This window comes from Lampetra fluviatilis, chromosome 6 (genome assembly GCF_964198595.1).
Source record: "Lampetra fluviatilis chromosome 6, kcLamFluv1.1, whole genome shotgun sequence".
Classification (NCBI taxonomy): Eukaryota; Metazoa; Chordata; class Hyperoartia; order Petromyzontiformes; family Petromyzontidae; genus Lampetra; species Lampetra fluviatilis.
Window position 1 is genome coordinate 8,604,444 of NC_136280.1, and position 72,089 is coordinate 8,676,532.

At 46.0% G+C, this 72,089-nt stretch overlaps 3 protein-coding genes across 4 annotated transcripts in view; 2 read left to right on the top strand and 1 right to left on the bottom strand.

Moving 5' to 3' along the window:
• The first annotated feature begins 462 nt into the window (after positions 1-462).
• On the top strand, positions 463-24,736 carry LOC144932912 (glutathione hydrolase 1 proenzyme-like). Its single transcript, XM_078857309.1, is given in 13 exon segments — positions 463-511; positions 514-721; positions 1,888-2,018; positions 3,187-3,276; positions 4,583-4,775; positions 8,117-8,277; positions 11,390-11,539; positions 12,998-13,134; positions 14,244-14,431; positions 15,471-15,598; positions 16,631-16,743; positions 19,846-19,959; positions 24,587-24,736. Coding segments are annotated over 13 exon segments (1,812 nt in total).
• A 3,597-nt stretch (positions 24,737-28,333) lies between these two features.
• Positions 28,334-58,746, bottom strand: LOC144933116 (glutathione hydrolase 1 proenzyme-like). The gene is made up of 12 exons (XM_078857675.1): positions 58,118-58,746; positions 52,007-52,137; positions 50,242-50,325; positions 47,631-47,841; positions 44,717-44,877; positions 41,829-41,975; positions 39,790-39,926; positions 38,495-38,682; positions 37,278-37,387; positions 36,511-36,623; positions 35,336-35,449; positions 28,334-34,568 (listed from the first exon to the last, which is right to left on the bottom strand). Exons 1-12 carry the CDS (start codon positions 58,393-58,395, stop codon positions 34,422-34,424), a joined length of 1,821 nt encoding a protein of 606 aa, XP_078713801.1. The 5' UTR covers positions 58,396-58,746; the 3' UTR covers positions 28,334-34,421.
• A 10,930-nt stretch (positions 58,747-69,676) lies between these two features.
• Positions 69,677-72,089, top strand: part of SMPD4 (sphingomyelin phosphodiesterase 4) — a 23,102-nt gene continuing 20,689 nt past the window's right edge. For both annotated transcript variants that reach the window (XM_078857676.1, XM_078857677.1), the window contains exon 1: positions 69,677-69,899. In XM_078857676.1, the coding sequence (XP_078713802.1) occupies positions 69,855-69,899 (45 nt within the window). In that variant the 5' untranslated portion in view covers positions 69,677-69,854. The remainder of the gene's footprint in view (positions 69,900-72,089) is intronic.

The window sequence follows — 72,089 nt, forward strand, 5'->3', positions numbered from 1 at the left end:
TTCGATGTATGTATATGTGGTGAACTTCCTTTGCACCATACGTAGCCAACTGAGGTGCACAGGGAAGGACAACAAACTAAACACAACAAAGTTGCGCCTTTTGGCTTCATCTGGTCCAACGCCATGTGAGACTAGGCTCTAAGGAAAGCTGTCTTGGGTGTGGACCAATCAACTTCAAGGACAGTGCATACATTATCAGAGTTATGTTTTTTGTTTGCATTGTGACTGCAGGTATTGTGGTCTATGCAAACATGACTCCTTGTAAAAAAAAAGGTGTCAGTTTTGTTGCCAGATAAAAGGGTAAAAAACCAATTATCGCAACAAAGTTGTTATTGGCAGTTGTCAAAATAGAAATGGTACTCAACGTGTTCAGGGCTTCATCATCATCATCACCATTAATCACCTTCATGACATTTCAAGCTTTACTTTCTCTATTCCGCTGCCGCTCGCTTGCTTTGCCAAATGACTGAACGAGTGCGTGGCTCCAACGGTGCCCCTGCACAGCACGCTGAGCCCTGAAGATGCAAAAGCTGAGTGTGGTGGTGCAGGCCCTGGCCGTGGTTCTCATCGCCATCACGCTCGTCTGCGGTCTCTATTTCGCACTCACGGGGGACCGGCGCCCTGGCCACGTCGTGGTTCCCGCAACCTCCCCGGGTCCCAGCAACCGATTCCTCAACGCGGTTGTGACCACGGACTCCGAGCTGTGCTCTGACATCGGAAGGTGCGAGTGCTCAGTCTGCGCGCTGCTCTCGACTGCACTCGATGATTTTCCAATTGCGTGGTTGGCGACAAGTAAGGTGATCGAAAGCGTTCCTTAACGAACGCTTGCAGTGTGATGTGTACCAACTTGTGTTAAGAATGGAGCCCCCCTGTCAAGTCTACCCCCTCCCCTCCCCATTAAAATCTAAATATGTTCTTTGGTTCTTTCGGTAAAGTCACGTATAAAGATAAAATTATAAATGAAATTAAATACCAGCAAATTAAATACTAGTATGCTAGTATTTAATTTAATTTATTATTTTATCTTTATACGTGACTTTACCGAAAGAACCAAAGAATAATTCCTGCAGTCACGAAAGCTCCAAATTAAATCTAAATATGTTGTTTAACTAGGTGAGACCACGAGTCCCATTTGCAAGAGCGACCTGGCCAGCTCACCAACGTGACAAAAACAAATGACACAAAGTACAGCAATGAAAAAAACAGAAATCAGGATAAAAACAAACAACTTTCCCACGAGTAAAACATTGCACGAACAATATTCGGTGTTAAATGATACATCTCACGTAGTGTAAGTCAGCTCAGGAAGATTATGTTGTGATACATCAGAGTTAATTAGCAATTAGCCCGGCACCTGAGCCCTTCCGGCCCATTAGCCCCGACGCAGTGGCACCACCTGCACACTCGGTAGCTAAACTAATCTGTAAACTAAACTATTTTTTTTATTTCGATTTAAAGCTTTCGTGACTGCAGGGATTCATCTTCTTGCTTCTTTCGGTAAAGTCACGTAGAAGGAAAATAATCAATTATTTTATTATATTTTTTTTATATTACCCGGTAAGGCCCACTGAGCTATGTAGCTCTTTTTCAGAAGCGACCTGGCCGAAAATGATAGCTCAATGAAGCGGCTTATCACGTGCAAATTTATAGCAGCCAAAATACTCTAACGCATGTTTCTAAATGTGGAGGGAAAACCCGGAGGGGCTGGAGAAAAATCCACGTGACCACGGGTAGAACACATTCCAAATATACAGGCGTCAGGGTCGGGACCGAACCCACAGACCATCATGTTTACCAGGCGAGGTAGTTAACGTCTCGCGGCACCCCACTCGTCATATAGAAGCAGCAGCAGCAATTGTTCGTTCGCCGATATTCTGTGGTGAGCAGGGACGTGCTCAAGGAGGGTGGCAGTGCAGTGGACGCGGCCATATCAGCCTTGCTGTGTGTGGGCCTCACCTGTGCCCACAGCACGGGTATAGGCGGTGGACTCTTCCTGACCATCTACAACGACAGCACCGGTACTCGGCAGAGCTACGTCAGAAAGCCAAGCGAGTAGTTTTGCCAAATGCGAGTTGCAAGGCAGGATACCAGAGAGTGCACAACAGAGTAGCGTTTAGAGAAATTGGCAGGGCAAAGAGCGCGAGAGAGTGGGGATAGCACGCCAATGAACGTTCATCCATGGCGATGCTTACATAACTACTGTGGTCACGTGCTCAGTAGTGAGATGGTGCAAGTGCAGTGCCAGATAACACTGGTCAACACACTTTTTCTGGCATAAGGTATTCCAACGGTTTTAAGGTAATTTTGGGGTGCTGATTCCAAATCTGGCATCCATTTTTGTCTATTACATCAGGTTTTTGAGATATCAAATATTGCATTTTCAATAAAAACTGCAGAAGAAAAATATTAAATAAATGTGGATATCTACATAAAATTATATTATAAACACACTATCCTAAAAATACAGCACCATATTTTAACACTAAAGCAGTCACTGACTCGCAACAACTTGCAATCATAAGTGACAGAGTTAATTTCGGGTAAAATCAATGAAAATGGGGTATGCCGATAGCATACAAATGAGATGTGATAGAGCAAATCTGAGATCAGATTTGGAATCAGCACCCTGAAATTAGTCTAGAACAGCTGCAAAAGTCCAGGCCAGATAAAAATTTGTTTTTTTTGTTGACAAGTGTAATCCTCGTAGCAAAATTTGCGCCAAGGGCCCCGCACATTCAAGGGCCCCGCGCAAAATGCTTTCAAGCTATCGATTCCGGTTCCGTGATTGTGCACTTGCTCTATTACTGTAGTACTATACTGCCTTCAACTTTTATGAACGACTGGGTGTTTAAGGTTAGCGATTTGTCGTATTATCTGGCTGTATAGAAAATGAAAAAAATACAATTACTTTACTATGCAAGTAAAAAAAATTGTGGTTTAATATTTATGTTTTTTTTATATTTAGGGCCCCTTTATAACATATGCTACAGGCCCCGCACTAGCTTAATCCGGCACTGTGCAAGTGTATGTATTTTTAAGACTAAGATTAAATGTCTTTTTTGGGAGACCTGATACTGAGATAATTGCCCAAAACAATGCAAAATACGACAATGGTAAAAATGTTGCGAACTAATGTATTTAAAGCAAGTGACACAAGATGTGTGAGTGCGTCTTGTGCTCCATCAGGTAAAGTTGAGGCCATCAATGCCAGGGAGGTTGCTCCGCTGAACGCTACTCAAGACATGTTTGGAGATGATGCCGGCTCATCGCGCATCGGTAAATCTATGCAGAGATGTGAATTCTCACTGTTTGTTTCTTATATATTGGAGTGCCAGGAACTGTTTTACAAGTGTGTGGTGGCACAAGCCTGTGATTGATAACTTCGAAGGAAAGGGTTGGTGGATCAAGCAGATTTTTTAGCCTTCTAAAACTAGTAGTAGATTTTTACCCTTTTAAACTGGTACAAAACTGACACCTTTATTCAAGGCATCATGTTTGCAATAACCACAACACAAGTAGTCAAAAAAGCAAACAAAAAGAACAAACTCTGATAATGATAATAATATGCACTGTCCTTGAAGTTGAGATCTCATAGCCTTCTAAAACTAGTTGGAGATGGCAACACAAGTAAATGGGTTTGTGTACCATGTCTCTGGACTTTCGAGTGTTAGCCCCGCACAAAAAAGCTATTAATAGTTAACGAGAAATAATGTTGTGACTCACTGAATGTTTTAACGTGAAGGCCAGTTTTTATTATTATTCTCGTATTCTTTGGATCTTTCGGTAGATAGGTTCAAAGAAAATAACAAAAAAGAACTACGATGTTTCGATCGCAACACAAGCGGTCGTCGTCAGGAAAAGGGGGTTAGCTTCTAAAGGCAAACTGTTTATAAAGGTTTGAAATGGCGTAACCCAAAAGTTGTTCTTTTCGGCTTTCCAATTTCACATTAACTGGTAACATTTCTCACGCTTACACAGCCACCTTCGCACGCCGACCTAGAGGTTGCGGCTCTGCAATCTCCCATTAACATCCTAATCTCTCACATTAACATCCTAATTTCTCACATTAACATGCTAATCTTTCACATTCACATACCCATCTCAGCACGCTCGCAGTGGAGGCTGCTCACCGATCTTACATTAACATGCTAATTGTTACCTGGCAGCCCTTTAATTGGTGGAAAACTTACCACCGTTGCAGTTGCCGCCCACCACTTACATCAACATTCGCATGCCTCGCCCATGCTGCTGACACTTGGGCTACGCCCATTTCAAACCTTTAGAAACAGTTTGCCTTTAGAGGCTAACCCCCTTTTTCTGATGATGACCGCTTATGTTGCAATCGAAACGTCTTAGTTTTTGTTATTTTCTTTGAACCAATTTACGTGACTTCACCGAAAGACCCAAAGAATATGAATTCCCACATTCACGAAAGCTTTAAGTCATTATTAATCTCTTTTCATGCTCCAGTTTCCTCCCATGCACAACATACTCATGCAAAACATTCTGGCGTCGTTGCATGCGCATGTGCATACATGCGTTGCGTGCGTGCGTGCGTGCATGGGTGGGTGCTTGCGTGCAGGCGGGCTGGCTATAGCCGTGCCCGGTGAAATCCGGGGTTATGCCCTAGCCCACAGACGCCACGGCCGCCTGCCTTGGGCGCGCCTCTTCCAGCCCAGCATCGCGCTGGCGCGGAACGGCTTCCGAATGTCCGGCCCACTCGCAAGCGCTATCGTGGAGCACCGGCAAGCCATCGAAGCCAGCCCCTCCTTGCGGTAACACGATGATTACAGGATCCTGTTACAAAGTTGGGTTTAAGCTGTGGCCAGAATAGATGTCAATGCTGAACAGTAGACTCTAATGAATGAATCCAGAAACAGAAGCTGTGCGTGTGTAAAGAGGACGAGCGGTGTCAGGGTACCATGAAGCACGGTGCTGGGAGGATTTTAGTGACATTGGCGATCCAGGTCACTCTTGTAAATAAGACTGACCCATGGGAACCTCATTTGCCAGTAAAAATATGATAATTGGTTTTTTACCCTTCTATCTGGCAACAAAACTGACACCTTTTTACAAGGAGTCATGTTTGCATAGACCGCAATACCTGCAGTCATAATACAAACAAAAGACATAACTCTGATAATGTGCACTGTCCTTGAAGTTGATTGGTCCACACCCAAGTGCGCCTTTTGGCGTCATCTGGTCCAACCCATGTGAGACTAGGCTCTAAGGAAAGCTGTCTCGGGTGTGGACCAATCAACTTCAAGGACAGTGCATACATTATCAGAGTTATGTCTTTTGTTTGTATTGTGACTGCAGGTATTGCGGTCTATGCAAACATGACTCCTTGTAAAAAGGTGTCAGTTTTGTTGCCAGATAGAAGGGTAAAAAACAATTATCAAGACTGACCCAGTCTTGAGTTCTGCCTTGGTTTCTGACAATGGTCGACCACCAACCGAATCAAGACCGGGCATGGCCGATGCGGCCACCTGATGCGCAAATGGCGCATCAAATATTCGGCGGCCTACGAGTGAGGCCCCGAATCCAAAACCATCCACCACGTCGTAAACACTCCACTGCTGCTACTGTCTTCACTGCTTTAAAGGAGGAATGGATAAGATCCATGGCGCTTTTGAAAAGTCGATTGAGTGGATAACAAAACTAAAATTACATCTTTAACCCGCTGCTATTAATCCACACGAAAGAAGACGACTTGGGCTCAACAAAGTGAACTTGAAACTTGACGAGGAGAAGGCTCAAGATGGACGTGGCAAAACAGCGCATCAGCCGGGTGAGCGACATCAAAGAATGTGTGCAATAAGGAGCGGCAATAAATTGGGGAAGATGGCATGCGCAGAAGAGAAACCGGAACTTGGAGGCTGCACTGATGCATTGAGGATAAGAAAGAGGAAGGGAAGTTGCGCTCAATATTAAATGAGCAGATTAAGGTCAAGTTTTTGCTCAACAAAATGGATGTTGGAGAGAGACAGCGTGCACACACAGCAGAGTGAGAACTCAAGGGGTGGGCGAGAGTAGGTAGGTTGCGGTGCTTTTGGAAACTGAATTGCGTTGGGAAAAGCAGCACACCCTGTACACGAAAACGATTCCGACGGGTGCAGATTTCCAGCTGTGACTTCATGGATCAGAAACAGGGATACTGATAGAGAAAATTAAACAAAAGTTGTATTTTTTTACGAAGAAGCATGGGTCCTCCGGGTTTTCCCTCTACATTTAGAATTAACATCATGCGTTTAGAGTATTTGGCTGCTATAAATCTCCACATGATGAGCCACTTTGTTGAGCTATCATTTGTGGCCAGGTCGCTTCTGAAAAAGAGCTATACAGCTCAGTGGGCGTTACCTGGTTAAAGAAAAAAATGTGTTTAACCTTGCCGCTAGAGTCACCTATCATCCACTAGAGGTCACGGTGACCCTGCTGAAATTTCTGTATTTTAGAATTCTTGTATTTCATCCAGCCCCCTCCAACTATGGCCAAGCTGCCGAAACCACTTATAGGCGAAGCGAATCAACTGAGCTAAAGCAGATGTGCACAGTAGTTTTCAATGCTGTGGGAGCTCACCGAAATGGCCGCTGCTGGAGTTAAATATTGCAACGACATATTTTTTTACAAGACTATGAGAATGTATAGAGGTGGCAAATTTGTGCGGCAGGCAAGTATAAAATTAACATGACTTCATCAGGAGGGTGCTTTAATAATAATAATAGTTCAATTTATAACGCGCGCAGATTTGCAGGCGTAGTGGCCGCAACTCAGAGGCGCGGAGCCAAGCTCAGAGTCGCTCGAAAGCATGGTTCTAGAGGTGAGTTTTTAAGTGTCTCTTGAAGGAGGCGATTGAGGTGATGCTGCAAATGTGCAGAGGGATATCGTTCCAGACTGTTGGGGCTGCCACCGAGAAGCGGCGCATAGACATGCCCCCTCTAGCCCCCCCCACCACCTTAGCCCCTGACGTTACAGAATGTACATTCACCAGCACGTCCCATCTCTCAGTGCATCACTTCTCCCCCGGGAATTGATCAAATAAGTGCCACTTTGTGGGTGAGTCAACAGTGGCTTTCCTTTGGAAGGACTCATACATGTCTGGGGAATGTGGAATTTGCATCACTTGTGCAAGTCTGTAAACAGGAGCCTACATCAGTTTACAATGCGCAAGTGTTGTCATCACATCTACGCCTCTATATAAGGAACGAAACAAGTGGACTTCTCCACAAATGTGGCTGTCACCTGATTGGAAATGTTGTGGCTTGGCTCTCCAACGCACCGGTGGTGCTGTACTAGTATGCTACACTATACACCTACTATACACTACACTATACACTACTATACACTACATTATACACTACACTATACACTACACTATACACTACTATACACTACACTACACACTACACTATACACTACACTATACACTACTATACACTACACTATACACTACTATACACTACATTATACACTACACTATAAACTACACACTAGTGCTGTATTAGTGACGAATTGGCACGTACTGTTTACGTGACAACCCTTACTAGTTGGCTGTGTCGGGTGGTGGCGGGTTTTAACGACACATTTATATATTTACGCAATCTAACCCAAAAAAAACCTATATTATGGAGGAGCCTACATGCCCATTTGAGTAAGAAGTCACTTTTACTGTTGACACATTCGAAAACCACTGGAGCTATGCACTTTGAAATCTTTATTGAATTTTTTATTTCTTTAGAACTGCTTTTTGTGTTGTTTGTTGTCCTTCCCCTGCAACTCTCATTAGCGCAGTTGGCTACATACGATGCGAAAGAAGTTCAACATACATACATACATCTCAAACCCAGCGCACAGCCACAACCCGGCGGTGTTTGACGTAAGATGAAAAAAACGCCAGAGTTAATGCTGCGGGTTTTCATATGTACACACCAGCGGTCTGTAATTATCTGCAAAGTGCATTGTGTTGCACCATTGCACTCAGCGTCAAACGTAATCCTTTTTTAACAAGCCCCGCTCTTTCATCTCCGGCTTAATGTGGCACCTAGGAAGAATCCCACTTTGAGTTCATTCCACGTTCTTGCAGTGCATTTATTTGCGTCGTCGTTCTGACCCGCAGCGATGTGTTCTGTGACGACCACGGGGAAATCCTGCAAGTCAACAGCACGGTGAGAGACGAGAGGCTGGCGGAGACGCTGCAGGTGATTGCGGCAGAGGGACCGGACGCCTTTTACGACGGATCACTTTCCGAAAGCATTGTCGATGACATCCAAGCGGAAGGTGACCGCTCACACCAAGTATCGTGTGCACTTGAACAAATATACGCGGTATTAGCTTATCTTCCCCCCCCAACCACCCCCATATTATATTCTACTTGTGCTATTGGTGTCATGTCATAAGGGGCCGTCCATAAATGATGTCACGCGATTTTGGACGATTTTTGACCCCCCCCCCCTCGTTACACGGCGTCACAAAAAGTCAGACCCCCCCCTCTCAAATATGACGTCACAAAGCTCTGCCCCCTCCCCCCAAAACCATATTTTTATTTTGAAAATAAAACATGCTACAAATCGCTTTAAACTATCGTCATTGTAGTGCATATTTCATGTGGCGCTGCACTCTGATGTTATAGGAAAAAACATGTATCAAAAAGTCTATTTAATTAAGTAGAACGTGTTGTCTACATTTATTTAAAGTTGCGCAATTTGATGTGACGTCACATTTCTCAACCCCCCCCCCCAGCTCGCCTCGTCACACATCGTCACAAATATCTGACCCCCTCCTAGGTGCGTGACGTCATTTATGGACGGCCCCTAAGAGGCAGGGTCAATTGGGAATGCTCGCAGGAAGGAGTGACTGTACAACTATTTTTAAGATCCCTTCAAGTGGCCTCTTCCCTCGGGATGGTGCACTTTCTCAGACCTCGCTACAGGGAATTTAGCCAAATGAATAGAAAATTATTATTTAATTTAAACATATATTTAGTCGCCTGTATATTTGGAGTTTGCATGTTCTCCCCATGGTCCGGTTTTCCCAGTCAGACAAGTATTTGGCTGCTATACATTTGGACGTGATCAGCCACTTTGTTCAGCTATCATTTGTGGCCACATTGCTTCTGAAAAAGAGCCTTATAGCTCAGTGGGCCTTACCTGGTAAAATAAAAAAATAGTTTATAGTGTATAACACTATTTACCAGCTTGCATGCAAACACAGTCTATACAGTTTCTCCCATAATAATAATACCGCATTAGCGATAATAATTGACAGAGTTTTATCAAAATCCACTTCTGGACGAAGGCAACCCCATACCGTCTCGGTCATAGGGGCTGTATGACCATGCTTCACCACGCTGGTTAGCGTGTGTTGGTGAAGATGCTCACCGCAGCCGGGAATCAAACTCAGGTCGCCTGGTTCACAGGGCAGCGCGTTAACCATTGTACCCGCCGCTCCACTCCACCAATAAAACACCGCAGAAATACGTCTAAGAACATCTGGAGTTTGCATGCCGTACATATTATTCTCGAATGGATGATGAAGCTACCACATGCTCCTGCGGTTAAATCCCGTGAGCCAAACTGGCACGAGGAATAACTTTTTTTCTTTGGATGAATGTTCCCATTAAAATTAAAATAAAATTGGGAATTATAATGCAAAACTGTGTGGCTGCCAGACCCCACCACAATTGTCAACACGTTGGTCCTTTCAGGCAGCGCCGGATTAACGCGCGGCAAGATTACGGGGGGGCACCCCAGGGACTCAGATTTTGAGGGGCCCCTCAAAATGTGTTTATATATATACTTGTGTGCGTGTGTGTGTGATCTGTATCATGGGGAGCGGTGGTGTAGCGGTTAGCGCACTGCGCTACGAACCTGGTGACCCGGGATCGATTCCCGCTCACGGGCAACACCGGTGACGATTATCTGAACTGGTCCTGGGCCTGCCCTAGGTCGACTCAGCCTCAAATGAGTATGCAGGGTTGTGTGTAAAACATTGCCATTAGGGAGACAAAGGCGGCCGGGCGTGGTGTTGGCCACCCACCCCCTCATGTGCTGTGCTGGCCTTTATACGTGCTCGCTAACAGCACTTGCCCCTAAAGTCTGTTAAGCTTATACGGGGAATCTTTGTCTTTTTAAATCCTTTATATTAAGTTCGCTTGCTTGCTTGCTTGCGTGCTTGCTTGCTTGCTTACGACCGTGCAAATCTTTCGGTCGTTTTTTAACCCACTTCCCGTGATCCAATCGAGCTGACATTTTCCACACAGACTCGTTGTGCGAGACAATTAATGTTCGTGAAACTTTTTAGGCAAAAAAAAAATATTTTACATATATTCAAATAGAACTCATTCATGGCTTTGGCTGAACGTCACAGTGTAAGAGCCCAGAGCGTAACCCCTCCACAGGCCGTGGCGGAGTAGCGCAGTTGGTAGCGCCCTCGCTTTTCATGCCAAAGGTCGCGGGATCGATCCCCGCGTCCTCCACAGGCGAATATATTTTTAAATCCTTTATATTAAGTTCGCTTGCTTGCTTAGGACCGTGCAAATCTTTCGCTCGTTTTTAAACACTGTTTAGGGAAAACAAATTAAATATTTAATTACCAATTGCTTAATGGTGGCAGACAATCATCTGGCCCATAGGTGGCAGCCATCTCAAGCCAGAGGACAAGAGGACTCTAGCCGCCACGCATATAAAGGATTTATAGTGAAAAACTTTGTTTTTACGGGTTTACTTGTTTATATTCATTTAAATGGTTCAAATGCATAATTTGGCACTTTGATCGATCCTATGGGTAGTTTGTTAATTAAATCTAGGACATAACCGTACGTATTGCCACCATTTGTGTCCTGATATTTAACATAGTTTTGTTTAATTTGAACGTTTGATTTCAGTTTTACGATCACCGTGTATACTGTTTGACGTTTAAAAACTACAACTGAAATAACCAATGCGAATAACAATCAAGTGCCTGACATTGGGCATCGGTCGCGTTAAAACGGCAAAGGGAAGTTTTTTTTTTTTAACGAAAGCTTTAAATCGTGGTTTAGCCATGTTTGTTTGTTGTAGTACAGAGTTAGACTGATGGCCTTAATCTAAGTTGTCTTGTGGTTGTTGTTGGTTGTTTGACTTGCATCCCACTGGGATTTTTGCACACAGCGTTGGTGTACGGTGTTTTTTCTGCAATATTTTACTGTCTTTTCTTGGATTTTCTGTTTGCACTTAGACACATATTCACTTTAAGATGTTTTTTGTTCATGTTTTTGTTTTTTGTTTGTTGCGGTTGCACCCGATTCAAGAGCCGAATGGCTCACAGGGCTATACCTAATCAATGAACTTGAACTTGAACGAAAAGGGACCTCCAGAACGATAGCAAAAACTTGACCTGGCCTCGCTTGCAGGTGGCATTATCGCGCTGGAGGACCTGCGGGCCTACGAGCCGGAGCTGGTGGAGGTGCCCTTGCTGGTGGAGCTGGGACGCTACCGGGTGTACACGCCGCCCCCGCCAGCCAGCGGAGCTGTGCTCAGCCTCATCCTCAACATCCTCGAAGGTGATTTTTATTTTATTTGTATTTTACTTTTATTCATTTTTATTTTTTACCTACGTGACTTTACCGAAAAAACCTAAGAATATGAATCCTCGAAGGTGCCTCATTTTGAAACGTTGCTCCCATCGCGCTATTGGCGTCGCGTCGTTGTATGTGTAGAGGAGTAATGTGAGTCACCGTGACGGGGGCGAACAGAAGGAGGTGCGAAGCGAGTTGACAGTCAAGGATGAGGTCATGTCACCGGTGGTGTAAGAGGGGTACCTTCGGGAACAAAGGCGGGTCCGAGCTCGGGGGAGGAGCCGCCTAAGGAGTACTTAAGGGGGACCCCGTGACACAGACTTGGTCGTTGTGGGGCAGCCAGAGCAAGGATCGGCTGCAAGGTGTCTCTCTTTTCTCGTCGCGGAGCGGTGTTGGCTGAACCCCCGCTCCGGGCAGACGAGTGGGAGAGCCAAGGGGATGGCCGAGGGTAGGGTACCAAGTCTTCAGTACGGGTCGGCTAGGAGAGGGTTTCTCTCTCCTCGTCGCGGAAGCGGTGTTGGCTGAACCCCCGCTCCGGCCAGACGAGTGAGAGAGCCCCAATGGGTAGCTGAGGGCAGGACCCAGATAGCATTCAGTTTGCGGGGTAAAGGACCGAGATAGAGAGCACCTACCCCTCGTGTGAGTATAGAGTGCTGAGTGTAACAGTGGTTTAAAAAACGGCAACAGCCCTTATAGTATTCCTCGTCTCCACGTGGTTCTACTGCACAACACGTGTGTGTGTGTATGTTAGGCTTCTTCTGTACCGTACGTAGCCAGCCGTGCGCGTCGGAGGTGCGGGGAAAGGACAACAAACTAAACTCTAAAGGCTGTTCTTAAGAAATGAGTTTTCAATCTAGACGATGATTTAAGAGTGCATAGCTCCCAGTGACTTCCGAATATCGGGAGGAAAGAGCGTTCCAGACGGCCGTGGAAGCGCATCTGAAAGCGCATCATGCAAGAGTCGATTCAGAAGTTTTGCAGAGCAGTGCATCACCCTGTTGTGTGTCAGAGAATGGTCTGCGGATGAGGTTATCACAGAACTACTTCTAATATTCCTTCAAGTAATCTCTTATCCACACTTTCACCAAGCTGGTCGGTGTGGGCTGTTGAAGCAGGATAGTGGCAGGGAGGTGGCAGGTTGGTGGCCTGGCCCTGGAACGGTTCAATGTGGATCCACCACTGCCCCGTCGTGGCAGATCCAAGAGGGGGGCAATGGGGACGATGCCCTCCACCCCCCGCCCCCCCCCCCCCACCACCCGTGAGACCCCAAAAATGACTTGAGAAAATAATTAGTATCCACTGTCAATGTAGGTCACTGGAAAAGCCTTTACATTTCGGGACCAACCCACCTAGGGAGGTGTCCAGATCCACCTCTGCCTCTCCACCGCACACTACAACCACGGCCGCTGAAAGCGGGCGAACCTCGCCGTCGCTGTCTTGCAGGCTTCCACTTCTCCGCCGACAGTGTGTCCACGGCGAAAGAGAAAGCGCTGACCTACCACCGCATCGTCGAGGCCTTCAAGTTCGCGTTCGCAAAGCGGAGCGAGCTGGCCGACCCTCGCTTCGCCGACGTCCGGGACGTGAGTGGCACGGGCCGCGTGGTCGCGAGCCAGCGCGGCGGAACGAGCCAAAGCCAGGTCAACTCTACGCGGGTTTGCAATGGGCGGTTATTGGTTTGTGCCGCGTGTTATCTGTCGCGACGTCCAACGTTGTGCTCCGCGTGCTCCGAGCTTCTTCGCAAACCGAATTTAAATGATGTCACCTCCTGGAGAAGCTCCATGGGGACGTGGAGGGAAACGTCGGGGGATCACGTCCAGGCAGTACGTGCCGGGCGGAGACCTGTACCCGCACAGCTACAAAACCCACAGCAGCGATATTCCCCAACACAGGTGTCATGCCATCAGTCTCATCCTAAGCAGCCGTCGCCTGTCTATGGCATGGCTTAAGCGGTAGCCAACCCGAGGTTGTAACACTTAATGGTGACGTATTTTAATCATCCAATTGGACCGCTTGTACAGTGGTGCATCACGCCATGTCAGAAAGCGGTCCTCATGACAATAATAATAATACACAATTTATAACGCATGGATACATTACATAACTAGTTCTAAAATCCATGAAACCTACACGACGGATTGCTGCACTGTTGAGATGTTTAACTGCTTTGATGTTCCCTTCCTATGTGCCAATATTGGCCGACTCTCAAATTTCCAGGCCCGAACCGAGATCGGCCTTCGCCGAGCTCACATTTACAAGCAAATTTCTCTATTCTACTCGCTCTCTCCTGCTCGCTCCCACATTAACATTAGCTGCCCCGCCCATCTCTAAACCTTTATAAACAGCCTGCCTCAGCGGATTCCCCCTCTTTTTCACCTGAAGACGGTTGCTTGTGTTGCGATCGAAACGTCGTGATCTATTAATTTTTCTACCTACGTGACTTTACCAAAAGAACCAAAGAGTATGTTGAGATGTTCATCATGTCAGTCAAACCGATACGTTTCTCGGAGCTGCAACTTTTAACCGAAAACTAAAATTCTACACGATATAATGTTGTTTGCATTCTTCCAGCTCTATAAAGCGATGACTCTTGTTGACCTCATTAACCCGGGGCTTGGGGTTCCACCCCCGGCGAAGCACGCCGCCGGTAACGAGTCGTGGGGGACGCACGGTCGGCGGTTTCTCCCGGCAGCTGGTGCGGAACCTGACGTCGGAGGATTATGCCCAGGCGCTCCGTTGGAAGATCAGCGGGGACTCGACGCACCCGGCCCGGTTCTACGAGTCGATGTTCTCGCACGCGGAGGACGCGGGAGCCTCTCACGTCTCCGTGGTGGCCAGGGACGGCAGCGCCGTCAGCGCCACCTCCAGCATCAACCTGAGGTGCCGGCAGGCGGAGTGGCCAGCCTCGCCGCTTTGGAATGAATAAGGATCTCGCCGCGGAATTCATTTTGTGGGATTGCTTTTGTCTTGATTAAGCTCAACTCAATCAATATTTATTTTAAAATTAACTAGGAAAAATCTCGCTGAGCCTATGAGCTCTTTTTCAGAGGTGACTTGGCCACCACGTATAACAGCTCGTCGAATTGGCTCATATCCTCACCACTATAAATGTGGGAATTTAAAGTTGTAGCCAAATAATCTCAAAGCATGTTTGTAAATGTGGAGGTAAAAACCAGAGGACCCAGAGAAAATTCCATGCGACCACCATGGGGAGAGATCACGCCAACTCAAAATATACAACAGGCATACGCAGTGTTGGGATCAAACCCGCACCCCCCTGCATATCAGGCGAGGGAGAGATAACATCTCCTCGCTACCGCGGTGCCTGATTGTGCTGTCGGTGTCATGTCATGAAATGAATAATATTGTCGTCACGCCATGTGGTAGAGAAGAGCCTGCAGAAGCGGATATCGTAGATCTACCTCAGAAATCCCTTGAAGTAACTTCTGGTTCACAGCTTCGGGCAAAACTCTTTCCCATCCATCTTGCTAACAACAAAATTGCTCATAACATGGAAATCAGCCAAATCAAGTGCAGAACTAAATTCATTGTGATGGGTTTTTTTGTGCAGTTACTGCTGACCGGCTGCAAACATCAACTTGCCACACTGAAGAACCCGGTTTAATTATGGGTGACTGAAACCCAGATTGGTACCCTCTAAATGCAGGGGGGTTTATTCCTCTGACCCTTTATCCACCTGGCCATTCTTTCTTTTTCTTTCTTTACCTTCTGATTGCTCTCGCATCTTCAAGATCTGCCATCAATTTTCCCCCTGCCTACGTTTGTCCTTTCATCTCGCTCTCACCTGCTGCACACACTCTCTGTTCCAGCAACAAAGGACTTTTTCTCTCTTAAGAAGCGGTGGCATTTAGACACTGTATAAACCCACAGTGCGTAACGTATTCTTGTACTTTGGCAGTTTTGGTTCGTTGGTTCGCTCCAGGACAACCGGTATCATTTTCAACAACGCGATGGACAGTTTCTCATCCCCGTTTACCATCAACACCTCGGGGGTACCGCCATCGCCAGCCAACTACATCCAGCCAGGTGGGAGCAAGGGATGGAATCCACTCCATGGAAGTTGCTGTCAACTACTCTTGACCTTTTGAATTCGTGCAGTAATCTGCGTCGTCCGATTGCTCCCTCGCACGCACGGGGGGTTAAACTCTTACTGAAAATGTTGCTACCGCACAACCATTGATAGTGTATGAATCTAGCTGTCGCCTGCTGAAGCTGGTTGTAATTACCGGAGAAACGTCGTACTCGAATTGTAAATGTTGTGGGTTCACTCTCCAACACACCGGTGTGCTGAACTGCTAACAAATTGGCATGTTTTGTTTACGCGACAAATCTTACTAATTGGCTGTGTCGGGTGGTGGCGGGTTTAACGACACATTTATATTTACCTGATCTAACCCAACAAAACTCTATTATGGATCAATGAGTTTTATTACCTTCTCAAGAGGAAAGTCCTATTCCATGGGTGGGGAACTACTGAGGACCAAATAGGACTTCCTAATATCGACACACACACACACTCATGCCAACGTCACTTCTGTCACTGCAAGAGGCCGTGGCATTGACATAGCGTTGCCAGGTTGAAAAATTCTCACCCCCTCCCGTACCCGATTAGTGTGGCTAGGATGCATGTAGGCCAGATTGAAGTGGAAGGCCTCATGTGACCACGGCACATGCCCTCTACCTACATCAGCGTAACGAGCGTGTGTGTGTGCGTGTGCAACGGAGGGCGGAGGAGCGACGCTCACAACAACGAGCGGAGCGCCGGGTGGCTAAAGCACAGCAAGTTGGTACAGTAGGGGGCACAGGTGGTGCATCAGCCAGTCATCTCGGCCATCTCAGTCAGTCGACCCGTGGCACCTGCTGGGTCTGCCCCGTGACCTCCTGCCAGCGGGCGTTCGACACTTCACGTGGTAGCCTCAAGGTGCACTTGGCCTGGCACAAGCGTCGTGGTGACGTCACCGCCACTTAGTGGCGAATGGCGGTTGTTGTTGTTGCATGGAGATATATTGAAGCGGCATTTCTTGCCCAACTGTCAATGCTCTCAACTCCTCCACCCAGGGAAACGTCCACTGTCCTCCATGTGCCCAGCGGTGGTTATGGACGAGGAGGCGCAGGTGAAGATGGTGGTGGGTGCAGCCGGTGGGATCCGCATTGTCACGAGCGCCGCCCTGGTACGCGGTAGCGCGCTCGGTTACATTCGATACCCGCCGATTCCACCTTCAGACCTCAACATCCACCCGTTCGGAGCAAAATGCTGCCCAGCAACTACACTACACTGGCACAACACCTCACCTTGAGTGAACCCGTTACATACAACGTATAATTATGAATTATGAAAACATGTATAAATCTTCTTGGTTCTTTTGGTAAAGTCACGTGGAAGGGAAATAATAAAATAATAAAAATAAAACATGATAAAATAATACATATAAAACATAATAAAATAATTATCATTATTATTTTATTACGTTAAATTTTTATTATTTTATTATTTCCCTTCTACGTGACTTTACCGAAAGAACCAAGAAGATGAATCCCTGCAGTCACGAAAGCTTTCAATCGAAATTTAATTATTTTATTATGTTTTATTTTTATTATTTTATTATTTCCCTTCTACGTGACTTTACCGAAAGAACCAAGAAGATGAATCCCTGCAGTCACGAAAGCTTTAAATCGAAATGTAACATGTATAAATTCATCGTTTCGTCGCTCGCCACTGATATTAGCCGTGGTCGGGAATCGAGCTCAGCTCGCCAGGTATAAGAACCACTGCACCATCGCTACGCCTCTCGTTTTAAAAGTGTGTTATTGCTCAGTGCTTGAGGGATCATGGTGCTTATTTTGAAAGTACAGTTTCTTGTTACTTGTATACCGAGGCAGCTGTGTTTTATATTAAGAAGAACACAGTACGTTTGTCTTCATGCTGTATAACGACGCATTGATTCATTGGCTAGGGATTCCTACGCTCAGGATATGTGCACTGAATTGCGCGTGCATCACTCGATTATTTACAAAGTCTGCAAGGTGTATGCAAATGATACGCTGATGTTACATCGAGTCTAACGGACCGAGCAAAGCCGAACACCCACCATAGACAAACATCCATCTCGCTGCTCACCATCGACGAAATCAGCCGCAATGCGCCCCACTTTGTCAGACTCAGAAGCTGAGCAGGGTTGCGCCTAGAAAGTGCGTCAACGGGCGACCACTCTGCATAACAGGTGTTATAGGCTGCTGCAGGGCTATGCTGGGCAAAGGTCAGCACAGCAAAAAAACGCTTGTTGTACTGCCTTTCTATGATCCCAGATCGATGCTCCCTGCCTTTATCAACAGACAATGACCAGCGTGGCGAAGTATGATCAAATAACCCCCCCCCCCACCAGCACCTCGTACGGTGCGGGGAGGTCATCATCCATCAGTGGATTGACAAAGGGCTACACATTTGCGTAGTGGAGCTTGTAAGGCCCTAACCCGGAGGAGAGAGCAGCTATCTCTTAGCGTATGCACCCAGGCGTAGCAAGGGATTTCTCAAAAAACACCTGGTTACCAACGGCAATGCGAAGGTGCAAGCTCATTAAAGTAACTCGGAGAGCCGAAAAATGCACGAAAGAAATGTCTCCACATGACTACAACACGCTTTTCGAGGCCAGCATGTTTCACTGCGGCATTTATTCCGACAGACCAGACGCATAGCCGTTAAACCCAGTGTTCCACCGTTGACAGATGTTACACCTATCCGATAAAAAATGCTTATTATCCCCGTAGCCCCTACCCACTCTGGCACTTTGTCCCACAATAAAACTGGCAGCTCAGGTGGGTCACTCTACTATCTGCTCCACTACATTTTCCGCACCTCCGATCAGCACGGTTGGCCGCGTACGTTTGCGAAGAAGAAAGTTCAACATACATGCGCCCGTGTGTGGCGAAGCAGAAAGGACATTCTTAAAACTTAAAAAGCTAAAGCATCCCGCCCTCAGGGTGTTACCCATGCGCAAAAGGACCGACGCATGGCGCTACCGACAGACAAACCCGTCGTTCGCGCTTGGTCAGCGGAAGCATCTCACGCACAAAGAAGCAATGACGGGCAAGAGAGCGACTGCACTTGCTCGGTTAGTGATGCTAACTCTGAGGGTGACCGGGGATACATCATGCGAAAAAGAATAACTCACAGTACTCTACTGAAAGAAGAGAGAATTACTGTAAAAGTGTTCTCTTGAAGTGGTGTATTATTGCGCAACTGACCAAAAAAAACGGGTCTTGTGAAATACCGGAAAGACTTACAGCCACCGCAAAAAACGGACATTCCTGAGAAGAATAACACACCATCATCGATGTTGCGCTGGCGTAATGCTTAGCACACTGGACTCCCATCGCAGAGGTCGCCAATTCGATTCGATGAACCCCGGTGCTGCAGTTGAAACGACGGTGCCGATTTCATTAAATCCTGCCGCCAGTGTCCATTTCATCTTCTTGGTTCTTTCGGTAAAGTCACTTAGAATGGAAATAATAAAATAATAAAATAATAAAAATAAAACATAATAAAATAATTATCACGACGTTTCGGCCACAACGCAAGCAGCCGTCCTCAGGTGGAGAACAGGTCTGTCATGCGCGAGAAGAGTTCGATTCCTGCTTACGGCCAACACCAGTGACGATTATCCGAACCGGTCTTGGGCCTCCGCTAGGCCGACTCAGCCTCAAATGAGTACCTGGTGTGCTGTGTAGTAAACATCGCCACTAGGGAGATAAAGGCGGCCGGGCGTGGTGTTGGCCACCTATTCCCTCGTGTGCCGTGCCGGCCTTCATTGGTGCTCGCTAACAGCACTTTCCCTAACGGTCTGTTCAGGCTATACGGGGGATCTTTGTTTTTGACCGCCGGCTAGAGATTGATCCTGTATATACAAAGTGCACTCATTCTTAGATGGTGGAGCAGAGGGACCTGCCAGTGGGCATATGACAGGCGTAGACTATTTACAATACAGAAGTGGCGCGTATAATAGGAATGACGTGTTGTTTCATTTAATGGGCATTCTCTGTTTGCTGATGGATTAGGGCTTAATTGTTACGCAGGCGATTCGAATTGTCTATCAATTCCAAGCAAAGGGCAAGTTCGTTTAATGCACGGGGAGCTGTTTACTGTGCGCAAGCATGAAGGGAAGTTGGGCACGTAGCGAGTGCATCGCCTGGAGAGTATACGAGAACATAATAATTGCAGTGTGGATGTTTTTCTGAAATATTGGTCGTTAGGTGTGAATGTGACATCTTTCCAACAGGCCATAATTAACACGCTGTGGTTTGGACAAGACATCAAGGCGGCTGTGTCTGCACCACGGTTGCACCATCAACTCCTGCCAAATAAAGTCATCATTGAGGATGGGTTCGATCAGGTATACAGTATACAGAATCTTTATATACAACAAACATAAATCCGCCACTAGCCTTTCATAGCCTGTGGGGGCGAGTGTTGTTAGCGAGCACGATGCACAAGAGGATGGTGTGGTCAATACCGTGCCCGGCTGCCTTTGTCTCACCAGTGCTGATGTTTATACTGGTACTCATATCAGATGGAACTGACCTAAGGTAGGCACAGGACCTGTTCAGATATTCACCATTGATGCTAACCTTGGCCAGGAATCATATTCAGGGCACTGGTGACGCAGTGGTGAGTGCACTAACCATCGTGCCACTACTCCCCAAATACATGCCGTTTAACATGTCGGCTTTTGATTGGCCACAATTCATCCGGCGATTTGCCACAATTTTTCCAAATTTCCTGATGAAGCTGGTTGTAATCACCAGTGAAACGTCGTGTTCAAATTGTAAATGTTGTGGGTTTACTCTCCAACACACCGGTATGCTGAAGCAGTAACTGACTGGCACTTAATGGTAGGTTTTTACCCTTTTAACTGGTACAAAACTGACACCTTTATTCAAGGCATCATGTTTGCAATGACCACAACACAAGTAGTCAATAAAGCAAACAAAAAGAAGCAACTCTGATAAGGATAATAATATGCACTGTCCTTGAAGTTGATTGGCCCACACCCGAGACGGCTTTCTTTAGAGCCTAGTCCCCATTGGTGTAGGGCCAGATGACACCAGAAGACGTACGCCTTACACCAATGGGGACTAGGCTCTAAAGAAAGCCGTCTCGGGTGTGGGCCAATCAACTTCAAGGACAGTGCATATTATTATCCTTATCAGAGTTGCTTCTTTTTGTTTGCTTTATTGACTACTTGTGTTGTGGTCATTGCAAACATGATGCCTTGAATAAAGGTGTCAGTTTTGTACCAGTTAAAAGGGTAAAAACCTACCATTATATTTTGCCACTGGTAAAAGAGATCTCATAGTGTAAATGACTGGCACTTGTTTTCTACGTGACACACCTTATTAATTGGCTGTGTCGGGTGGTGCCGAGTTAACGACGCATTTATATGTCCACAATCTAACCCAAAGAAACCTTTATTATGGACATATATATGCATTCACTCAGCCCGGTTACGATGTTTTTCCTTATTTGCAACTGAAACAAGTTCGAACATCTGTGAAAAATGTGTTGATGACAAAATCAGTCAGAGTTGCCTCTTACTTTGAGCAGAATGAGAATCAATATCTTCCAGAATTCAACAGTGGAAATTATAAACATTTACTTAATTTCCTTGAAGTTGACAGTGCATATCATTATCAGAGTTGTTTCTTTTTGTTTGCATTTTGACTGCTTGTGTTGTGGTTATTGCAAACATGATGCCTTGTATAAAGGTGTCAGTTTTTGTACCAGTCGAAAGGGTAAAAACCTATCGCTATATGGTGCCATATTCTTGGTTCTTTCGGTAAAGTAATGTAGAAGGGAAATAATAAAATAATAAAAATATTAAACAATACAAATTTTCACGACGTTTCGACTGGCAACACAAGCAATCATCATCAGGTGTGAAACCCACAGCAAGAAATGTTTTAAAAAGTGGTGCCAGTTCAAAATGGGCACCAGCATTGTACTGTACTTCATTACAACATCTTGACATCCGTCTCCCTGCATCAGCTTGTCCCTCAGCTGTTTGTGTGTGCACTGCCATGCCACTTCCAACGATTGAGCCGCTCGACATATGAATACGCAGCCAATTGCACCTCCTCATATCTGCGCCTGCACAAAATGACGGTCATTTGTGTACACATCCCATCGCCCACACAGCCTTCTGAGAGTGACTCTTTTTCATTAGCATGTTTGATTCAAGCAAACTCTCGACCCGTTTCAACATTCGTCACCTTATTCTTTGGGTCTTTCGGTAAAGTCACGTAGATAGGTTCAAAGAAATAACAAGAAATAACCAAAAAATTACAAAAAAATACGACGTTTCGATCGCAGCACAAGCGTTCGTCATCAGGACTTTACCGAAAGACCCAAAGAATATGAATTCCTGCGGTCATGAAAGCTTTAAGTCATTCATCACCTTTTCAGCAGTCAGGTTTGCATAAACCAAATACTGGTGAACTGTCAAATGTTTAAAGGCAACTATCCTCTGTTAGATGTGGGTCCTCGTTTCACGGAAACCTACATGATAATACGTAATCATTGGCATCGATAGGTCTCCTTGCCAGCCGCTTCCTCTAGAAACGCTGACTGGAGATTGTCTCCGTCAAGGTTGTATGGAGTCCCACGGCCAGAGCTGGCAATGACAGAGCAACACGTGGCAGAGAGGGGTTATTACTCACACAGCATTTTCCCACAATGTCTCACTTTGGCAGAACACCACATACTCAGCAGACAGGAGAGAAAAGAAAAAGTTTGAGCGTGAATCCATGCTCTGAAAGAATTCCCCGAGCGATGGTGGGTGATGTTAAGGGACACAGCAACCATATTTCAAGTGTGGTGCAGATTTCAAAGTACAAAAAAACACAGAGGGTCTTAAAGGTCCCACATCTGGTGAAAATTATGGAACTGTTCCTTTTGGACCCAACCTCTCACACTGCTCCTCTTCCTCCCCTCTCGCCAACAACACGAGCAATCCCCATGCTCTCAAAAGAAAAAAAAACCCAGCGTAACTTGGCGTAACTTGCTGACCCGCACATACTGGACGTGAGCTTCATAGCTCTTCGGATTCCACCATTCTAAATAAAGATTCTGATTCTTATCATCTGAGTTGGGGGAAGACGCCTGATGTAGATTATTTAAGAAAGCACTTGCCCTCAGCTCGGATCTGAAACACAGTCCACCACAAGGCCAATGATAAAAGTTGTACAATCACAAAACACGTGGCATTCATTTTCCTGGGGCAATTTCTGGGAGCTCAATAAACATGCAGCGCCTGATTATTTCCTATTCTCATTTCTCTGGTTGCAATCCGACACCTAATCGCACATCTCACGACCCGAAAGGGCACGTGTACACTTGCGCGGTTGGTTTGAAGTTTAGCCCGCAAGCCGACAACTCATTCGCACGAACTTGCGTACACCGTACGGCAATTGACACGCAAAAACAGTCAGCTGATGCAGCAATCACCGACTCGCTCCGGTCACTCACGCACTGGGTGGGCCAGTCGCATTTGTATCACTCAATTTAACACGTAGGCTTGTGCGATGAACGTTTTTCGTAATAACGGTCTTCATCACTCTTCTGTCGCTATGCCGCCACACGGTTAGTGTTCCCCTGAACGTCGCTCTTTGATTCCTCCACCCATATTGAGATCTTACCAGATGAGTTCATCTCATCCACACCATTTTGTTGAACCAACCAACACTGCGGGTCAAAACACTTCTCTTCGTGATGTATTATCTGTGCTGTTCTGCTTTGGAATTCCCTCCCATCGTCTCGTATCCCAAGTTCTTATAATATCTGCTCAAGTCAATGAACGTGGTAAATACATCTGAAACATTTATATACAGTACTTTCGTGCAATTTGTACTTCCATGCCATATCTCTATTTAAATTTCTACATTGACTTGCTCAACTTTTCTTTGGCTTACTCTTGTGTCCCCGTATTTCCTTTTGATGTAACCTGCTCGCCTGCCGCTGCTGGACATCTGTGAAGAATAGCTTCATAGCTCATGAAACGCCTCCAGTATAATTCTGAACTCTTATCTATTTAAACCTTGAAGAGTGCTGTTCGTTCCTGGCCGCTTGACATCTTGCGCCTTTGGGCCTGTGTTCAGCAACCGTGATAAAATATAAGTTATCATGAACGCTTGCTCGCGATGCTGTGTACTACAAGAGGCGCTTAGGAGTACGAGGCGCCTACTCAGTTCATCCCCTCCAGCACCAAATCACCAATGCAATCCCGATCAAAAACAGGCCGTGATATGTTGAAACGTACACGAAACTTAAAAGTTATTTTCTGTTCAAATAATCATTGAGGCAGTGTTCATTTGCTGAGCCGGAAGTTTACAATAATCAAAATCCCTCCGGCGGGAGCGAGTCTTTCCATACATAGGGGCAGTAGATTGTGTACTGTGCGGTGAAAATTCACTGTCGTGACCTCGGCTGCTTTTGGGAAATTGTGAATGTCTTATCATTCTTGCAAGATTGTCACTGTTGTCATAAGGTTACTTATTTGAAACGACGGGTGGAGTGGTGGGGTATTGATGCGCGCATTTTCCTACGATGCCGAGATTCCCAGCCACGGCTAACATCAGTGACGAGCAACAGCTGACACGTTCCTGGGTCCTTTGCTGCTTCACCGACCCGCACTGACCAGCGTGGTGAAGTATGGTCAATCAGCCCTCGTGGCCGACGCAGCATGGTGATGCCTTCATCCAGAATTGGCCTGAAACAGCGATCTAACCCCCCCAAAAAACCCTGTATTATGGAAAATATTGGCCCGGAAAGTGTTAAGCTGCAAACTGTTTTATTATTCACGATTTTTTCCCCCCCAGAATTTCCATGTTAGAGCAGGCACAACGCCATTTGTTGCCTTTGAGATGCTAAACAATTTCAGATGTGCTTTAAAAGAAATGTTTACAAAAACCACGTTCTCCAAACAAACGCCGCTTGCGCCGTGCTTTGCGTCTTCGTTACGGCAGGCCGTTGTGGAGGGCCTTCGCTTCAGGAACCACGAAGTTGCCCTCCAGTCTCCTGCCGCCGACTCGGTCGTGCAAGCCATCGTGCGCGTCGGCAGCCACTGGCGCGCCGAGTCCGACCACCGCAAGGGCGGCTGCCCCGCCGGGTACTGAGAGGCGGACTCAGGGCGGCGTTGCTGCGTCTGGGAGGCCTCAGCCAGGTCACGACGTGAGCTGGCGGTCTCCGCCCCCTCCCCCCGCCTCTGCCTCGTCACCCCCACTGCGTTACGGTGGCGAGATGTTATCCACCTCGTCTGGTCTACAGGAGGTCGTGGGTTCGATCGATCTCTCGGCGTGGCAAGTATATTGAATGCATCTTCTTGGTTCTTTCGGTAAAGTCACGTAGAAGGGAAGTAATACAAAAATAAAACATAATAAAATAATATAATATTATAATATAATATTATTAAAATAATTTATTTTATTATGTTTAATTTTTATTATTTTATTACTTCCCTTCTACGTGACTTTACCGAAAGAACCAAGAAGATGAATCCCTGCAGTCACGAAAGCTTTAAATCGAAATATATTGAATGCCTCCACCCTTGTTCAGCCAGTGGTATAAAATGAGGACACCACGGGTTATGCGCGGTGTCTGCATCCACCCCTTACAAGATGTGTGGCTATCGTGGAAGAGTAGGCCAAATATCCTCCCCTTCTTGCCTGCAGTTGCCGTAACTGCCTTGTGCTGCCTCGCCTATCATTGTACGCGTGTCTCGTCTACCATCACGCTCTTTTCAGACTGCCTGCGCACGATAATATTGCTACAGATTAAGGCACACGAGCGGTTATTCCAGTTTCCTGCACGCCGATTAAAATGGTAAAAAAAATCTCGCCCAATTCCTGTTTCTCCTTTGACTGTGTTTGCGGCAGATGACTCACCCGCTAACTTTCCTGGTTGAAAGTATCGGTTGGGAAATAAAAAACACTGGCCAGCCCGCCACTGTTGTGCATGCCAAAGTGAAAGGGACAGCATATTCTTAGGTTTTTTCGGTAAAGTCACGTAGGTAAAACATTAAAATTAATAAAAGTAAAATAAAATAAAAATCACGACGTTTCGGAGGCAACACAAGCTTCCGTCTTCAGGTGGAACCGTCATAGCCACGACAGCTGTATCAAGTAAATGAGAGATTGCAGGAGCTACCACTCCGTTTATATAATGGTTTCATTTACTTGATACAGCTGTCGTGGCTGTGACGGTTCCACCTGAAGACGGAAGCTTGTGTTGCCTCCGAAACGTCGTGATTTTTATTTTATTTTACTTTTATTAATTTTAATGTTTTACCTACGTGACTTTACCGAAAAAACCTAAGAATATGAATCCTTGCAGTCACGAAAGCTTCAAATCTAGAATGAAGGGACAGCGTTTGTGTAAACGTCCAGAAGTCTTGCAGTTGCCTGCTGGCAGAAGAGCGTGGAATCGAGGGAAGCTTTAGCCGGTCGCACACACCAAGACCAATGGACGTGTCAAGAAGCCAAGACGTCTGATGAAAAAAAAAATCGCTGAAATAAGCATCGAGGCAGTGCTCATCTCCTGTTCAACATCCCAGAGCCAGTGGTTGATACTCGACATTCCGCATTCCCGTGGTGGGGTTTAGTTCTACCATCGGACAACCACTGTTGGCTTCTTCACAAAGTTGGGGGGGGGGGATTATGGGTTGGGTCGACCAGGACACGAACTTGCAATATTTCAATTGTGAGTCGCCCTCTCTGCAGGCGAGTCACCCGACCGGTTTGCGCGTTGCGTTCAGTGATGTCGGAGGACTTGTGATGGCTTACGGCTCAAATGGCACTTGTTGTGAACAAATTTGTGCCAATGGGAGGGCACAGTTTAGAGGTGGAATTCCAAACACAATGGACCTTTCGCATACTAATCCTCGTGTACGCAGTAAAACGTATTGTCAAGCGATCCATTCAGATGCCGGGTTTTGTAAGCTACGTGTCGGAGGAGGCCATTGTGTGGCGGTGTTAAGGGGAAGTGGTATTGTAGTGATTAGCCCAGTGCGCTACGAACCCAGTGACCCGAGTTCGATTCGAGCTCAAGAACCAATAACAGTGACGAATATCTGAACCGGTCTTAGGCCTGCCCTTAAGTGAGCACTTGGTGCAGTGGGTAAACATCTACACTGGGGAGACAAAGGCGGCCGGGCGTGGTGCTGGACACCCACCCCCTCGTGAGCCATGTCAGCCTTTACGATGTACTCGATAACAACATTTGGACCAAGAGCATTACAGGCAAATTACTCAACTGGAATTAGATAACAATAATCGCCGGACTGATGCCGTATATCACTCTTGCAAATGAGACTCATCCTGACTCATCCTGGTCTCATGAGACTCATGAGACCTGGTTAAACAAAATAAACGTACTTAACGTGATCTTTAAACTTTATCCACACAATCTTAATTTAGGAGCTTTCGTGACTGCAGGAACTATTCTTTGGTTCTTTTCGGTTAAGTCACGTCTAAAAATAAAATAATAAATTAAAATAACATATTACGACGTTTCGATTGCAACACAAGCAATCATCATCAGGTATAAAAGAAATAGCAACAAAAAATCTAACAAGAAAACTATAGACAGACATACAAGCAGACAGACATCACAACGGCACACAGAGAGAGGACACACATCGGCACAAAGAGAGGGGTTGTCTCTATGACGGTCCCTTAAATATAGAGAGGGGGGGCGAGAACGGAGAGAGGGAGGGGGCAGAGAGAATTAGCATATCAATGAGTGTACGCCAACGTACTGCTGCTGCTGCAAGTAAGATGACAATGTGGAACGCGCACGCAAAATTGAAAACTATGAGACAGGCACACGAAAATTAAATAACCCAGCAAAATATCGAAATGTGATGTAATACAACACAGAGAGTCGGTTAACACACAATTAACGCATAGCCTGGTTGATTACGTGTTTCAAAATTTGCTAAGTTAGAATTTTAAGTGTGAAAATTCCAAAGAGAGGACACAGGCAGAGAGAACAAATAGCCAGAAAGAAAAAGGATAAGCTTAAAACTTCCCCGTAGAAGTGGTTCAATCTACGGGGAAGTTTTAAGCTTATCCTTTTTCTTTCTGGCTATTTGTTCTCTCTGCCTGTGTCCTCTCTTTGGAATTTTCACACTTAAAATTCTAACTTAGCAAATTTTGAAACACGTAATCAACCAGGCTATGCGTTAATTGTGTGTTAACCGACTCTCTGTGTTGTATTACATCACATTTCGATATTTTGCTGGGTTATTTAATTTTCGTGTGCCTGTCTCATAGTTTTCAATTTTGCGTGCGCGTTCCACATTGTCATCTTACTTGCAGCAGCAGCAGTACGTTGGCGTACACTCATTGATATGCTAATTCTCTCTGCCCCCTCCCTCTCTCCGTTCTCGCCCCCCCTCTCTATATTTAAGGGACCGTCATAGAGACAACCCCTCTCTTTGTGCCGATGTGTGTCCTCTCTCTGTGTGCCGTTGTGATGTCTGTCTGCTTGTATGTCTGTCTATAGTTTTCTTGTTAGATTTTTTGTTGCTATTTCTTTTATACCTAATGATGATTGCTTGTGTTGCAATCGAAACGTCGTAATATGTTATTTTAATTTATTATTTTATTTTTAGACGTGACTTAACCGAAAAGAACCAAAGAATAACTTTATCCACACGTGAATTCAAGGCCCCAATCGTCCAGACAAATAGAATGTTTCGTATAAAGGCTTTATTGTGAGTAAATAACAATGTTATAAAAATAGACAAAAAATATTTCATCGTAAATGTTCTGTAGATTATACGTTAAAACAGAAATGCGTTCAATCAGTTTGTATCTGCACAACCATTCATTGACGCTGTCCTACACACCAGCATTTTTTCAGTTTTCATGCAGTAACAGGTATGCAAGATGAACAAAGCGCGACTTTTTCGTATACAGTACACGACTGTGATCCTTAATATTCTTCAACTGGTCAAGTTTGAAACAATATAAATAATATTCTTAAAATCACAGATGATCACATTTGAAAATCATGCCCTTTAGAATCTTTAGGTCACCATCACGCAGGGACACGCGTTCCGTTGAACCCCCGGCAAACAGAACCCACTGCCGTTTGTATCCCCTGCTCCTGCGAGCCTTTATCGGTTGCTATTAGTGAACGAAAGACCACGGTTTAAGCAGTCTCGTTTCCCAAAGCACCTACGGGGGGGGGGAGGGACACGCTGCTGTCGAGATCTGGAAATTCAGGACTGCTTGCACGCACCGACGTGGAGGAGCGTCGGACACGTTTCACTTTGATTTGTCTCGTGCGTAAATGCCCCATAAAACCCTGGCTGTAAATAAATGACTGCCACCATTTTATTTTGAAGTGTGGAGGCTGCCCTGGTGTGGTGGTTATAGTAGACTGGGCTTGAAATAAGCAAGTTTCTTAAATCTCCCCTCCCACCGCATCAGTCCGCCCCCCAACAGTATCAATGGGTTTATCAGGGTCAACACTGCCAGCAGCGGTGTGAGCAAGTATGTGCAAGGGCTGCAGCTTTACTGTTACTGTTTTATGGTAGAAACGGTCTCTTGTGAGGCCCTGCCATTAAGTGGGTTTTCAATTGATGCCAAGTCGCCTGAGCTTCCACCCACACATGGTGCGTGAACCGTAATACCCGTGCGGCTGGGTATATTCACTGAGTGATGTCCTGGGGAGGGAAAAAAACCCAAGAAAATCATTCCAATGACATCAGTCACTCAGTCACAATCGTCTTCATGTAACAGATGGCAGGTTCTGCCACCTGTATCATATCGCCTACAGATACAAGATGCCTCCCACTTGATCCTGAAATGAACACGTTAATAAGCTACATAAATGCATTTTAATTCACAAAACGTTTTGTAAACTACATTCGACGCACATTTCATATCGTCCGACAAGCAACAATTGCGTGGAATAAACTCGCACGTGAACAGTCTTCGATTGACGTAGTCAGAATCGTGAATAACATTCGTCCTGAATTAGCCACAGGCAAGCCACGTTTATTCAAAGTGCCGCATGAGGTTTGGGCGTAAATGTTAAGAGGATTAAGGCATAAAACCACCGTAGGTGAGGCATAAATACACCTTACTGTATTGTGTCACAATGCACCCTGCGCCTTCTGTATAAACAATCGACTTTTGTCAATGTCACCTGCCAAGCAATCCCACACTTAAGTTTGGGGCACATGCCGTGGGTCAAGATTGAGGTGTCATCACGGGGAGGTCTCCGAAATATTGTTGATCTGAAACAGGAGGGCCCCCCACGCTGATGTTTTTTTAACGGCTGAATGTAAGTATTGTGTTTGTTCGGGTATTCATAGCAAGTTTTACAAAACAATGGCATCCTCCAACGCAGTGCTTCTCAACCTTTTACATTCCCCGAGGCACGCACCGTCAACCTCGCTCGGTCTTTGTTGGCACACAACTAACCGAGATTTTAAAAAAAAACTATTGTTTTCTAGATTGACAGCTCATTGCTCGAGATTGAACACTAATTTGTTTAGAACTACTTTTTGTGTTTCGATTTAAAGCGTTCGTGACTGCAGGGATTCATATTCTTGGTTCTTTCGGTAAAGTCACGTAGAAAGGAAATAATAAAATAATAATAAAAAGATAAAACATAATTGCTTGCGTTGCAGTCGGAAACGTCGTGAGAATTGTATTGTTTTATAATTTTATTATTTTATTTCCCTTCTACGTGACTTTACCGAAAGAACCAAGAATATACTTTTTGTGTGTTTAGTTTGTTGTCCTTCCCCCCCCCCACCGCAAACTCAGATTATCACGATGGGCTACGTACGGTGCAAAAGAAGTTACACGTAAAAAAAAACACTGATCGAAAGATCCCAACTGCGCACGCGCGACCAAGGGGGGGGGGGGGGTTAGAGGGCCGGGGGTGGGGGCCGACGGCTGCCCGCTGCCGTGCTGCACCGCGACCAATGGAGAGGGGAGGGTTGGCCACTGTACCACAAAGAGGTGATTTCGTCTTTTCCTAGCTCGGGTACGGCAAGGTTCTTTTTAAATCCTTTATATTAAGTTCACTTGCTTGCTTGCTTGCGCGCTTACGACCGTGCAAATCTTTCGGTCGTTTTTTTAACCCACTTCCCGTGATCCAATCGAGCTTGACATTTTGCACACAGACTCGTTGTGCGTGACAATTTATTTTCGTGAAAATTTTTTTCCAAATTTTTACACTTTTTTTAAAAAACATATTATATTTAATTACCAATTGCTTAATGGTGGCAGGCAATCATCTGACCCATAGGTGGCAGCCATCTCAAGCCAGAGGACGAGAGGACTCTAGCCTGCCACGCATATAAAGGATTTATAGTGAAAAACTTTGTTTTTACGGGTTCATTTTTCTTTCCTTGCTGTCGAATTCGAACACACCACAGCACACCCGCGAACGTGCTACAGAGAGAGCGCACTGGTCTGATGTTAAAAACCTTCAAAAGATAAAGGTACTGAATATATGCGACTATACGAGCGTATGCTATTCGTCTCAAATTTTATATGCATCCTTTAATATACGTGTTTTAAAATATATACTCATGTACAAAGATAATTTTATAAAGCTTGGCAGCAAAGGCAAATAACACTTTTGTCTAAATACAATCACATCCTCAGACAATTTCCATTCCGTAGCAGTATTCTGCACGTTTGCAATATTTGTACAAAGGATAGCCATGTATTTGATGTGCTTCTGTCATAGGCAGCAGTTAATAGGAGGTATTTGGTTTTAGTTCATGCATATGATGCAAAGAGAGTGCGGTGTGGGACTGAAGTTCAAAAGTGTGATCACTCTGGTGGCCGGACATCTCAGGGATCGGAGCGTTGGCACCGCTGACACCTTTGGTTTGAATTCAGTTTGCAGCTGTCCGTGATTACATTTGATTCTCAAACATAGTGAGATGATGATGTCAGCCTGGTTATAAAGGACTGCACACAGAACAACAACAACAACAACAACAACAAAAATCAATAGAAATACATTTCATTCTTCTGCTCTATTTGGCAGAAATTCTGGGTTCTGAGAATTGAAAATAATTTTGACCGCCTAAATGGGTGCGTGGGAAAGTTTGGCGCCCCATACTTCGGTCGATAACGTTTACTTGAAGGGATCTTAGAAGTAGTTCTTTCATATCTCCTTCCACAGGGCCGTTCTCTCACGAGGGGGCAAAGCACTGTTGTTCTCTGCGAGTTCTGACAAGGACACCCTGAACTCATGACATTACACCAATAACACAATTGGAGTAAAAGTTACGGATATTCGCTAAACAAATATGGGCCCCACATGCCTCATTTTGCATCTCCACCGTTCTCAAATATTTGAATACATAAAATTGCAAATTTACACCCTCTCATGTGTTTAATGATATCTCGCTTCTTTACAAATGTAATTGTGGGCTCTTTTCCTTCAGTAAAAAAAAAGTTTTGGAAGTTTGTGGTGGAGGGGTAAAATAAGAGGCCGGGGAGCAAGGGGCGAGTGATTTCCTGCACAGTTGATGGGCCACTTCCTCACGCCACAAGTTTTGTTATTGTATCTACACATGGACTGTTCCTGTGCCGCGTTGCGTGCCAGATACAATCGAGAGCAACGCTGCATCGGATGAAGAATGTGCGCTGGAATGGAAAAATCAAAAGCAACAGCGCAAACATCGGAGGGTCCTACATGGCACGGAGGGAGAGCCACTGCGATACGGCAACCGTAAATGGGAAGGTGTGATGTTACGACATCACGATACGATATCGGTTTTCCCCGATACGACGTCTACTCCCGCGACATCACTTTCCCGCAACGTAAATGTTTTTTCGTTTGATGTACGCGTTGGCAACAACTAAAACATAAGAATAACAACGGAGTCATCGTGAGGAGAAAGAAAACCCGAGTTGGTCTCATTTCTTCGAGGGGAACGTTTTGACGAAGAAAGCCGTCATAGAAGGAAGCACGGAAGCGAGAGGAAGGCCGGGGATTGGCATGTTGGGGAAGTTGAAGGAAGGGTCACTTGTGCAAGTCAAGCGGAGGGCAGAGAACAGAGAAGGATGCAGCGGATGGTAGCCAAGGACATGCTGTTAAGGCAGAGCGCCAAAATATAATTACTTTCAGTACAAATTAAGAGTAATTTAACTGTAGCGCACTCAACATCGGCATACCATAAGTCTTCTATAGCACACATGATGTTAGTTAAACAATCGGGAAATATTTAAACGCATAAACTATCTACCAAAATGATGACATCGAATACTGTAACCGCCATAACATTTACTCCAGAATATAATAGAAAATATACTCATTTAAGCTACTTGTTTACAATCAAGTTATTTGAAATAAAATCTATATTTTTAAACGACAAACTATAATCAGGATATTTTGGCAAGCAGGCGATACACTGATCGTGAATCTTGTGTCGTATGCTACATCGATATATTGTACGACGTAAGAATCTTACAAGTCTTGCCATAGAGTGGCAGTCCTCCTCCTGCTGCGATAATCTCCACTGTCGCACCACCATGAGGCAGTTGCACACAGCAAATGGGGATTGTAACAAAGCAAACTCTGTCATCATCATCATCTGGTCACATTGCTCAGCAGTGCAGCAAGCAGCTCACAATAAGAGGGTCGCTAGTTCACCCTGGTTGGGGGTTTCACTTGGCCCATCATCCCTCAAACGTTCAATAAATCGAGTACCACCTTGTGGGGAAGTCAACAGTCGGTGTTCCTATGGCCACAGAAATTTGAATGTGGAATGTTCACCCCCACTGGCTCAGGGCTGTAAACAACCATGAGCACTGCCTCAACGCTCTTCTGTGCAGGAAATGGCTTTGACTTTGAACTCTAGCATCAAAGTGTTGTGTAACCCACGTACAGTTTCTCCACACTAGGCCGCCGAAGCCGTGCAAACAGAACTGAAGGCCGAATTTACATTTACCACTGTACAGTGTCATTACAGTGGCACAGCGGACGAAATATTACCGAGTGCATTGTTTTTTTTGCTGCTGTGCCGTACAGCTCTCCGATGTGTTTTCGCACCGACAACATCGGGGATGGAGTGCGCAAAGCAACACGCGGTACAACCCGAAAACACACCGCAGAGGTAGAGGAGACGGCCTGGATGATTCGTATTATGATTTTGCTATCTTTCCCTTCCAGCACTATTCCACTTTGCATTGGCGTGATCTGTTGAGGAATGCCTGTGCTGTCACGTAACCATGTATTTAAAACAATAATTTCTGTACAAGAACACTGATGGACAAACAACTCCCCCTCCCCCCCCCACACCCAAAAACGTTTAAAATAACGACTTTGTTGTTGCACATTACAAATATAAAAATCTAAGCCCTCCGATAAAATCTCGACAAGCAACTGTGACGCCACCGTTATTCTATCCAGGTCGAGTTGACGTCTATGGGAAAAGTGAGCCCGAGCGAATACATTGTGCAGCGGATAACTTCGAAGGATGCCTCGCAAGCAGCGAGATGCCACAGAATTCGTGGGCCTCTTGTTAGCACCTTGCCAGCTGGAGGCCACTGACCGGCAGGTGCTCGTAAAACTCACAACTTCGAAGGGCACAGCAGAGGAACAGGACTTGACGCGCCGAGCTGTTAATATGACAAGATCATTGCGTTGAGTTTTTGTCCTTGTAGCGGAGCGGCGCTTGGAAGATGCCACATTCGTAGGCCTCTCTCCAAGCATCCGACGGACAGAGCACTTGAAGCGTCGGAGACACTTGGCAGAGGAGCGTGAGACGGAGGGTGCTTGCAGCTCGGCCTGAGTGAGGGCAGCCCTCTCCCGGGCCTAGTAGCCATCGGCCATTGAATACTTGCGAGCGTCAGACACAGCTGTTATGGCTCCATCCTCGCGCCAAATGGCTTGCACCACACCAACACTGGGGAATTTCTGCTTAAACACGTGGGATTTCTTCTCCAAAAGCAGCTTGATGGCCTGTTGGTAAAAAAAGGGTTAGAGAGAAAACAAATGGTCGTGATGATGACGATTACGCAAAATGCACGATCCCATCCGGTCACAATAAGGTTCTAGTCTAGTGGATATATCAAACTTTTTGATGTGGCAACCTCCCCAATAAAAACCACCAGTCCTCGCCCACCACCCCACCACAGCCTCCGTGAGCCCCCCCCTCCCCCCGAGTTTACTAAGGGTACACAGAGAGATCACATGTCCATGCCTGAGATAACAACCCCCGTAAGCTTCTTGGGGCCCTAAGCTTTTACTCAGTTTGCTTATGCCGAGCGCCACACCACTGAACACTCATCATTGTTCAATTTCGATTTAAAGCTTTCGTGACTGCAGGGATTCATCTTCTTGGTTCTTTCGGTAAAGTCACGTAGAAGGGAAGTAATAAAATAATAAAAATAAAACATAAAAAAATAATTCTCACGACGTTCCGGCCACAACGCAAGCAGCCGTCCTCAGGTGAAGAAGACCAGGTCTGTCGGGGAGACAGTTGGAAGGGGGGAAGGGCGCCCTTCCCCCCTTCCAACCCAGCTTAAATATACGCTCCAAGCGTGGTGGTATTTAATTCAGACGCTGTCTCCCCGACAGACCTGGTCTTCACCTGAGGACGGCTGCTTGCGTTGTGGCTGAAACGTCGTGAGAATTATTTTAATATGTTTTATTTTTATTATTTTATTACTTCCCTTCTACGTGACTTTACCGAAAGAACCAAGAAGACTCATCATTGTTGTGATCACCTCATTGAAGCCTGTTTCGTTCTGCAGGGAGAAGTCTCCCTGGTTGATGTAGAGTCTTGGCTGGCACACTGCATTTGGCAGATCGTACCCAAGCCACAGCACGTTCGCCAAGACCTGCACGGGAGAGCCTTGTTTAGACACGCACTCTGCCGTGGCCCAATAGTCCCTGCAGCAGACCCTTAGACGAACAAGACGTAAAGAACAGAGACGACAAAAACTACAAGAACAATGACAACAAAAGAAACAACAAAACATCATAAACAACCAAGAGCATCAACAATGACAACAACAACAACAACGAGAACTTCGACCACAAATCAAACAGCGTCGGTAGCAACATCGCTAGTGACAACAACAAAATTACGACGGACAACAACAACAACAAAGACAACGTCAACAACGAAAGGAACAAATAAAAAAAAGGGCGAGCTGCCACTGGCAAGCATCTCACGCCTGAAACAGAATCAGATCAGAATCAAAATATGTATTTATACTGGAGGAATTTGATGAGCTATAAGACTCTTTGTCACAGATGTCCAATAGGTTCTCCCCCTCCCGACTTGCTGGCGGTCACGGTTCGTTTCAATCTTTGTTTTTGAAACATCACAATTTAATGTAGTGGCCGCAGGGTGTCACGTACACCGATCACAAGCAACACGGTCGAACGATGGCAAATAACCGATTCGTGTGCGCGCATACACAGATGCACGACCGTGAGCGCGAGAGATTCCTTGATGTGTCGTTCCCCAACTGCCATCTCGCTTTCCTTACGACAGAGTAAATGACACGTACGGCGTGCGCGCACACGATATAAGACCTTCAATTAAACAGAACGCCAGTCCAAGAGGCAACACGCCCCACAGGACATGTATACCGCCACGGAAGGGGAGCAATAACTCCAGCTCGTGTGCAGGAGCGAGGTTTTTCTTTTTTGTACGTTGCGAGGCCGTGAAAGATGGTGACAAATTTGGGGAGACTTTCACCCACCACCAGTCATGATAGATCGCGGGTGATGCCGATTGGGACGCATTTCAACAAAAAATGATCGATGAATCGACGCATCGTTACGCAGCTGGAGCTAGGTTTAAAAACATTGACAGCTTCCACCGCAGGGGTGGTCCGGCGGGACTTGAGTGTTCGCAGCTCCCGCTGTGGAATCACGGAGCGGTGCTCACCTGCGCTATCGCCGCTGTGATCTTGGAGCCACCCGAGGCGCCGATCACCATTTTCACAAATCGATGTTCGTCCAGGAGGAGGCTCGGGCTCATGAACGAGATGGGACGTTTCCCTGCAGTGACACGAGCAAGGCATTGCAGGGCTGCACCTTTTTTTTACTTGAGCTTTTTCCCCAGGATGCATTGACAATAGTGGTGAGTTGAGTTTTTCAACAATGCATTTATCAATTTTCAAAAGCCTGAACAACATCTTCCTGTCCTTTTGGCAGTGAACAATCGTTGGAAGTGAGATAAAAAAAAATGTGCCTCCATTCAATCACTGCGAATATTGTTAGATGACTTTCATAAACTACATTATTCAGTTGGCAAGGCTGATATTGTCCCAAAGAACAGTGAGCCACAGTGAAAAGCGGAGCTTACATGGCCGGTAATGAATGGAAATGGCCCGGTAATGGCCTGCACAAATTGGCAGATCAACAACATTGTGTCCCCGTGGGAATGTTGAACAAAAAGCAGGAAGTGAGTTTAACTCTCCCTAACAAATTCTGTTTGCAGTGACAGCCTAAGAAAGAATAGGACAAATTATTTGCTGCTGCTACTGTTTTGGCAACGGTGTACAAGCACGAATAACAAACAGAACAATAAGCTCAACACATTTGTCAATAACGCCGTGGCCTTAAAAGGAAAATTATACAAGAGGTAGCGTTTTTTCGGGGCAATGGCCCTCCTTCAAAGCACATGAATCAAGAATGAAAATAGGGGTTTACACGGCTCGATGAAGTTGAAGGCCGGTTTGCCGGCTTGAGGGCAGGAGAAGTCGGACATCTGGTCGTTGAGAATGATGCCGGTTCTGTTCGACACGACCTGTGAACCAAAACTATCGGGTAAACATTGTTTTAAATTTAAAAGGTCAACAAAACAATAACACGGTCGTTTTTGTCTTTTGGTATCTCCATTCTGCCATCTCTGTCCTTATTTAAACTGACTATTAATATCCCTAAAGTTTAATTGTGAATCTAATTTTACAACATAATTGCAGGTCAACCAGCGTATCATGCCCCAACGTAACCCTGGCTGGCAGAACACTCCCTCTCGCTCCCTCACCGGGAGCCCGCACCGCACACTGTACATGGTGCCTCTGCGCTAACCAGCGCTTACCCAAGCCCCGCTAGGGCTGGTCCTACGCCCAATAACCGGGCTGCACATAATGACAACACATTATTCACCGCTGCCAGTGATTCCATGAATGACGGATGTTACAATTTGGGTTCGTGAGTCAATTCAAGAATCGATGTTTGTTTTCAGCTCGTGAAAAATTTACTTGCCAAAATTCCAATGCAAAACCCTCCTGATGAACACTTTTGAGGCTCCGTAAAGATTTTCCGTTTGGGTCTCAGCCGTGACATTCACGTTTTGCACGTTAGGCCTGTGCCACCACTGCTGGGCATCCTGGTTAAATGATGGGCATTTAAAAAAAACAATAAACCCAGAATTCTAGATTTGAAGCTTTCGTGACTGCAAGGATTCATACTCTTAGTTTTTTTCGGTAAAGTCACATAGGTAAAAAATAAAAATTCATAAAAGTAAAATAAAAATCACGACGTTTCGGAGGCAACACAAGCTTCCGTCTTCAGGTGGAACCATCACAGCACGATAGCTGTATCAAGTGATACAGCTATCGATAGCTGTATCAAGTGATACAGCTATCCACCTGAAGACGGAAGCTTGTGTTGCCTCCGAAACGTTGTGATTTTTATTTTATTTTCATTTTACTTTCATTAATTTAAATTTTTTACCTACGTGACTTTACCGACAAAACCTAAGAATAAATAAACCCAGAACTCACTTTCGCCATTCTCAAATAAGGATGCAGTGGCGCCGACGCATCTTCCCTCTGGCGGCTCTGCGCAATTCGTAGCGCGCGAACCCTTGAAGCGAAAGCGATCGCGATGGCGTGGCCGCAACGCGCGGTGGGGAGACTCACTACAAGTTGATGGAGCTGGTGACGGAAACGGCGCCGCCGTCCTCGGCCAGCACGGACAGGTGCGACGTGCCGTATCGGGGCTTGTCGGGGTCAGTGGGCGTGTAGAAGGAGCGCTCGTGGGTGCGGTCGTCCTGGATAAGCTGTCGCAGCTTCTCGCCGTACGCCGGAGACATCAGCTCCTGCACCTTCTGGGAGCGCGACAGGAGACGCGCCGCCGCCACAGCAGCAAGGTGGGGACGTGCACATCAATTTCGTATGTGGACATTGAAAAAAATGGTACTTTACAAGAAGGTGGCCGGGTGGTTTAGAGGTCAGAGCCCTGGGCTGGCACCGCAGACAGCTTTGGTTACAATCCAGGTTTCGGCCCACTGTGATTGAACTCGTGTTGTCAAGCGTGGTGAGATGCTGGTCTCAAAAGGTTCACGAATTAATGTAGAAAATACCCATCAGGTTAAAATTGGTTTTGCACTTCATTTGGATAAATTCCAGCTCTGAGAATTAAACAATGGTCTGACTGTAAGGTAATGAATATTACTCGCGTATGCTGTAGGTGGCATATCATGAGACAAAGTAACCATTCAGATTTCTCACAGAGCAGTGTGATCCTTTGTATTAGAGAATGACCCGTGGAAGCAGAAACCATATAGGTACCTCTGAGATCCATTCAAGTGCCCTCTTGTCTACATTTTTTTTAACAAGTGTCGTTTCTATCCAGACTGAACCCTGCTTATCTTCTGAGGTCTGACAAGATCGCGCGCATTCCTGGATATCGTTTCGAAGGGCGACCACAATGAATAAAAAACAGCTGTTCTAGGCTGCTGCTGCTGCTGCTGCTGTGGGGCGCCGTTGTCAGCACAAAGGCAGTGCAGAAAAAATGAACCTGTAAAAACAAAGTTTTTCACTATAAATCCTTTATATGCGTGGCGGCTAGAGTCCTTTCGTCCTCTGGCTTGAGATGGCTGCCACCTATGGGTCAGATGATTGCCTGCCACCATTAAGCAATTGGTAATTAAATCAAATTTTTCTTTTCCTAAAAAGTGTAAAAATTTGGGAAAAGAATTTCACGAAAATTAATTGTCACGCACAACGAGTCTGTGTGCAAAATGTCAGCTCGATTGGATCACGGGAAGTGGGTTAAAAAACGACCGAAAGATTTGCACGGTCGTAAGCGCGCAAGCAAGTGAACTTAATATAAAGGATTTAAAAATGTCACTGTCGTGCTGCACCCACGCCTCTGCTCTCTGCCTTCATCGCCAACCCCTCACGGACCAGCAGCTCACCTCCCGCGAGCTCACCTGGGCCATGTTCTCGAACTCGGGGTCGGCGAGCTCCCTGTGCTGTGCGTAGGCGAACTTGAGCACCTCGACCATGTGGTGGAAGTCAAGGGCCCTGCCCTCAGTGTCCTTCATCTCCCTCCTCTGCATGTGGAACGCTGTGGGCCCAGACGAGCACGTCAAACCTTTAGAGACCGTTTCATCATCAGCACCGTCAACGCAATGAGCTTGGCTGGCAAAAAAAAAACGTATAATGCAATACACTGCTGGATGAAGGCCTTCCCCACACCGTGTCAGTAATGCAGGTTGTTTGACCATACTTCACCACACTGGTCAGTGTGGGTTGATGAACGGGAGGTCCCAGGACAGGTTCAGATATTGCTCACGACTGATGGTAGCTGTGGCTGGAAATTCAAATCAGTCAACCGGGTTCTTAGCGCAGTGCATTAACCACTGCGGCAGAAGGGAAATAATAAAATAATAAAAAGAAAACATCATAAAATAAAATTCTCACGATGTTTCGGCCACAACACAAGCAGCCGTCCTCAGGTGAAGAACAGAGCTGTTGGAAAGACAGCATCGCAGCTTTAAATCGAAAAATGCAGCCTAAGCAGTCAAACCTCTGGGAGCTGGATTTGATGACAGAGTGCAAGGTCACCCACTAGTGGCCGAGCACGTGGCAGACTGACACGACCGGTGTAACCTGTGCCCTCGGGCGGGGGGGTCAACCGACCACGTGTTCCGCTAATGGCGACCTTGTGCCGTTTTGTTTTTGGACGTACATCTTCTAAATATATTTCTTAACTAATTTTAGTCATATTAAAAAAATATATATATGTAACTGCCTTTATACTGGTAGGAACCACCTGGTTCCACCAGCCCACAGGGGATTATTGTGTCCGTCCGTCCGTCGTGCATCCAAAAATGGGAGGGGTGGGGCTGGGTGGAGAGGGGAGGGTGGGGAGGGGCTGGGTGGGGAGGGTGGAGAGGGGCTGGGTGGGGAGGGGTGGGGAGGGTGGGAGGGGTGGGGCTGGGTGGGGAGGGGCTGGTCACCCCCTGGTGCCCTTATAAAACTCAACTTTTAACCTACTCACGCCGGCTTGTGCCCGCCCTCACAGTCGGGCATATTTGCGGAATACACCACGCCGCCGTTGACCCTGGCCATTGACCGAGCAACCCAACGTTCCTACCAGCTCCCTCCGCAGGAATGTGTTATTTTGAAATATGCCACAGTCCCTTGTAGGCCGAATGCCATCATCACATTGGACTATTAAGGTGTGAGGGTAACTCTCATTCTCACGGCCAGTCCGCAACATTCACTTGTGGTAATATTACAGCAGGTGATAAAAAAATATTGTCCTAGGTTCCTTATTCAACATTGTACAACTGGTGTTAGTAAAATATAATATTTTGAGTTTTCAGATATTTTATATCGCAAAAAAGAAAAGGATATTTTTAAAAACCCACCAAGATCACAAAATTATCAAACTGTCATCTGAAAGAGGTGGGGTGTGAGGGTTTTTGTGAATAATTGAATTGGCCTCGTGAGACAAGATGATGAAATGGAATGTGGGTGGGCCAATGCAGGTGTGGCACGGTAGCAAAGCGAATAAAAGAAGGAGGCAGAAGGAATGCTCCTTGAGGGGGTTAACGGTTGGATGTGGTATAAGCCAAACATTTTGAAAGAATGCAATTATCAAGCACAAAAACTCGCCATGGCTCTAGCGGTCAACTCATAAATAATACTCACATTCGGTATTTGCGCAATTCCTCTAGCACAAAGGCTTACACGAAGGTACTGCGCTTATGCTTCGTAAGCTTTGCAGAACGTTTCCGCTTTGCGTTTACTGCAGAACTAGCCAACAGATCTTCACGGACAATTACCGGCAGCGCATTCCGCGTAGGTTGGCAGCACACCGCAAAAACCGTGGAGGCCGTGCGTGGGACCGATCAAGTCACCGCGCGACGCCGGGAGGAGGTAGCGTGGTGCAGCACCCAGTGCAAGCTCACTGCAAACAGTCAATCGTGTGTTTGTACTTGTGCGCAACAAGGCCCCGTACCGGAGAGAGCGTTGACGATGGAGGTGAGGATCGCGCCTCCCCCCGGAGGTGCCGGGGTGACGAGGGTGTACTTGCCGACGGAGAACATCAGCGGTTTCACGATTTCGGCGTGGTACGACCGCAAGTCCTCCAGGCTCAGCACACCGCCTGCAGGAGGCCGAGCACACGAGTGTGGGACATCGCTTACCGTCAGGCGTGCCGCGGATGTGCAAGTGTGCGTCAGACCACAGCCACCATCATCGAGCATTGTGTTTTTTTATTTCCATCTGGCAGAGACCAACAATGGGGATTCTTGGCGTCTCCCGTGTGTTGTCGGAGGTCGGTCCCCCCCGCAGTAGCCACTTGTTAATCGAGGTTAGCGCAAGTTGCGTGCGTTGTACGCGGATAAGGTTTTGGAAAGATGCGGGGAATTACAGTGAGAGGCATAAAGGGGAACAAGGCCACATTACAAATTATGGGTGAAGGTTACTCTAAGCAAACTAAATGTTGAGTAAAAAAAACATTGCGCTTTCGTGATGCGGCTTCGAAACATGAACCAACAAAGAATGTCGAAAAAAGGTGAAAGTGGAAGGAGGCATGGAGAGATGGTTACAGCGAGAGGCAGAACGAGGAAGGAATAAGCAGTGGGATGCAGATGAAAAATGTGCAAAACGAAAGTCATGTACGACATTATAATTCTTCTTGGTTCTTTCGGTAAAGTCACGTAGAAGGGAAATAATAAAATAATAAAAATAAAACATAATAAAATAATTCTCACGACGTTTATTATGTTTTATTTTTATTATGCTTTATTTTTATTATTTTATTATTTCCCTTCTAAGTGACTTTACCGAAAGAACCAAGAAGATGAATCCCTGCAGTCACGAAAGCTTTAAATCGAGACATTATAATTGTTGGAGGGACACGGCTGTAATACACAACTAATGATGTACATCAAAGGCAATTGCTGATGATGGACCAGGAGTGAAATTATGAAATAAAGAGGTGAGCGAGAGCGAGATTTATCACGATTGGAAAAATTTATTTGACTCTGAAAACTTGTGAGAGAGATGAATTGTGGAATCGCAGAGCTGTGGCCACGTGGGTAAGGCCTTTGTCCAGCAGTGGCTAGAACATTGGCTGATGATGTTGATGTGTTATCAAAGACAACTCAATCGCTACATTCATACAAAGTCCCTTTGAATTTGGCAACTCGAATGAACGTCGCATTTATTGCTGCGCACTTACAGAGAGACCTACCGAAAACATTCTCCAATTGGACCACTTAATCCATCCTAGATTTTCCTGCAAATCCACATTAGGTGTGGTAACTGCTTATTATTTAACTTAAATGAATAGTTTGTGTCGACACGTGGCAAATTGGTCACACTTTGATGAGGCTGCCTTGGAAATTCCATGTTGGCTCATTTGCCTATGTCAGTGGGCGGAATGAAAGCTAATCCTTTAAATCGGCAACTAGGCGGCTCGGCATGTAACGATCTGCCCCACTCATCATTCAGTGAACTTTCACAATTCAGTCATGATTGAGGTCAAGATCCGATGCTTTTTTATACTGTGGTGAAAATAGGGGCCTCGAATGGCCGTATGGGGCCACTTACAAATCGAAAAAACGATTCTAAAAAGGAAGATTCTAACCCACCAAGCCAGAAGCTACCCCCCCCCACCTCCTGGTGAATGCGTCACACAGAGGCAGAGACAGACCCAATCATGAACCACAAGTGAGCACGACAGTGGCAGGTGCTGGCCCAATGCTCCAAATGGACCAGCCGCCACTGGAACACGGATGGGAATAGGAGCACTGTCGACGACGACAACAACAACGACGACAACAACAACGACAACAACGACAACAACAACAACTGGGGGCACAGCAGCCTCTGAGTGGACGTGACGTTTTGACGGTTCGTTGTAGTCGTCATCGCTCCAGAGTGGTGGTCGGCAAGCAAAACAACAAGAGGAGCCATTTTTTTCGAATTCGGTAAGAAACTCAAAATTTCAAGAGCCGCAATGGAACGTGAATATGACGCGTTTCTGAATAAACGACGTCACCAAGCAGTTCTTAGATATCCGCACGCGGCTTCGGAGCCGCAGGTTGCCGACCCCTGCTCCAGCATATCCGAAAGCACATTACAAAGGTAAAGGTGCAGCTCTGCAATGACTTGCTCACGCGAATGTTGCCAGAAGGACCTTCAACGAGAGGGAGCTCTAGATAATCCCTCAAGAGGTTAGAGGTTACTTGACCTTCTCTGTCACATGGCTGAGCAAAGGGGATGGGTTGGTGTTGGGGTGGAGGGCCTATCACCCACCCCCACGAATCCCTAAAAATGGTGAAGTTTTTACATTCCTTCCGCACTGACCGGACGTGATTCGGAGAAAATGTGCGAGCACCCCCCACTTCGCCCCTCCCCCCCCACACACACGTGACCCCACCGCTTGACGACCTCCCGTCTTCTTGGTTCTTTCAGTAAAGTCACGTAGAAGGAAAATAATAAAAATAAAATATAATAAAATAATTCTCACGACGTTTCGGCCACAACGCAAGCAGCCGTCCTCAGGTGGAGAACAGGTCTGTCAAGGAGACATGCTGGGAAAATAATTTGCAAATTATTTTGTCAAGACGCTCTTCGCCCCTCCATCCCAGCATAAATAGTCGCTCCAAGCCTGGGGCGTGCCATTCAGACTCTGTCTCCTCGACAGACCTGTTCTCCACCTGAGGACGGCTGCTTGCGTTGTGGCCGAAACGTCGTGAGAATTATTTTATTATGTTTTATTTGTATTATTTTATTATTTTATCATTTCCCTTCTACGTGACTTTACCGAAAGAACCAAGAAGATGAATCCCTGCAGTCACGAAAGAAGCATTAAATCGAAATTTGACCTCCCGTCACCTTTCGCGCGGACGTCTTCGACCAGCAGCGTGGCCAGAGAGCCGTTGTACAACGCGTCCTCGCCTTCCCTGGCGATCGTCTCCAGGGTGCGCGCGAGCGCTGGGTAGCGCACGATGTCGTTCTCCTTTTTGACGGTGCCGTTGGGCCAGCAGAAGAGAGCGCTGGGAGGGAGGGGGGGGGGGACAGGCGGCAGAGGCCATCGCTCAGCGTGCCGAACGCGCGCAGAAGGGCGCCGCAGATCGGACCGTCACGTAACTTATCTTATTGTTTGTTTTATACCATTGGAACCTCATTTGCCAGTAAAAAATATGATGATTGTTTTTTTTACCCTTCTATCTGGCAACAAAACTGACACCTTTTTTTACAAGGAGTCATGTTTGCATAGACCACAATACCTGCAGCCATAATGCAAACAAAAAACATAACTCTGATAATGTGCATTGTCCTTGAAGTTGATTGGTCCACACCCGAGACAGCTTTCCTTAGAGCCTAGTCTCACATGGTGTTGGACCAGATGACGCCAATGTTTTTTGTTTGTATTATGGCTGCAGGTATTGTGGTCTATGCAAACATGACTCCTTGTATAAAAAGGTGTTTGTTTTATGTTTATCTACAGAGCGCCTCGGCCCAGGGCGCTTTAAGTAGTTTCACAAGCGGTAAACCCACTCCCCCACACCCTGTCATTTCCACCCGCTTCATCCACTTTCCTTTTTTAAGTTATTTTCCGTCACCTTCCCCTCGCCATATGGTCCCGGTGGGGTCAACGAGCCCACTCTCTCTCTCTGTCTGTCTTTAAACCCAGGTGCACTGTGGTCGGCACTGAGGTCAGAAGAGTTTCTATAACCCCCTCCCTGCGTCGCGGTTTGTGATCTGTGCCGGTCTCTTATTGAACAAAAATAGAGCATACTCTTCGGGTCTTTCGGTAAAGTCACGTAGATAGAAAAATAATAAAATTTAATATATAAATAAAGCCACGACGTTTCGATTGCAACACAAGCAATCGTCTTCAGGTGAATGAATACAGCACCTGAAGACGATTGCTTGTCTTCTTGGTTCTTTCGGTAAAGTCACGTAGAATGGAAATAATAAAATAATAAAAAGAAAACATAATAAAATAATTCTCACGACGTTTCGGCCACAACGCAAGCAGCCGTCCTCAGATGAAGAATAGGTCTGTCGAGAAGACAGAGTCTTTCATTCAGAGAGAGAATTATTTCATTATGTTTTATTTTTATTATTTTATTATTTCCATTCTACGTGACTTTACCGAAAGAACCAAGAAGATGAATCCCTGCAGTCACGAAAGCTTTAAGTCAATGTTTATACTTTTCAATGTAAAGCTTTCGTGACTGCAGGGATTCATATTATTGGTTCTTTCGGTAAAGTCACGTAGAAGGGAAATAATAAAATAATAAAAATAAAACATTATATACCATAACATTTTCCTCAGGTGAGGACGGCTGCTAGCATTGTGGCCGAAACGTCGTGAAAATTTTATGATATTATGTTTTATTTTTATTATTTTATTACTTCCCTTCTACATGACTTTACCGAAAGAACCAATAATAAGATTTATACTATTTCTGTTTTACCAGGTAAAGCCTACTGAGCTATATAGCTCTTTTTTAGAAGCGGCCTTGCCACAAATGATTTCTCAATTAAGTGGCTTATCACGTGGAAATCTATTGCAGTCAAATACTCTAAACGCATGATGTTGATTCTAAATATGGAGGGAAAGACCGGAGGACCCAGAGAAAAATCCACGCGACCACGAGAAGAACTTGCAAACTCCACATATACAGAGTCAGGATAGAACCTACGACCTCCTGTATACCAGGCAAGGTAGTTGACATCTCACCACTGTGGTGCTCCAACCTCACTTTTCCTACTTTTAACACTGACATGGATGGTTATACCTGGGCAATGTGGCGTAGCCATTGAGCGTGCGTACTGCTATGCTCTTGCAGCCAGACACCGCGCCTTCAACGACCCACGGAGTGGGGGGAACGCTCACCCACACACAGTGGAATGACAAATGCCCGTGTATTTGTACACGTACACACCATGAGATCACAACGGCGAAAGTTATCACTCATGCTGATGTAACGTAACCAAGGTTTGCGACATTGTGCCAGGTTTAGGATTTTGTCAAAATTGCACTCGCATTTAACTTTCCCATCGGTAACTGATAACCAGCAGGGTCATTTTTTAACCGTCCACAGCACTTGAATAGAACATCAACAATTAAAAAGTTGGCCATAAATCTAAGAGCGGAACGAGAAGGAGGTTAAGGAAGGGGACTGCTTAATGTACAGGGCAAGTTTATTCCAGTGCAGGGGTGTCCCCAACATTTTGTCATGGCGTGACTATCACTTTATGTACATGTTCACAAATCCAACCTCTTCACGCAAGAGTAATGCTCACTTCATCTCTCACGCCTTCGCTTTGCGTAATGCACAGGGCAAGTTTATTCCAAATATACCCCCGGCCAGGCCTGTAGCTTCGCAAAGGCTGGGGGGCTGAGCCCCCCCCCCCCTGCTGAAGGCTAAGTACCCCCCCCCCCCGCCCCCTCTCCACCCCTTCTAATTCTTATATTCAAGCCGTATGATTTACAAAATGTCTGCAATAGTTGGTGGCGGCTGCAAAATACAATTAAGCGAGGGGCATCTCGGGCCTCGCTGACGCACACAGCTGGCGAGAGCCAGGGCAGGACGCATGACGGACAAAGGTCGTGCCGTTACGTATTCTCTTTGGCGTTTAGCGTACGTTTTAAATTAGTTTTATATTAACGTGATCGTGCCCCCCCCCCTCCCACCCCCGAGATTTTGTATTATCCCCTCCTCCCCCCCCCACCCTTTAATCAATGTCACACTACCGGGTTGCCTCCGAGACCGTGTTCCTATCGCGTCCATACCAGATTTCGGAGTCGTTTTTGAATTTGACCACCTCGTCGATTTTGGTGAGCTTCTCGGCCAGCTCCCGCGATACGGGGACGCCATTGCGAGCCATCTGGATGCTCGGCTCCAACAGCTTGTGCCAGGGCAGGCGGCCGTGGCGGCGGTGGGCGAGGGCGTAGGCTCGCAGCTCGCCGGGAACGCCGATCGCCAACGGCTCCATGGAAAGTACTGCGGCAGAGGAGGGCGAGGAGAGCGCCGACGGTTAATGGGAACGACGATGGGTTTGTCTTTTTGATATAGCGCCCTACACGCCGGGGCGTCTCGGGAACACTTGACATCACATCTCATCTCGCACCGGCACCCCCAATGGCAGCCGTCCTTGTGTGGCACGAGGCGACTTAGGACCCGGCCTGCAATCGGCCATTAGTCTGCCAGTAGGGAGCGATGATTGATGATTGCTACGTGTAATTCCAATTGAGTAAGTTTGGTTTCGAGTCTTCTTCTTCTGCTTAGCCAGAAGTCCCATTATTGCATGGGGTGTCAGCTTCTCAATTAACATAATAAATAAAATATAGAATAATGAAGCTATTATACAAAGTACAACGATGCTTAAACTCGGTTAAGATTTTGCGGCGCAAATTTTGCGGCGCAAATTTTGAGGCGCAAAATTTTGAGGCGCAAATTTTGCGGCGCAAATTTTGAGGCGCAAATTTTGAGGCGCAAATTTTGAGGCGCAAATGGCCTTGTGCGGTGTACTATTAAACAACTAACAAAAAAATGGGTCTTACGATGTCCCAGGATTTACAGATTTCCAAGGACAGCTTGCTCAAGAAATCTGACATCCTGGGAAAATCTATGACGCATGGACACATTGATTTTGCAAATGGAGTAGTCAACGGAGATTTCCAAAACGCACGAGGGTCAGGCATCTATTGAGATTCCCACAACAGCACAAATTATGTGAACTATGCCCGTTCCCACTGTCCCTGATGCACTTCATTTAACTGGATACATTTATCTAGCAATCACTTACAATGGAACAATGCCATTATCTCACCACCAGAGCTAAGTGACTGATAGAGTATTTCCAACTGAAGACCATGGAATGGTGCCTATCATCATCAGGCATGATAAATCCGCTGCTGGATGAAGGTCTCCCCTTGCCATCACCACATCTCACAATCATCAATCTACCTGGCACCATCTGCGGGGAGGGAATCCATTACAAGATGCTTTGATGCCTCTGCCCATGGTCTGCTGCTCTCAGCAAACCTTGCATTACATCGGGAGCCGATGAGACAGCAGGAGTAAGATACACTCTATCAGCCGTAGTCTTGCGGTTTAACGAACGTTTATAATGTACAGCGTTTGCTGTTTTAAGCTAGCATGACATATCTGTGAAGACGGAATTTTGGTTTCATTCCCAGTGTTTAATCAACCTGCAGGAAGATAGACATTATTATGGTTGAGTGGGAAATGTTTGACTCAAAGTCTGCCCAAAGACATCGATCGGCAACACAAGCACAGCATTGTCAGGAGAAAGCCGTGGCATGTGACTTATACCACACAGCGATTTATTTTTTTAAACATATGTTTGAAATCCTAAAGCCCCCTTGATGTCCTCGTGACGTATATACATATTTGACATTTACTGTGAGCGTTGCCTGCAAAGGATTAAGATAAGTCAAAGTGATTTCCTGTTTCGATGACAATTGAGGTGGCGCTCAACTCCTGTTTACAGCCTTGAGCCGGTCGTGTAAATATTCCACGTTCCTGTTGCGAGTCTATCCATAGGACCACCACTGTTGACTTTCCCACAGAAGTGGGAAAATATCGCTTGATAAATACAGACCAACCAAAACAAATGTGGTACATTGTTTCACTTCCTCATGTGTATTATTCCAAACGCTGTCACCTAGATTAATTTCAAGATCACTCTCACACCACCTCGCTGCAACCTTACCTCTCCCCTCTCATTTCACTCGACTCTCCTGCGCACAGCAACCAAGGCTTTCTGTCGAAGCCTCCAGTCAACCCGAACTCAGTGGGACGTCGCTCATTCCGCTCTGCTGTCACCTATTTTTGTCTGGAACTCCGGAGTCCCAGCAATCTGTGCTGTTCACTCTTTGGCTCTGTTCTCGTCCAGGCTCAGGGTGGCCGCTGGATTTAAAACCGCGGACCTCTGCAACGAGCGGCGAACGCTCTACCACTGGACCATACTCTTTGATCTTAATTTGGAGCTTTCGTGACTGCAGGAATTACTCTTTGGTTCTTTCGGTAAAGTCACGTATAAAGATAAAATAATAAATTAAATAATAGCATACGACGTTTCGATTGCAACACAAGCAATCATCATCAGGTATAAATGAAATGGCAACAAAAATCTAACCAGAAAACTATAGACAGATATATAAGCAGACATATATCACCAAGATACATAGAGAGTGAGCAACACATAGGCACACAGAGAGAGAGCGTCTCTGTGACGAGGCCTTAAATAGAGAGAGGGGGCGGACCATGTTACCATCTTTCCCCCTTGCCTGCCCCCCCCCCACAAACCCTTCAAACCCCCCCCCCCCCAACAGAACGGTGGAAGATATCTCGTTAGGACAACAAAACTGGCATTACTCTTTCGATTGCAAAGTGTTTCGTTGATGGATGGCGGCAGGTTCCTCGGAGCCCTCTCCCTCGCCATAATCACCTCCGTTTCCCCTGCATGAGAGAAAAACAAAAGTTTGACAAATGACACAGACACGAAGTCATGCACAACGAGTCCGTGTTCATGATGGCAGCGTGTAGGCCAGGGGTGGGGAACCTTGTTTCTGCCAAGGGCCATTTGGATATTTATAACATCATTCGCGGGCCATACAAAATTATCAACTTTAAAATTAGCCTGTTATATTTGGTCAAACATTTAATTAACTCACCCCCAATGTGATGGCTGGAACTGCTTCCCTTTGGCGAGGCGTGTGATGTTAGCTGGTATTGACGATGTTGCTGCTACTCGCAACTGTTTTTCCAGGATTGCTTCTAGATTTATTGAATTTCGAGTCCCGCCTGCGGTTGCCTTGGCAAGGCCACACCAAATGATTTCTCGGGCCTCATGCGGCCCGCGGCCCGGACGTTCCCCACCTCTGTTGTAGGCAAGTTGCGTTCTATACCTCACCCAAGAACACGAATATCACCCAGCACCTGGTCGCCGTTTCAAAATGGGTTGTTTAATATGAGGCTGAGCGTGAATGTGTATAGAGTCAGTGACATTTGTACACACACGAGGACATGGAAATACTTGCGTGGTGTCAGGAATTTTCAAAAGGAAGAGGGGGGGAGGGTCTACATGGGGTATGAGGGGGCCGAGGCCTGGGCAAGGGAATGAGGTGACCACACACATTGATCGGTGATGTGAAGGGGGGAGGGGGGGTGAAGACAACCAGCGTCTATCAGCACAGAGGCACGGTACATTTCGATTTATAGCTTTCGTGACTGCAGGGATTCATCTTCTTGGTTCTTTCGGTAAAGTCACGTAGAAGGGAAATAATGAAATAATAAAATTTTAACATTATGCTTTATTTTTTATAAAAAATATATAATGTTGTATTTTTATTATTTTATTATTTTTATATAAAAAAAAACATAATGCTTTATTTTTATTATTTCCCTTCTACGTGACTTAAAAAAAGTTTTATTTTATTATTTTATCATTTCCCTTCTACGTGACTTTTAAAAACAACATGTTTTATTTTTATTATTTTATTATTTCCCTTCTACGTGACTTTACCGAAAGAACCAAGAAGAAGAAGAGGCACGGTAGTTGAGGTGATTAGCGACTCGACGCCCGGATGCTAATGTGGAAGACGCGAGCTCAGATTCATGAGTCGGATGGTACTTTTTTTAACCACCCCCTCGGCTACGGCGTCTCTCCAATGAGCGACGGTATTTTTGACGCAATTAATCCAGAGCATGTTATTCCGCAATGAGTGGCTTTAAAAAAAAAATAGTAATGCATACTTTTTACTATTAAAATGAAGACAAGTGGCTTCTACCTTCCTGTGCCCAAGTGTTTTTAGTGGGGAGGCTACAGTCGATTGTTCTCCCCTCCCCCCCAAAGTGTGCAACTTCCTACCCCATTCCCCTCCCCCGCCATCTCCTCTTGGACACAACCAATGATGCTGGCACCACGTGACACAGAACAACGATGGGATTTATTTTGTACCGCATCTGAATGCGACCGCATCTCAAGACGCTGGGATGAGACCGCTTGATGGGCGGTCAATTGCTTCTACGCCTCCCGATGGAAATAAAAATTGAGACGTAACAGCACAGAGGAGTTTGATGATAAATGGACGTACATGCCAACGTGTAGGAACGTGTATGGTCGCGTGTGCACACTCACCTCCGGCCGGATTGTAAATGGTAAAAATGACGCCCCCTCCCAGACCCATGCTGTGTGGGTTCATCAGCGAGGTGCAGAACAGGGTAGCTATCGATGCATCAACCGCAGAGCCGCCTACCTTCAGAATGTCCCTGTGCAGGAAACAAAGTCATTAGGCCCGTAACGGTTTGGCCGTCCTCGCGATTCCGTGATTTGTCGCGATTCGGGCTGTTGGGATTATCTTAGACTCGTTGGTAAGAGGTAAAGGATGGAGCCCTGCAACTGTTCTACTCGTGGCACTGCCGATGGAAGGGGAGCCCCTATAGAGAGCCCCTCTGGAGGGTATTTGGTCTACTCGTCCACGCTGACCGGACGTCTTGTTGGAAATGAGAGTGTTTAGAAATTAGCCCACCACACACGACCTGCCGATTGTCTAGAGTGGACCCATTTATACTGCGGGGTGGACAGAGGCAGCAGGATTTAAGAAACTCGTCCCATTGTTTCAACGGCCGTGCCGGGAGATCGAATCGAACCGGCGATCTCAGGATTGCAAGTCCAGCGTGCTAACCACGTAAATGGGCGCATTGAGTTTTCGAAAGTTCTGCAAATGAACAAAAAAAACTCATGCATTTTTGTGAGTGTTTTTTTGTTCGTTGTGCTTGTGCACCACTTCACATCATTTGTTCAGTTCCACAAATTAGGCAAATTTAGGCAACCGCACGGTAATAAGTGCAACGTAATCCTGACCGTACATATCCGGTGTCATTTTGAAGGTAATCGTCTACAGCTGCAGTAAAACGCGGCTTGTTTACCAAGTAAAATGGTTTCCCACATGCGCAAAGCTGAATGGTGCATGCGACGCGTACATGTGTGGGTAAAGAGGGTCAGGTAGTGATCACGAAAAAGTACATTACGAGCATTTCTCCCTTACGAACAGAATGGACAAATAATTTCCATCTGAACTGCAGTCTTAATTTGTTGCCATACCATGCACAAGTAAAAAAAAAGTACTTCACTGTTATACTAATGATTACCCACAGCTTTGAAGTATCTGAATATATTTTTGAACCGTGTCTTAGCAGTATTCCTCACTGATGGCCCCTGGTGACCCCTGGTGACCCCTGGTGGCCCCTGGTGGCCCCTGGTGGCCCCTGGTGGCCCCTGGTGGCCCCTGGTGACCTTTAGCGCGGCCCCCGACAATGCACAAATGTGAAAGGATCCCGTCATGCCGCGAAACCCCCAATGGTTTCAAATAATGTGGCGGCCCTCACACCAATGTCGTATCGCTAAAAGTGACCCCCTCTGAAAGTTAGTGAAGAACACTGCGTTATCGGAATGTCGAGGCAGGCTGTGTCGCATGGGGGGTTGTTAACAATCTTGGTCAACTATAAAACTATTCAACTATAAACAGTTTTTATTTTACCAGGTAACGCCCACTGAGCTATGTCGCCCTTTTTCAGAAGCGACCTGGCCACAAATGATAGCTCAACGAAGTGGCTTATCGTGTGGAAATGTATAGCTGCCAAATACTCTAAATGCATGTTTCTAAATGTTTTTAGACGCTTGATGGAAAGTCTCTAGTAATGCATTGAAGACAAACTTGGGCATGTACATTTACACAATATTTGCCAAAAACTAAATCGATTCCCAAGCACATGGAACGATGCTTGTATCGTGAACATAAGAATACATTTTTACCTATGCAGGTTTGCATGTCTCGTATAATACTTATGCTCACTGTATAGAACTTTCAAATATCTCTCGCCAAGCATGTCAGGAAAACAATTCGGACAAGTTATTTTTCTTTGTAGGGGAAGCAGCGATGCAGTGGGTTGTGCCAGTGGCGTAACGACATCATCAGCACAGGGGAGCCGGCAATCGGTCAGTTTTGTTTTGCACGGTTGAACGTAGGCGATTATACACCGCGGCTCCTCTTGCCGAATCAAATCGTTACGCTCACGACCCCCCCCCCCCCATTCGCCCCAACGCGGCGGAAAGGTTCTGCTCGTTTACCCAGTTACGCTACGACAACATCGAAACGCAAGCCAAACGTTGCTGCTCCAATTCAATAAAAAATCTAACGTGGGACGCAAATGAACGCATGTTCATTAAAATAAATGTAAACCGCGTTTTAGATAAGTGTTTGTTCTTTTACACAGTTGTTGAAAACTCAACAATATCTCATGGTGTTTGTCGAGGGGGGGGCCCCCCACTACCACGCTAATTATGCTCCTGGTTCACGCACTCCGCTATGAACCTGGCGACTGACCCGATATCTATTCCGGGCCATGGCTAGCAATCGTGGCGAGTGATATCTGAACGGGTCCTGGCCACCCACATCACTCTCCTCCCCATGCCCCCTTCATCAATCCACATTGTTAGGTTGGGTCAAACCACCATAACGACGGACACGGCACGTGGAGGGCTCCATCCAAACGAGCAGTGGAGTGACAAAGGCCCTGTACGTTATTCACATCGTCGCTTGCTCTTTGTACCCCACACACGAGCCGTTGAATCAGTTGGCCTGACGTGAACCGTGGAGAAACGAGAGATGTGCACTATCGCTGGTCGTCGTGTCAAACATGCCAAGCGGTTTCTCCACGAGTCTGGGAATAGCATCACAGTGTGGCACTTCTCAGTCGAACGAGCGCCGCACCCTGTCCCCCCTCCTGTCCTCCTCCCCCATGCGATTTGATTAATCGTCTTCTGCTTGGTCGTGCTCTGATTAATTTAGTCTTGGCAGCGGTGTGTTGTTATATGGCAACCCTTCAGTGGCTGCATAGGTCACGTCAGTTGACTACAACATACAAATCGAATATCGCCGATGCTCGCACGCACGCACGATTCGACGCACGTGTCGTGAACGCAGGAACGAACTTTTAGTTGACCGCAGAGCGGCATCGTTATACTCCTGGTGAGCAAACAGCTGCATAAAATACGCAGGCCACTCTTGGTCAATCGCACGGGGTTGTGGGAGCCAGTGGACTCTGGACTTGACATTATTTGTATTTCCTTTCTTCGTGCATGGCACACTGAGATTATTGGATGAATTGCGTCTTATAAATGACAATTATTAGTATTATGCGTGATTGATACTGCCACAGCGCCGGAAAATTGGGACTCGGTTTGGTCAAACTCACGTTGTTGAGTACAGCGCACATCAGACTATCTATTCATACTCGAGGAATCCGATGAGCTATGAAGCTCTTTTCAACAGATGTCCACATGAGTGATGCTGCCAAGGCAAGGGTGCGTTGGAGGCGTTGTACGTGTACAGCAATCTGTCATTCCACCTCTGGATGCGGGCCTCCCCAAAGCTGTGAGGGTTGCAGGAATCATGTGAAGCACAATTCGCCTTGCTGGTCTGTGATTGGTCGGTGTGAATGCAGCAAGGAGAGACGCGAGAACACGGAAGCGCAGTACCAACACTGGGTGTTGGTACTTTATACTCTGAGTTCTTTCGGTAAAGTCACGTAGGTAAAAAAATTAAATTAAAATTAACAAAAAATAAAATAATAAAATCACCACGTTTCGGAGGCAACACAAGTCTCCGTCATCAGGTGGGATCGTCACAACCAGATTTGCTGCATCAAGTGAGGCAGGGATTCAAGATGCAAGCTCTTAAATACAAGTTAAGGGGGGAGGAGCTTATCATAATGTGGTAGCCAATGAATGGAACGTATCGGGAGGGGGGGCGGGGCTAGATGGGTAACCGTGCACTGGCGGTCACCCATCCAAAGCGATATCCAAGCTCAAACCTGCTTAGCTTCGGAGATCCGACAAGATCGCTCATATTCCGGGTGATTGGGTCATATAGGCCAAGGTGTTGTAAGGGATCCAAATTCAATTCAATTCCAGGGCACACAAGACAGAATTCAAGTACGAGGTGCTGTGTAGTCTACACTGGATCAACCAGATAATCCAAGCATTCAAAAGTATGCAGACTGATGCAAGTATAGTTACTGTACACATTTTTAATGAGACTCTTACTTCTCAACAGGCGATTGCATATTGTGAAAGTGATGGCTCCATATCTTACGGAGGACAGTGTTTACAATATTACACAATAAGAGCATTCGGATTGATGGGAGACACGTAGGTGTTATTTTGCAATATCCACCGTTGTTTTCCCTATAATTATTATTAACTGACGTATCTGTGGGGTATCTACAAAGGTCATTTTTAAGCAGTCATACTCCTCCCTAAAAGGCCACTGGCGTTAGAGCATTTATTTTTCTTTCAGGAAGTGGTGATTTGATTAAGTCCAGCTGTTTCAAACTAATCTTTATTAAAGGCGTTCTTGGTCAAGAGGAGACTTTGGCACCCGTGACTCCTCCGCACATGGGAGCAAAGAATTGCGTAATGAAATTTTGACTTAAAACTTTCGTGACTGCAGGGATTCATATTCTTGGTTCTTTCGGTGTTAGTTAGTTGTAGCTTCGTTGTAATTACTGGCGAAACGTCGAACTCAGATTGTAAATGTTGTGGCTTGGCTCTCCAACACACCGGTGTGCTGTACTAGTATACTACACTATACACTACTATACACTACACTACGCACTACTATGCACTACACTATACACTACACACTAGTGCTGTACTGGTGACGAATTGCCACGTTCTGTTTACGTGACAACCCTTACTAGTTGGCTGTGTCGGGTGGTGGCGGGTTTTAACGACACATTTATATATTTTACGCGATCTAACCCCCCCAAAAAAAAACCTCTATTATGGAAAACACCGGGCAGCTAACCAGTATTGGTTCAGGCAAGCCTGACTCTGCCGAAGAAGAAAAACTGAATGTCGAGAAACGGTCCCAGTGTTTGCTTGGATTGCGCCAACACTGCCTAAGTAAGATGCACTCCCCCCACCCCCCCCCAGAAGGCCGTTAATCCGATGGATTGAGTGGAGCAATATTTACTTTCCGCTTTTTTGTGTGTTTTGTTTATACACTTTATTTGTTTATGTTGAAAGAGGCGATATCTACTCGTTAGTAACATTTTCCACGACGACTGTTCATGATATGTGGGGAAAGGAAGCAAGATAAGTGAACGTGTTTTATCTGGAGATTCCTGAGACACACAAAAACCACATAAGGGGTCACTCGATTTGTCATCTGTCTACATTCCATGCAAAATAATTTTGGGAAGAAAAAAAAACTTTCAAGACTCAATGGACTTGTCCCACAAAAGAAATCTCTGCTGTATCTGGTTTATATATCAAAGTGTCGTCACTGGAAGCCACAGACGCAACTGACCACACTTTGATGTTTCGTATTATTTAAAAACATACACAACTAGCAATTCTGACTCATTAACCCTCCGGATTCAATGAAATGAGAAGCACTTAAGTAAAGCGAGTAATTGGCCTATTGATACAGACATCCCCGCCATAGGAATTAGAAATTTCCACCACTGAATGAGGGCTTTAGATAAGCACCGCCTCAAAGCACATGGGCAAAAAAATATGTTTAACTTTTGATTTTGAATACGTGCGCGAACCACGCCACCGCTTCCCCCATACATGAGCACGAACAAACAAAGATACACATAAAAAAACTAAAGACACAGAGCCAAATAAATGACACACCGGCACAGAAAGACGAAAGACACGCACTCGGCTACAGACAAAAGACACATGGCACATCGAGACAAACGCGGACAAAACACACGTACACACAGAGACCATGCCAACAACAAAAATGCACGCATTGACAGAGACAGACAAAGACACACGCACGCCGACAACGGACAGAAAAATACAACACTCGCAGAGACAAAGACGCGCACGGTCAAACAACCGCGTGCGTAAGGGGTGGCCAAAGTGATCGACCACTTCTAGATTTGAAGCTTTCGTGACTGCAAGGATTCACATTCTTGGGCTTTTTCGGTAAAGTCACGTAGGTAAAAAATGTATTAAAATTAATACAAGTAAAATAAAAAATAAAATAAAAATCACGACGTTTCGGAGGCAACACAAGCTTCCGTCTTCAAGTGGAACCGTCACAGCACGCTCGCTGTATCAAGTAAGTGAGAAATTCCAAGAGATCCGACCCCGTATATATACTGGGTTTTTTTTTACCTACGTGACTTTACCGAAAAAACCCAAAAATACGACCGACCACTCGCTGACCTGCCCACGATGGAGCATTGCGTTGCGTCCGACGCAACGGCCCCGCGTTGGTAGCTGGGCCATTCGCGGATGATCCTGTCACATTTATCCGCATCCTCGGGGCCCCGTGGATGTCCCAGCTGCAGCAACGCCGCGGCCACGAGCAGCAGCGTGAGCACCACGAGACTCGCTACGGCCACCACGAGGCTGCACGCCCAGCACCGCGACCCTCGCCGGCAGAGACCCCCCCGCCTCGCCCGCCTCCCGGAGTCGCCGTGCGCAAGAGGAGGAGGAGGCATTTCATTTGGGGTGGTGGGGAAATCCGTACGGGTAGTCGGTCAGTCGGTTCGTCCCCGAACTGGCTACCGGACCTGCTTGCCGTGCTTAGCCACTCCTTCTGCTGGTGTTCTATTGACCCCCTTACAAGCCCGTAAGCTCGTAGCTCCGAGCACCGCAGTCGTGCAAAAAAAACTGAACGTCCCTTGGAGTTGGGTGGCTCCGGCTTGCTGGTTTTTCCGTCAGTCGGTCAGTCGCCTATCTACTCCCCCTGGTACTCCTGCACGATGCGTCAAGCTCTCTCCGCGTCTAACCCCACGAAGCGCTGCAAAGATGAACGCCGCTGGTGATTCTGGAGAGTTGTGAGAAGCGATGAGGAAGGAGGAGGGAGGATGTTGGGGGAACATTGGGGTGAAGGGGGAGTGATTAACAGGCACCACGTAGAGGAAAGTGCTCTGTGCGGCCAAGTGGGGGCGTCTTTTAAAGAGCAAGCGCAGAAGGGTCGGATCGTCGGTGGAATTATGAATGGGATTCGTGGTTGGGTAGATGATGAATTGATCTGCGCATGAATACATCCTGTACACGGATGCATTGATGGGTTAGGTGGACGCTTGAGTGAATGGGTGCGATGATGGATGAGTGGGTGAGTGCAAGGGTGAATGGAGTAATGAGTGAATCGGTAGGTGAGAGATCAATGTGAATTATTTCAATGTTTATTTGAAGCTTTCGTGACTGCAGGAATCCATACTCTTTGGTTCTTTCGGTAAATAAAACAAAATAAAAATTATATATTTTGTTGAATTTTTCTACCTACGTGACTTTACCGAAATAACCAAAAAGTATTAATTATTTCAACTTGTAACGCCACTGTACCCACATGCAATCAACCAAAATACAATATCAATATTTATTTTATGTGCCAATATTGGTTCAATACCGGGGGCACAGAGTAACAAGAAGGAGAAAATAAGAAACCCGACACGACCTCGGCGGCGAACACCGACTGAGCAATAAAAAGTGGAACTATTCGTAACGAATAGCTGCTGAACTTCTTTCGCGCCGTACGTAGCCAACCGTGGTAGGATTTCCGACGTGCAAATCGCGTGCAGCAATACGGCCAGCACAGAGTCGGGATCTCCGGCTTGAAGAACCTTGAACCAGCTTACCAGCAGATGTTTGGGGGTCCATACTTGAGGCTAAGCCAGTTTTGCAACACAATTAAAACTGTTGTTGTTGTTATTCCAAAAAGATTTGTACGTGTCATCAACGCCGACCATTCGTGATGGACTGGATTCATAAGAGTGCGTGATAACAAGTGTTCAGACTTACTCACTTGACTTCCCCGAAGTTGACTCTTATAATTGTTATTTATCGAATGCGACCAACAGAGACGGAGCATGTTTTTGTCCTGTCAAGCAACCTAATCATTACGACGTCGCCGTTGTGAAACACAAAAACGAGCCCACATTGACTTTTTTTTAAGACGAAGACATTTGCAGCACTGTTATATTGTATTACGTGAGACAATTACTCGAGGCAAAAATATGCTTTGAATGGGATCAAACGGATGTTTAAGCTAAGTGCTTTGAAAAGGAAGCACTCAAGAGTATGGTACAACCGAAATGCTATTTTAAACTTGAGATCTCCGTTAGAAATATTCTATGTTACTGGGCCAAGAATTGTAAAACTAAACTCTTCGTCGTCGTTCAAAACGCAATCTTGAAACAATTAAAATGCAGACTCCAATCTCGACGGAAATTATTTGATCTGAAGATGTAACTGAGACAAAACTGAGTGCGGCAACAGTTAAGAACCATACATCTCTGCAGTAAATGATAGCAGAAGCTCCATCTCTCTCTGTCTCTGCTATACAGAACAACCCCGCTTACTTTTGTACTTCTTTCCTGTTAGGGCAACAAAAAACAATGACTAATATTGTTTTTGGAATATTCCGTGTAGCCTTAACAGACTGTTGGGGCAAGTGCTGTTTGCAAGCACCGATGAAGGCCGGCACGGCACACGAGGGGGTGGGTGACCAGCACCACGACGCCCTGCGATGTTTACACACCGCACCAGTTACTCATTTTAGGCTGTGTCGACCTAGGGGAGGCCCAGGACCAGTTCAGATAATCGTCGCCGCTGTTGGCCGTGGGCATGAATTCAACTCGGGTCGCGAACTCAGCAGCACAGCGCGCTCACCGCTATACGACCACTCCCCACATAAACACATTCCATGGCAAGTTGATGCACAGCAGTTTTTCGTAATTATCCTGCTCAGTATTCACTACAAGCAGATACCAGGCCCTGAAGCCATCCTCAGATGCTACTACTCAATAATTGTGTTGCTAGATTTTCGAATTTGTTTAGCTCCCCTATGGAGCATATTTTGTCGACCCAGCGGGCAATCAATTTAGAGAGAGGAAGTTATGCAGATTTGTATCATCATGAGACCTCCTTTGCCAGTAGCAAAATGTAATAATAGTTTTTTCTTCCCCTTTTTTCTGGCAACAAAACTGAAACCTTTTTACGAGGTATCATGTCTGCATTAACCATAATACCTGCGGTCAGAATGCAAACAAAAAACACACTCTGATAATGTATGTATTGTCCTTGAAATTGATTGGTCCACACCAGAGACAGCTTTCCTTAGAGCCTAGTCTCATATTGTGTTCGACCAGATGACGCCAAAAGGCGCACAACTCAAAGACAACGCACTATCAGAGTAATGAGGGTTCGGGGTAAGCATTTACATCATGCCATAAAAAAGGGGAAACAAACTATATTTATATTTTGCTACTGGCAAAGGAGGCCAAATTATGTACTTTTTAGAAGCTGGCAAGATTCACCAATACGCATAGCACGATGAAAACCGTGATTTTAAATGTCAGGGATTGGGATTGGCCAATTATGTCTTCCGTGCAGAACTGGCAGCATGAATGATATGGAAACAAAACTATAATAACAATTGTGATGTGGAACACCAAACAGGGCAGTGTGTCTCCAATAAAATAAACAAAGTAATTACCGTACTTTGACAATTTAGTTCATCAGCTAATCATTTCAGGGAAATGGATGACTAATTGTTATTTATAACATTACAAGAAATGTAAACAGGAGTTAAGTGAGTCAGCTGGGTTTAAGACACAATAAACAAGAAAAGAACGGGTAATGCCATGAAATGCAGGCTGGATACGCAAGGAACAATCTTCTCTGGCCAAGTCCCCATGCAACAATGGTCACTCCGTAGCAACAGTTTGAGACACTGAGAACCACGTGTTGGTTGAAAGCCACATAGGCATGAAAGAGCAGCACTTATCTGCCAACACATAATAGAGGTTGGGAGCCGTCCATAAATGACGTCACGCACCTGGGGGGGGGGGGGGTTTCAGACATCTGTGACGATGTGTGACGAGGGGGTGGGGGGGTTTGAGAAATGTGACGCCACATCAAAAGCCGCAACTTTAAATAAATATAGAAAACACGTTCTACTTAATTAAATCGACTTTTTGATAAATGTTTTCTCCTACAACATCAAAGTGCAGCGGCACATTAAATACGCACTACAATGGCAATAGTTGAAAGAGATTTTAAGCATGTTTCATTTGGGGGGGGGGGAGGCAGAGCTTTGTGACGTCATATTTGAGGGGGGAGTCTGACTTTTTGTGACGCCGTGTGACGAAGGGGGGGGGGGAATCGTCCAAAATCGCGTGACGTCATTTATGGACGGCCCCTTGGTGGGCTACATCAGTGTCTCTCAACTCCAGTCCTCGAGAAGACACCCCCATAGTCCAAACTTGTCATGATTTGCATAATTTTAATGGGCCAATGCATGATCCGATGACTCAATCACCAGAAATGCATCCGATGTTGTCATATCTCGGTAGCTAAGCAGGGTTGAACCTAAATCGTGCTTGGATGGGGGACCACCGTGCATAACAGGTGTTATATGCTGTGAGGCAATATGGTGAGCAGCAGAGGACACTGCAGCGAAACTCATTATTGTACTGTACTTATATGCACCCACAACTATACTGCCCAACTTCACCAATTCGCACCGAGCAGAGTCTTAAAGTATGTTAAAAAAAACTATCAGCGTGCACGAACATGGTGAGCACCTCATCCAACAGTGTATTGCAAAAAATGCCTGCACATTTACACACTGCGTGCAATTGATAGTTGGTAATCACCAAACACCATACCAATTATCAGATCTGGAGTAGAGAAACGCTGTTATTGTTATCAACTTTTTTATAAGGTGCACCAGACGCAACAGAGCGCCAAAACATATCTAGCTAATTTAACATATCATAGGAAATAAGTCAAATTTTTTTCTTAACGGGAGAATCTCAGCGGTCAGGCGCAGTTCTGACAGAGCGTTCCAAATCTGAGGGCCAACGGCAGAACAATGCTGAGCTCCGAAACGTGTTTTTTTTCCAACAGCGTGGCTGACAGAGGAGCATGGTCATACGTGAGCACCTCGAGCTCCTAGAAAGATTTTAGAGCTGTAGTTTATCGGTCAAATATTGAGGCGATTGCTGAAATAGTGATTCGTGAATTGAAAATAGTACTGTCATTTTAATCGTGCAACCACGGAGCTGAATTGGAAGCCAGTGTGGCAGATCCAATAAATCTTCTTGGTTCTTTCGGTAAAGTCACGTAGAATGGAAATAATAAAATAATAAAAATAAAACATCATTAAATAATTCTCACGACGTTTCGGCCACAACGCAAGCAGCCGTCCTCAGGTGAAGAACAGGTCTGTCGGGAAGACAGAGTCTGAATGAAACACCCCAGGCTTGGAGCGTATATTTAAGCTGGGTTGGATCCAATACAGTTTGGAAGATTGGGTCCTGGTGAGAACGACCAGTCAATAGTCGCACAGAGGCGTTCGGAATGCCCTGGAGTTGTCCATCTCGACACGGTGGAAGATCCACGTACACGGCATTGCCATAGTCGAGATATTATAAGGACATTCAGCACCGTAACACGATCTCTGTCAGAGAGGGGTGGTATGATCGTTTTGATTGTTCGTAAATGAAACACACGGGTTTTTTAGTACTTGTTTCATCGAGGGCAGAAACAATAGTGAATTATCGAGCACTTAGCCAAGACTCTTAGTTCTGTTTACCAGTCGGGGTGCCATTACATCAACAGTTAAAGACGCTGCCATGAGCCTCATGTCAACAAGTTTAGACTTATGCTCAACCAGCAAATATAACAGTTTTGTCGGAATTGAGATTCAGTCAGTTGTCAGACATCCAGCTGCCAATATCTGACAGAGAAGCGGACAATCTAGTAAAGTCCTGCTTGACCCGGATCTGGTGAAATTAAAGACCATGTGCTCTGATCAGATCTCTCAGGGGCTGAATGTAAATGTTGAACAGTAGGGCTGATAATACTGATTCCTGCGGGGTTTATCATTTAGCTGAGGAAGTATTTCTATATATGATGTTTGACAATGCTTTGCGAGAATGTATACATTTGCTAAATATCTACTGCACATGCAATAAGCATAAACATCTGTACTATCCTGAATCGCCCTTATTTCTCATTACCATGTATTTTGCACCACAAGAACAGCAGTGACAGCTCAATAAATGTATTCTCTCTTTCCCTCTTGCATGAGCCAAAACACATGGGCACATTCAGACATTGTTGATGCTGGCACCTTAATCCAGCTTATTGTTCGACATCTGCCAAGCCAGCTCCTTAGTACGGCATATGGTTCATAAACATTGTTTGCAAAAAAAAATATGGAACAGAAACCGATTTTGCACAAAGATGCATGGGGAGATGCTTGCTTGGATCCCAATGAGAGATCGAACGAGGAAAACATTAATTCGAGAAAAATAGGGGGCTTGGGCAGACGACTTCGCAATAAGGGATGACGGCCTTCGGCCAATGATCAAGAATAATGACAGTGGCAGCCGAGGTATGAAACATGTCTGAGAGGACGCACACCGAGGAGATGGAGCGATGAGATCAGCTCGTGGAGCAATGAGATCCGCTCGTAATTCGTTGCATTGCGGGATCATATGAGATGCTGATGGTGGTGGATTCCTTCGTCCAGAATCTATTTGCACAAGTATGTTTATCAATAAATTTAGGAATTATTGCAGTTACATTTTTTATGACAGCTTCAGCCCTGTTATGGTTCCTTCTGTGTTTTATTTGTTTTCATTCGCTTAAATATACAAACTGACACATACTACAAAACGTGACCATTAATCGACTAAATTATTAAATACTCCAAGCTGTGTACATTGGCATTCAATGCAATAACAATAATGTTCTGTTCTTTGTCAATACACTGCTCGATGAAGGCCTTCCCACTCCGTGTTGGTCACAAGGGTTTTTAACCATACTTCACCATGCCGGTCAGTTTGGATTGGCCATGACGGGTTCTGATATTGCGCACTTTTGATGTCAGCCAGGGTCAGGAATTGAAACTCAGGACACCAGATTCATAGCACATTCTGTTAACCACTAAGCCACCACTTCCTCCAACAGCGCAATATCGTACCATAATTTTGCAATGAACAAATTAAACAAATAAAAACCCTACTAGAACGATACGTTATCTTCAAAACAACATTCTGAAAAGTATATATATAAACAACTTTAAGCCATGCTCAACCGACCAATAGATGAATGTCAGACATGGGGTTTTAAAATCCTTTATATTAAGTTCACTTGCTTGCGCGCTTACGACCGTGCAAATCTTTCGGTCGTTTTTTAACCCACTTCCCGTGATCCAATCGAGCTGACATTTTCCACACAGACTCGTTGTGCGTGACAATTAATTTTCGTGAAAATTTTTTTCCAAAATTTTACACTTTTTAGGAAAATAAAAATTATATTTAATTACCAATTGCTTAATGGTGGCAGGCAATCATCTGACCCATAGGTGGCAGCCATCTCAAGCCAGAGGACGAGAGGACTCTAGCCGCCACGCATATAAAGGATTTATAGTGAAAAACTGTGTTTTTACGGGTTAATTTTTTTCAACCATAACTCACTACGTTGCAGGTTGGTGAACTAATGTTAGCCATGGTTGGGAATTGAACTCGGGATTACTAGTTTACAGTGCAGCGTACCGCAATTCTAAAAAAGTAGGCCTCCATATTTTGATTTTGGGGGTTACATAACCGTGGCCGTCCTGTGCAATAAATTCAACTCTGCAGGGAGTGTTTCTTATTGTCTGGATTAATAGCGCAGCTGCCAATCAATTCCAAATGAGATTCCACTCACAATAGACCCCTACGTAAACTGCCATTCAAATTGGCAGTTACCAAATCCAATTTAACCACAAAGGCAATATAAACAGGTCAAGTGTCAAAATTCTTCATAAACTAAAGGCTAACCAATGTGTTTTCTTGCCTTGTCTTGGAGCCAGGCAGATATAGAGTTAAAATGCACACCAGAAGGGCAATTCTAAAATCCCCATCCTGAAATTGCGTGGGACTAAAGGCGGGGTAGTGGACACCAGAGGTGGGACAAAGTCATTGTTATGCAAGTCCAAGTCGAGTCGCAAGTCATCAAATTCATGACTCGAGTCTGACTCGAGTCCAAGTCACATGACTCGAGTCCACATCTCATAGGTGGGACAAAGTCATTGTTATGCAAGTCCAAGTCGAGTCGCAAGTCATCAAATTCATGACTCGAGTCTGACTCGAGTCCAAGTCACATGACTCGAGTCCACACCTCTGGTGGACACACCCGACATCAAAAAGGCTACGACAACGTAACCATTCGAATAAATATAGTTTGCTTTCGTTAAACCGCTGCCACTCACTATTACGTAAAATTATACAGATTGTGAAACCTATCCCCGAAATTACACCTACTGTTTATTAAAATATATTTGCCAGTATCAAAGTATGAACAAATATTCTTTGGGTCTTTCGGTAAAGTCATGTAGAAAGAAAGGAAAAAAATCATAGAGACAAAAGTAACAACTAACATCGGAAGGTGGTAGGCTGGGGACATCACAGCCCATTATGGCTTAAACTGGTTAATAACGTCCTTCCAATGATTGCTCAGTTTGTACCCATCTTCTCGGTTGAAATTGTGTCTGTGTTTATATATCTGGATGGCTTCATGAACGTATCTTTGCTGATAGCCAGTGGGTTTGCAGAGTACCTTCGTCTTGGAAAAATATATTTCGTATGTGCCCACAGCATTAAAACAATGATCAGCCACGGCTGATGTATTGGTCCTGCCGTGTTTCAGATCTGCCTTATGTTCACAAACACGGTCCGAGACATGTCGCTTAGTTTCCCCAATGTAACTACTGCCGCAGACACAGCTTAGTTTGTAGACGCCGGGGTATTGCATGTCAAGGATCACATCCTTCACAGATGGGATCAGATCACGAATTTAACGTACTGTGTTGAATCGAACCTGGATCTTGTGCTTGCTCATGATTTTGGAAATCTCTTTGGTGACCCCTGCTATGTATGGCAAGGTGATGGTTTTGATTGGGTCCTCAGATGGTTCTTTCCCAACGGTTGGGGTGATAGCTTTACGGATTGTGTAGTCCGAATATCCATTCATCTTGAGGTCTTGGTGTACATGTTCCAGTTCACTGGCTAAGTGATGACGGTCGGAAATACATGGAGCTCTATGGTATAGACTATAGAGTTTTAATGAGGGAATTCTTCTGGGATGGATGGCGGTGGGAGTCAGGTTTAGGTAGGCATCCGTACGGGTGGCTTTCTGTAGACAGTGTCCCATTGAGCCATCTGGTCTCTTTTCGATTAAAACATCCAAGAATGGTAACTTGCCATCCTTTTCCACCTCCATGGTGAATTTGAGGGCTGGGTGTATGGAATTGATGTGGTTGAAGAATTGGCCCAGCACTGGTAGGTCATGTGGCCAGGTGACGAACGTGTCATCTACGTACCTCTTCCACAAGGAAGGACGTAGGGTGGATGCCTGGATGATATCTGTCTCAAAATTTTCCATGAAAACATTGGCTACAACCTGAGATAAGGACGAACCCATTGGGGTACCTTCAACTAGTTTGTAGAATGTTCCATTCCAGGTAAAGTAAGTGTTGGTGAGACAGTGTCTAATCAGGACCGGTACATCAGCATTCAGCAGAGGTGGGACAAAGTCATTGTTATGCAAGTCCAAGTCGAGTCGCAAGTCATCAAATTCATGACTCGAGTCTGACTCGAGTCCAAGTCACATGACTCGAGTCCACATCTCATAGGTGGGACAAAGTCATTGTTATGCAAGTCCAAGTCGAGTCGCAAGTCATCAAATTCATGACTCGAGTCTGACTCGAGTCCAAGTCACATGACTCGAGTCCACACCTCTGGCATTCAGTCCTTGTTGGACCAAATCTTCAATTATTGCAATGGTGTCAGGCACAGGAATTTTCGAAAACAAAGATACTACATCGAAACTGACAATCAGTTCACCTGGAGATAGTGAGATGTCTTTAATTAACGATACCAAGTGAGCTGAGTTAAGTACAGCTGAGGTGGTCTTACCAGTGAATGGTTGTAAGGTCTCAGATAGAAATCGGGCCAGTTTGTAGGTGGATGAGTTAATGGTGGAGACGATGGATTTTTGGTAAGTCATAAAATCTGGGTGGACTAGCAGCAGAGGGTTTTAAGGTAAGCCACTTGGTTGGTTCGATTAAAGATGTTGAATCAGTGATTATACTGCTGGTTTTCGTAACAAGGCGGTTGGTGGGATCTCTATTGATTTTGGTATAGTTACCATCATTAATTAGGTCGGCTGAGAGGATGACGATGTCATCTTTCTTTGAGAAAGCTCAAATCTTGACTTAGGGGCCGTCCATAAATGACGTCATGCGATTTTTGACGATTTTTGACCCCCCCCCCCCTTCGTCACACGGCGTCACAAAAAGTCAGACCCCCCCCTCAAATATGACGTCACAAAGCTCTGCTCCCCCCCCCAAAAAAAAAAAACATGCTTCAAATCGCTTTAAACTATTGTCACTGTAGTGCGTAGTTAATGTGCCGCTGCACTCTGTGGTAAGAGAACATTTATTAGAAAGTCTATTTAATTAAGTAGAACGTGTTGTCTATATTTATTGAAAGCTGCGCATTTTGATGTGACGTCACATTTCTCAAACCAACCCCCCCACCTTCGTCACACATCATCACAAATGTCTGACCCCCCCCCCCAGGTGCGTGACGTCATTTATGGACGCGCCCTTATACATGCACATTATATTGGTAGGAACCCACTGGTTCCACCAGCCCACAGGGGATTATTGTGTCCGTCCGTCGTGCAGGGAGGGGCTGGGTGGAGAGGGAGGGGCTGGGTGGGGAGGGGAGGGGAGGGGCTGGGTGGGGAGGGTGGGGAGGGGCTGGGTGGGGAGGGTGGGGCTGGGTGGGGAGGGGCTGGGTGGGAGGGGTGAGGCTGAGTGGGGAGGGGCTGGTCACCCCGTGGTGCCCTTATAAAACTCAACGTTTAACCTACTCACGCCGGCTTGCGGAATACACCACGCCGCCGTTGACCCTGGTCATTGACCGAGCAACCCAACGTTCCTACCAGCTCCCTCCGCAGGAATGTGTTGTATGTCCACTACCTATGACCAACCTACTGCAATGCCCTTTGGCGCGTGGTTTATATTTTTGTGTGTGGCTAAAGCCAACGCGTTAAACAGACAGACATCGTCGTCGTCTAGATTTGAAGCTTTCGTGACTGCAAGGATTCATACTCTTAGGTTTTTTCGGTAAAGTCACGTAGGTAAAAATAAATAAAATAAAAAATGATATTTTATTTGAATATTTAATTTCTATTATTTCTATTATTTATTGTTATTTTTATATGATTTATTGTTATCATTTATTTGTATTTTTTATTGTTATTATTAATTTTTATTATTTATTTTTTATTTTTACCTACGTGACTTTACCGAAAAAACCTAAGAGTATCATCATCGTCGTCGTCGCCACCGTTGGGGCCTCTTCTCACCACGTGCGCCTCCATCGACCCCCCCACGTGGCCACCGGTGACCCCCCCACGTGGTCACCGGTGACCCCTCCACGTGGTCACCGGTGACCCCCCCCCCCACGTGGCCACGTGCGACCCCTCGTGGCCACCGGTGACCCCCCCCCCCCCCCGACGTGGCCACGTGCGCCTCCATCGACCCCCCCACGTGGCCACCGGTGACCCCCCCCCCCCCACGTGCGCCTCCATCGACCCCCCCACGTGGCCACCGGTGACCCCCCCACGTGGCCACGTGCGACCCCTCGTGGCCACCGGTGACCCCCCCCCCCCCCCACGTGGCCACGTGCGACCCCTCGTGGCCAGGGCCCGGCACTGCCGCGGCCACCGGCGGCGTCGTGCAGCGGCCGCCGTCGCTGAGCCCGCGAAAAGTCGAGAGAGCCAAAGGCAGCAAGCGGGCAGACGACAGCCGCAGCAGCAGCAACGAAGGACCACAACAACAACCACCACAACCACTACAACAACCACCCTTCTCCACACCTCAGCAGCGATGGCTTTCGGCCCACAGGTTCCCGCTTACTACACGAGTCTGCTGGTGGGTGTACGGCGGTGTCTCCTCGCCTGCCAACCCGGGGCGTCCTCGCTCGCTCTCGGTTTCACGGTCATCTACGTACGGCGGTGGTGGTGGTTGTGGTGGTTGTTGTTGTGGTGGTTGTTGTGGTGGTGGTTGTGGGATTTGCCGCTCGTGGCGGGCTCCGCTGCGTTGCGGCCTACTGCTCGGCTCGTCGTTGTCGGTGAAGTCGAGGCGGGGAAAGGCTGTTGTTGTAGCGGTAGCGATGATGATGTTGTTGATGTTGTTGATGATGATGTTGATGTTCAATCACTTGTCAGTCCGCTGCTGGATGAGTGGGGCGCCTGCCTCTTCACCCCCCCCCCCCCATCACGTGTGTTGTTTGACCATACTTCACACTTCACCATACTTCACAACACTTCACCACTTCACCACACTACACCTCACCACACTTCACCACACCGCACCACACTTCACCTCACCACCCCTCACCACACTTCACCACACCACCCCTCACCACACTTCACCACACCGCACCACACTTCACCTCACCACCCCTCACCACACTACAACTCACCACACCTCACCACACTTCACCATACTTCACACTACACCACACTACTCCATACTTCACCACACTTCACCACACTTGGGCCCTGGCCTGGATTCCAACTCGGGTGGGTGGGTAGGAGTCGCGCAGTTCATCGCGCTAATACGTATTGTTCGCGTGGCGATAACTTTGTTGTTAATCATCACAATGGCAGTGATCACTGATAACGTGGTGGTGGTGATGATGATGGTGATGACAGTTGAGGGATATGGAAATCGTGAAACTGTGGAGTTCTATCCGAGGCCGCGTGTGTATTGGGCCCAAAGCACATTGCAGTGACGTCATTCGGGGCCCTGTACTAATTTATAATCTGCTAAATGTTTGTAAAAACATCACTTACAACGCTTAATAGTGGCGCTGCGCCTGAGAGTAACTTCTCATTATTGAACCATCAAACTCTTTTGGCAAGCCCGTAGGGGTACAAGCGGTGTGTGTGTGTTGGTCGTGTATTTACAACATTTGGCTGATATTTGAACCGGTCACGGACCATCCCCTAGGTCGACTCGGCCTTAAACGAGTATCTGGTGCGGTGTGTAAATAGCAGCACTGGGGAGATACAAAGACGACCGGGCGTGGTGTTGGCCACCCACCCCCCCGCGTGTGCCATACCGGCCTTCATATTGGCGGCATGATCGCATGCAATATGCCCCAACAGTCCTGTCAATGGTTTTGTAGACGGTGGATCTTTGTCGTGACCACGTTAGGGTCTGGGTGTTCTCATCCAGCAGTGGATTGATGAGAGGCCTGTGACACGTGCACGTGCATTTACTTGACCACTGTTGGGGGTCCTGGGCTGTGATTTTTTTTGACGTGTGATGTTGGAGCCACTGTTTTACAGTGGCTGTTGACTTAGGATATGTTCATCTTCTTGGTTCTTTCGGTAAAGTCACGTAGAAGGGAAATAATAAAAATTTAACATAATAAAATTTCATTCTTACTTATTAAAAATAAATACAAATAAAACATAATAAATTAATTTTTATTCTTTGAATAAAATTCTCACTTATTTTATTGTTTTATTTTTATTATTTTATTATTTCCCTTCTACGTGACTTTACCGAAAGAACCAAGAAGATGAATCCCTGCAGTCACGAAAGCTTTAAATCGAAATTTAGTATGTGTTCGTTTAATATCCTGTGCACAGTCTGGCCCTGTGAGCTTGGTTAAGCTACACCTGAAGGGTAATTACGATTGAATGAGAGTCACGTGGTGGCGAGTGCTGTATTGTGGTGTACACATTGCATTGGCATTGTGGGAAACATGCACGTGTACGGTAAATGTGGTGCTCTGGCCATTGTGGATGCAGCACTAATGTTGTGTTTACCGTTCTTGCTGTAAAATGCCCATAGGCATTTACATTATATGGGACCTCCTTTGCCAGTACCAAAATATGAGAATAGGTTTTTCCCATTTTTTCTGGCAACAAAACACGTGTTAAGTTGTTAAAATACCAAACTGAAACCTTTTACAAGGAATCATGTCTGCATTAACCACAATACTTGTGGTCAGAATGCAAACAAAAAACCGTTTGAGACAAGGCTCAAAAGAAAGCTGTCTCTGGTGTGGACCAATCAGTTTCAAAGACAATGCATATATTATCAGAG

Excerpts from the sequence above, each read along its gene's own strand:
- LOC144933116 (XM_078857675.1), bottom strand. The coding sequence starts at position 58,395 with ATGCCTCCTCCTCCTCTTGCGCACGGCGACTCCGGGAGGCGGGCGAGG. Across the intron at positions 50,326-52,006 it reads CATTTACAATCCGGCCGGAG|GGGAAACGGAGGTGATTATG; the intron begins GTGAGTGTGCAC and ends TCTCTCATGCAG. Across the intron at positions 44,878-47,630 it reads AAAAACGACTCCGAAATCTG|CGCTCTCTTCTGCTGGCCCA; the intron begins GTATGGACGCGA and ends CCTCCCTCCCAG.